This window comes from Haliotis rubra, unplaced genomic scaffold (assembly GCF_003918875.1).
Source record: "Haliotis rubra isolate DU_JTF1 unplaced genomic scaffold, ASM391887v1 Scf1710, whole genome shotgun sequence".
Taxonomy (NCBI): domain Eukaryota; kingdom Metazoa; phylum Mollusca; class Gastropoda; order Lepetellida; family Haliotidae; genus Haliotis; species Haliotis rubra.
The window spans coordinates 21,791-93,879 of NW_025765682.1; the positions used below are offsets into that span (position 1 = coordinate 21,791).

The 72,089-nt window shown below is 42.1% G+C and overlaps 2 protein-coding genes, 2 long non-coding RNA genes and 1 pseudogene across 7 annotated transcripts in view; 2 read left to right on the forward strand and 3 right to left on the reverse strand.

The window, feature by feature from the left end:
- Positions 1-1,872: 1,872 nt before the first annotated feature.
- LOC124272646 (solute carrier family 2, facilitated glucose transporter member 1-like) lies at positions 1,873-5,787 on the forward strand. The gene is made up of 5 exons (XM_046707839.1): positions 1,873-1,959; positions 2,656-2,731; positions 3,122-3,249; positions 3,921-4,214; positions 4,252-5,787. The coding sequence occupies exons 1-4, from the start codon at positions 1,915-1,917 to the stop codon at positions 4,122-4,124; spliced, it is 453 nt and encodes a 150-aa protein (XP_046563795.1). The 5' UTR covers positions 1,873-1,914; the 3' UTR covers positions 4,125-4,214; positions 4,252-5,787.
- A 14,561-nt stretch (positions 5,788-20,348) lies between these two features.
- Positions 20,349-45,163, forward strand: LOC124272645 (annotated as a pseudogene).
- Positions 45,164-57,563: 12,400 nt separating this feature from the next.
- On the reverse strand, positions 57,564-57,972 carry LOC124272644. Its single transcript, XR_006897382.1, has 2 exons — positions 57,935-57,972; positions 57,564-57,785 (listed from the first exon to the last, which is right to left on the reverse strand). It is a non-coding gene; the product is annotated as an uncharacterized LOC124272644 (long non-coding RNA).
- Positions 57,973-61,251: 3,279 nt separating this feature from the next.
- Positions 61,252-63,681, reverse strand: LOC124272647. Of its 2 annotated transcripts, none has more exons than XR_006897383.1 (2): positions 62,975-63,094; positions 61,252-62,451 (listed from the first exon to the last, which is right to left on the reverse strand). XR_006897383.1 is itself a non-coding variant. In XM_046707840.1 (2 exons), exons 1-2 carry the CDS (start codon positions 63,564-63,566, stop codon positions 62,202-62,204), a joined length of 339 nt encoding a protein of 112 aa, XP_046563796.1. In that variant the 5' UTR covers positions 63,567-63,681; the 3' UTR covers positions 61,252-62,201. The 2 variants fall into 2 exon arrangements, 1 of the variants encoding a protein (XP_046563796.1); XM_046707840.1 differs by lacking the exon at positions 62,975-63,094 and adding an exon at positions 63,478-63,681.
- Positions 63,682-63,690: 9 nt separating this feature from the next.
- LOC124272648 overlaps positions 63,691-72,089 on the reverse strand; it is a 29,961-nt gene continuing 21,562 nt past the window's right edge. Inside the window, exons 1-5 of one of the 3 annotated variants that reach the window (XR_006897386.1) lie at positions 68,484-69,672; positions 68,147-68,204; positions 66,656-67,756; positions 64,246-64,269; positions 63,691-64,019 (exon numbers count right to left, since the gene is read on the reverse strand). This is a non-coding gene — a long non-coding RNA (uncharacterized LOC124272648). Of the gene's footprint in view, positions 64,020-64,245; positions 64,270-66,655; positions 67,757-68,146; positions 68,205-68,471; positions 69,673-72,089 lie in introns of those variants that run through there. The other 2 variants (XR_006897385.1, XR_006897384.1) reach the window with 2 other exon arrangements.

The window sequence follows — 72,089 nt, forward strand, 5'->3', positions numbered from 1 at the left end:
TCGGCCGCTAGAAACGTTTGGCGATCTTGTACGGCCTTGACATTCTATCAATCAATACGATTTTTTTAAAGTTTAAAATTAAACTTCATTTGTAAATACCATAGTTGTTAGCAGTGTCTCTTTTTACTTTCACACGAGAAAATTCGGCAAGGCTGAAAAGTAGGTCATTCTCTCAATTGGTTTATGAGACTCATGTTTCGGTTTGCAGAACCTGGTGTAGCTACCCTTCCATAACATAAGCCAGTCTGCGTCTGATACAATCACGCGTCGAATTCTCTGCCATTCTTGCATGTAGTGCCTGCGTCAATTACTGGAGATTCTGAACAGGTGCACTTAAAAGAACCCACAAATCTGTTTGTAAATGACCAGATGGTGGCAACATGAATAGTGCAAACACTCACAGCTGGGTGGACTGGGACACATAGTCAGAGTACTTTGTCCAAGTTTACTGCACGTTGCTGTACCCGGAACTATAGTTTGGCACGAAATGCATGTGGACCCGGTTTTTCGTAAATATCTCTTCATCCAATGACCCAATCGATCTCAAACTGTGCAAATGGATGTTTTGTCAGACAACCTAATCACATTGTAAATCACCAATTTTATGCATTTGTATTAAAGAATCTGTCTATGTAACTGTCAACAAAATAAACAGCAGAACGCAGAATGCTTGCAGAGGGAGGGAGCCAATGACCTGTAACAGCGGCAGTGTTGGGTCATAAAGGTCAATGCACGTGCAGTTCATGATAGTTACCTGTGCACTGCACAGTGATAGACCGTTTGGATCATTCACATTGACTACTTCTTGCTGTCACACAAGGACGTTTCATCAGAACGACTGAATTGACCATGGTCAAACTACCCTCAAATTGAGGTGAACTTCACAGTTGCTTGGTTGGCTTGTTGTTTAACGCCGCACTCAGCAGTATTCCAGCAATATGGCGGTGGTCTGTAAATACTCGAGTCTGGACCACGCAATCCAGTGATCAACAGCATGAACGTCGATCTACACAGTTGACACGTGTCAACCATGTCAGCGAATCAGACCACCCGATCCCTTTAGTTGCCTCTTACAGCAACCATGGGTTACTGAAGATCAATTCTAACCCGGATCTTCACGGGTCAATATCATTAAAGGGCTTTAATTTAGATTCACAATAAAATGAGACAGAAATATCTCATAATCGTGAAATAATAATATGATGTATATCCTCAATCCTTGTCGGTAAACAAGACTTGAAGTGTTGTGTAGTTACTCTGCTAAGTTAATCATCCTCCAGCTGTGTTGTGTGCAGTGGTACCTCTGCTAAGGAATTCACCCTTCACTTGTGTCGCGTGCAGTGGTACCTCCGGCTAAGGAATTCATCCTTCACTTCTGCTGTGTGCAGAGGTACCTCTGCTAAGAGTCATCCTTCACTTGTGCTGTGTGCACTAAGGAAGTCATCCTTCACTTGTGCTGTGTGCAGTGGTACCTCTACTAAGGAAGTCATCCTTCAGTTGTGCTGTGTGCAGTGGTACCTCTGCTGAGGAAGTCATCCTTCACTTGTGCTGTGTGCAGTGGTACCTCTACTAAGGAAGTCATCCTTCAGTTGTGCTGTGTGCAGTGGTACCTCTGCTAAGAAATTCATCCTTCAGTTGTGTTGCGTGTAATGGTACCTCCACTAAGGAAGTGATCCTTCACTTTTGTCGTGTGTTAAAAGAGGCGTAAAGCTAAGCTTACTCCTCAGACATCAGATTTTCGTTACAGATCTTCTACTATTCCGGGAATCTCTACAAAGGGCGGGGCTCGATGAATCCACCGCCACACACGCCACGAGCGGGGTGGGAGCGGTTATGGTTGTCATGACACTAGTGACAATTCCACTCATGGACCGGGTTGGTCGACGAACTCTACATCTGATTGGTCTAGGCGGAATGGCCGTGTCTAGCATATTGATTACAGTGTGCCTCTCGCTTTTGGTAAGTTGAACTTTAACTATATAGAAAGTAAACAATTTTGAATAGTTACGATTACAAGAGTAAACAAATTTTAATTTGTGAGCATAAGGTTCCTTTTGTAAAAAAATATAAGATGCATGTTACGACAATTACTTTCACATTTATAAAACCCGTGAAGATCCGGGTGAGAATTGGTTTCAGGAACTCATGTTTGTCGATGAAGGGATCGGATGCCAGGCTTGCTGACCTGGTTGTTGCACGTAATCTATCCCATTTGCTGGATCGTTGCTCATGATGTCAATCACTGGATAGTCTGGTCCAGACACGATTGTTTACAAACCGCCGTCTGTAGCTATAGCTGGATAATTGCTGAGAAGGCAACAGCAAACAGCAAGTCAAAAGTCCCAAAAAGACAAAATATTTTAATAAATGAGAGTCCAAAACGCATCACACATCTATACTGTCAACTTTTCGAAGACCTGGAATCTAAACCATGACCATCGCCTGACAATTGACTCCCAGAAATGTTTGAGCAAATGCATTTCTATTCTAAATCTGTACCACATCAAACATGAACAGTGTTTTTACGTATTAGAAATTTCAGAAATAATGAGCGTAAAACACTTCTGTTTTAGCGACACTTCTACCACATCAAACATAAACATGAACATCGTGTTCTTTTTAAATATGACCGGCAACGCTTTCGATATATTTTAGGACCGGGTAGAGTGGTTTAAAGTGGCAAGCATCGCTGTGTCTCTCCTGTTCGTCGTCTTCTTCGCCTTAGGGCTAGGTGTGTGTGGTTCTACAATATTTCAGTTATTTAACAAAGTGAAAGCCCGAATGGATGCATTTCTTAGACAATTAGAGCGATGGGGTAGCCTCGTGGTTAAAGCGATAACTTATATATCCTTGGTTCGATATCCCATTTCTGGCGTGCCCCGCCGTGATATTGCTGGAATATTGCTGAAAGCGGCGTGAAAATACACTCACTCAGCGACTCACTCATTGCAACGCCTTGGACAACTGGTACTCTGTACCTCTGTAAAATGAAAGTTATGCCGCCATACCTTTTTACCATGCTTAAAATAGTAAGTTTGATTGTAAGATCAAAAATGTGCTTTAGCTTAAAAGTGCTTCAGGTCATTTTAAAAAAAATTTTTTATAATTCTCTTCTTTCAAGGTTCCATACCCTGGTTGATAGTAGCAGAGTTGTTCTCTCAGGGACCAAGATCATCCGCCATCAGCGTGTCTGTCCTCGTCAACTGGGTGGCCAACTTTTGTGTTGGGTATGCCTTCCCCCAAATGCAGGTAAAATATTGAAAGTCACCTCTATTGCTTCAGTCTCACGATTAGACCCCTAAGGAAGGAATAGAGGTCCCCAGCAGCGAAGATCCTGGTTAGAATTGGTCTTCAGTAACCGAAGCTTGTCGTAAGAGGCGACTAACGGGATCGGGTGGTCAGGCTCGCTGATTTGGTTGACACATGTCATCGTATCCCAGTTGTGTAGATCGATGCTCATGATGTTGATCACTGGATTGTCGGGTCCAGACTCAGTTATGTACAGATCGCCATCATGTAGCTTGAATATTACTGATTGCGGCATTAAACAACAACCAAATCAACCAACCAAGAGGTCACCAGCAACCTATATTTAACAAGACCCCTTCCATATTTACAAGAGTGAGTGTGTGAGTTTTACGAAAATCAGTATGACGAGCATGCATGTGTTTTTCCAGGCCCTATTGGGGCGGCGGGGTAGCCTAGTGATTCCCCACATGGGTACAATGGTGTCCCCCGCCGTGATATTGCTGGAATATTGCTAAAGGCGGCGTAAAACCAAGCTCACTCACTCACTCCAGGCCCTATCAAATAGTAGTGATACCAGGTGACCGTATTATGCCCCACAGGTTGTACCTGTCAGCAGCATTTTCCTTGAGCGACATTTTCTAAGATGTTTTCTTTTCTTTTTGTCTTTCCAGAAAGGACTGATGAGCTATTCCTTCGTGCCCTTCACAGTTTTGATAATACTTTTCTGGATATTCGTATTCATGTTCCTACCAGAAACGAAAGGCAGAACAATTGAAGAAATCTCATCCACATGGCGAAAAGACGAAGACAAGGGAGATAAGTCTAGATCGGGGAACTACTTAGTATCCTACCAGAAGAACCCCAACAACTTATAAAGGATGAACTCTTGGCATCCATCAGTCTTGAATAATGACTCCACGACATCAGCGTAGCATCAGCCTTTGCTACGACGATGAACTTCAAGAGTTTCTGCAACAGAATCTACAGCTGTGTGTAAACCAAAGGATTCACACATTTGCTATAGTAAGCGATCCACAAGTTCCCAGACACTATATCTATAACAAAACCAGATACGAAAGAAACATCACATGGTACCGTGACAGTGATATGTTATCCATCGAAACGAACATTTCAACTTTTCCAGACCAACAAATTCAGTAGTGAAGTGTCGGAGAAGTGCAATGTTTTGACGATATGATCACCTGGATTTAACTACCGTCGATTGGCCAGTACGAACCTTCAACAAGGAACCTTTATCAGATTTTTTCCTTGTGTAAAAGACAATGGAAACTGGCTTCAGTTTTGATGTATGATATATATGTATTACACCAGGCGTGTATATCTTGGTCGCGGCATATATCTTCCTAGAGCATATATCAATATTCATTTGATGGCAGGCCGCAATTTCGTAATGATTATATTATTTTTGTCAGTTTTATGAATATGTTGTATCGCTGAAAGTTTTATAACGTAATACCTGTAAATCAGGTATAATGTGTGATTACGTTCCATACCATAACAATTGTTTTGTCGAGTGCACATCTAAAAGTTACTTACATTAGATGATGCCTTTCATTGGTCCTCATAACCCATGCTTGTCGTAAGAGGCGACTAACGGGATCGGGTGGTCAGGCTCTCTGACTTGGTTGACACATATCATCGTATCCTAAATTCGTAGATCGATGCTCATGCTGTTGATCACTGGTCCAGACTCGATTATTTACAGACCGCCGTCATTAGCTGGAATAGTGTGGCGTTAATCACAACCAACCAACCAACCAACCAACCAACCACCATGGTCACACTGGTGAGAATGGTCACAAACATATATGCCTGGGGTAAAAACGTTTGGGTGGTCAGGCCCGGTTAATGTTCATTGACATGAGAAATTCTAGACATCGAACCCTTAAGGATGAATTGATGCTCCTAATATTAATCAAAGACTGTACAGGTCGTCGTCAGATGGCGGGAGGGGATCCGAGCGTTTTGACCAGCACTCAAAACACGACAAAGTTACTTTTTAGGATGAAATTTCAAGATTTCAAAGAGCGTCATGCAGTTGTTGATCAAAACACCTCAGGACTATTTTCATGCAGTTATGTTGACTTCTACCATGTTTTTCTTGTGTGGATAATTGACTTGACTTTGCGTGTGTTGTAACGGGTTTTACCAGTGGGACTGGTTTCGGCCATGGTTCCGGCAACAACTGGCAGCGTCAGTGTTTGTGATTTATATAACATCCTTATGATGTAGTCGAAATGGTTTATGCAGACTTTTATATTGAGTGATCATGTACCACTCCAGACATTCCATGTATCCCTCCATGATATTCAACATCTCACTCCGTTTCATTTCCTTTTATGTATCACAAGAACAGGATGGTTGCATGTATTCATGTTCGTTATCGGAAAATCCCTTTTTCTAATTGTTTACTAGTATTTCATTTTGTTGTGAATATTGTAATATATTTTCTCTAATATACACCTTTCTCTAATAACAAAATAGATTTGTAACAACATTACGGAATAAAATTGATATGCCAAGTGAAAATGTAAATTTTAAACTTATCCTATCTCACGACTTGCCTTCTCTCTCTTTCCGACCGCCTCCGTGGTGTAGTGGTTAGAGCGTCCGCCCGGAGAGCGGAAGGTGGCGGGTTCGATCCCCGACCGCGTCATACCAAAATACATTAAAATATGGTACTTGTGGGTCCCTGCCTGGCGCTCGGCATTAATGGGTACAACAAGGACTGGTCGGCTTGGAGTCAGTATAATGTGTCTGAGTGGGGTATTCATTAGTGGTGGTTCGATTAATTGAAATAATCGAAGATTGGTCGTAGTGACTAAACGACCAAGCAATCGATCACAATTTCTCATCATCGAACACAAACAATTCTGGAACACTTGTTTTCATTAACAATATTTTTCACAAGGTTGGTTTTGTCTGTTACATTTCGTAAGCACTACAAGCTCCAAGAAATTTATGTTCCTAACATATTAGTCATCCTTTAAAGATGTGAAATTTTGCCAAAAAAACCAAATGAACTATTTGTTTTTAACCTTATTTTTATGTGCATTAACAAATTTTATAAATGATGCTAACCAATTATTTTCGATAATTGATCGGTAGTAATGAAACAATCATCAATTATGAGATTTTAACCAATTCCCAACACTAGTATTCATGCTTCACTGCGCCATGGTATCTCAGTGGCCTAACACTATAAAACCAGCTTCAGTCTGGGCTAGTATAAGCAGCCGCACATACACATACACACGCATGCACGTCGTCATATGAGCGAAATATTCTCAAGCACGACATTAAACCCAATTTCACCTCACCTCACCTCTCTCTTGCTTCGACTTTTAGTGGAACGACTGTAAACTTTTTCCCATAGGCTTCCTTGTCCATTCACCCGTGCACTCCATGTTGCTCTCCTTAATTAGCTTCCTAGTTCCTAATAAAGCTTGCAGCATGCTCCACTAATTGCCCACGTGACTACTTTGAATGATCATTCTCTTTCTTGTCGCACGACTGTGTGGACACCCTAACATCATGGGGAAAACAGATAATCAGTCAAGGAAAAGGAAATTTTGCGCTCAATGCAAGACGAATTATTCGTCCCTCGACCCTCACTCGTCTGCAGTGACTGTATTGGACAATATAACTGGAACAAACGATGTGGCAAGTGTAATTCACTAAAAGATGAGGATTTTAAGGCCTACCTTTCGTGTTTGCTCCCGGAGAATCGCTGTTAGGGACAGGAAATCAACAGAATCTGATCCCACTCCAACGTATCAAGTTACAGCGACAGAAAATCGTACCTTCACGCAAGAGAGCGACGTCTGTGGTTCAAGAGGATTGTATGGACGCTTCATCAGATTCTTACTTATCTGAGGACGTTCGGCACCTATTACGTACGCATCAATCACCTCCTTCCATAGCGTCAGATCACTCGCGGGTGGTTGTGATCGATAATTCTTCGTTGCCTGTCGCATCTACACTACCAGGGGACCTTAGATCGACACTATCATCATCCAGATCATCGGTACATATCCCCCTCGACTGTCTCAGTTTGTTCGGAGCCTGGCCAATCGCGTTCAACCAGCCAACTGTCTCCCCACAGTTCATGGAACCGGACGGAGCTGGCTACAACAGCTTCGCCGGGGGACTTTTATCATGAATCAACACTTCAGGTTTCGTCACCTAATCGCCGATCCAGATCGCCACATCATTCTAGATCACCACAACGATCTAGATCACCTTCACGATCCAGATCACCATCACAAGCTCAATCTAGATCACCGTGCCGATCAAGATCACCGGATCGATCCAGATCACAGTCACGATCCAGAGCACAACTACGATCCACATCACCTCATCAATCCAGATCACCTAACCGATCCAGATCACCGAACCGATCCAGATCACAACATCGAAGTAGATCATCGGACCGATCCAGATCACCTAATCGATCCAGATGACCGAATGGATCCAGATCACAACTTCGAATCAGATCACCGGACCGATCCAGATCACCGAATGGATCCAGATCACAACCTCGAATCAGATCACCGGACCGATCTAGGTCACCTAACCGATCCAGATCACAACATCGAAGTATATCGCCAGACCGATCCAGATCACCGAACCGATCCAGATCACACCATCAAAGTAGATCACCTAACCGATCCAGATCACCAAATCAAGCAAGATCGCAACTGTAAACCAGATCACCTGTTCGATCCAGATCACCTTATAGATCCAGATCACGATCACAGTTCCAGTTAGTGCATCGAATCGATCTAGATCACTTTACAAATCCAGATCATCTTACCAATCCAGGTCACCTATACCATCTAGATCACCTTACAGAGCCATTGACCAATCGGGATCACAGTACAGATCCACATCTCAAGGCCGATTCTATTCAGATGGTCGAACCGGAGCTCCAATCAGAACCAGATCACCAACTAGAACTACAGCGACCCGGACTAGTCTTCATATCATACCGGATCACCTAGCCATACTAGGGAATCCAGATCACCGGCTTACCAACCTACTTCGGTACTTACCACATCGAGATCTCGATACAGTTCCTTGGACCGACGTTCGGGTGATCATTGCTCTGATACCACTAATAGGCCTACAGTCTCTTATGATGTTCCGTCTACACGCTCTGAGAATCCTTCGACACACTCTAGGATCATTGTTGAGTCATGGGAACCTGATAACAATCCCACTCCTACAGCGACTCCGGATCTAAATATGATGATCAGGGCCATAACCTCAGCTTGGAACCAAATACAGCCTTCTACTCAAGCCCATCCGGCTTTGAAAGCCCCTGGCTCTTCATCTGGTCCACCTCCTGAGGTTGATCCAGTCCAAATAGCCATGCCTGCATCTCCCGCTCACTCTGAGTTATCTATCCCTGGGGGTAGCTTTGCAGCAGTTGAGGCACCTTAGGTACTCCTTTAGATTGTTGAGAAGCTCCAACTTCCCTTGAGTACTTCAGCAGATGACCTGGGTCACTCTTATACTCTTAGGAACCGGGATTGGCCTCTATCACCCTACCACCTCGACCTTGTATTCTGAAATTATCCAGTACACTAAATGATGGTTTCAAGAGCCGGAAACGAATTAAGGACGGATTCCCTGCTCCCATATATAATCCTTCTACCTCTCATGTCCACGGCCTAAGAAACATCTCTACGGCTCCAACAGTTGATGAGGATATTGGAACCCTGTGTGGCAAACGAGCTGCTTCGCCTTACCTTATTGAGGACCGATATTTGGCTCACATGGATTCAGCCATGAGAAAGACGTTGCCATCTATTAGTTGCATGATTGCAGCAGTCGACGCTGTTAACACTGATCTGGAGCATACTTACTCTGATCAAGACGCTTACATCCGAGGATGCATGACTTTAGCTCTGGACCAGTTCCAAATTATCCTGGATCAGTTGTCTCTTTTTGGGGGGCTACACTCTTGCTGTTCGCCAACGTGGACCCCTTAACATATCTTCATGGGAGGAGCGATTTAAAACAGAACTGTTTCGCCAGCCTTGGTTTACTGACTCCCCTCTTCAATGGTAGCATCCGAGAAGTATCTAATAAAGTTGATAAAGAAACACACTTTCAAGTCTCGATTGAACTGTTAAAGATACAGAAGTCACAGCTCCAGGACTCATTAAAACAGCGTCGAACTGCACAGTTCATCCCTACTAATCCGGATTTACGCAATCTTTTTCGTGGCACATCCACTCAAGGCCGTGGCAGAGGAAACAGATCTGGCCGTGGTGGTTCCTCTGGCCCAGAGACCAGCGCCGGGAAGCAGTGACGGCTTGAGACAATTGCACGACTGTGACCTACCGCCCCCAGTCGTTCCGATTTACAACACTCCGGTAGGCGGGACACTGCAGATCTTCGACCTGAATTGGACCATCCTCAAAGATCCGTACGTCACCAACCTGCTACTTCATGGCTATCAGCTACTCGTTATTGTCAGTCCACCTCTGACGTCGCATCCGACTCATCGCTTATATCCTGTGGACCAGCTTCAGACTCTGCAATCCACAATAGGTACGCTATTAGACAAACTCGCAATAGAGCTCCTAGGTCCATCGCCTGTCACTCCAAGATTCTACTCCCTCATCTTCTTGGTTCCAAGGAAAATTTCCAACAACCTCCGGCTCATCTTCAATATGAAGTTGTTCAATGCCCGATTCCTGCTTCCACCGCCTCACTTCAGGATGGTGTCGATCAACCTTTTATGCACCATCCTGAAGAAGGGACCGATACATCCAGAACACCAGAAGTACCTTCGCTTCGTGTTCAACGGGAAACACTACCAATGGAAAGTTCTACCATTTGGAATTTCCACAGCCCCGTGGCTTTTTACCTGAATTACCAAGCCCATAACGAGATTCCTCCACTTTCAAGGGATCACATTGGAAAGCTACATAGACGATTGCATCCAGGCTCAACAGCATCCGATCGTATTGCATCGCCAGCTACAGTTCACCACCACGCTGCTCAGACAGTTAGGGTTGCTGTTGAACATCGCGAAATCGGAACTAATACTGACTCAGAAACACCAATTCATCGGAGCACTGTTCGACTCTCGTCAGGGGATGATGTTCTTACCTCACGACAGGTGGATACAGATTCAGCAATGCATTCCTCCAGCACTGTCTCAGGCGAGAACCTTATGACAATGGCAGGAGCTACTGGGCCTTCTGACGTCATCTCAAGCCTTAACGTACAGAGGCCAGCTCCAACTTCGGCCGATACAGCGATTTCTGCGCCCTTACCTTCAGGCCGACAACCCCAAGGAACTAATTTGCCTTCCAGAACCGCTTCGTCCAGTCCTTCAATGGTGGCTCGACGAACGGAATGTTTGCGCCGGAGTCTCTATGATGCCCTTTGCACCGACTCATCACCTATTCGTCAATGCATCCTTCATGGGTTGGGGAGCTCATTTCCTCGACCACAAAGTGGCCGGGCTGGGGTCATCCGACGAACAGGTACTTCATATAAACAAGCTGGAATTCAAGGCGGTAATTCAAGCCATCTCACATTGGGCACAGAGCTTCAATCAACCAGTCTGTTGATCCAATCAGACAATTTGACAGTGGTTTGGTATATAAATCATCTAGGCTCGACAGGCTCGGCGAATCTGCTACAATGGGCAATCAGGTTCTTCCATCTCATCGACTCACTCAACATCGTAGCCAGAGCTAGACACATTCCCGGGGTAAAAGATGTGATCACCGATGTCTTGTCCCGATCCAACCGACCGTCCCCGACAGAGTGGAAGTTACTGCCCCAGATCTTTCAGTCAATGATCTACCCGTTATCACGACCTCAAGTAGATCTGTTCGCCACAAGGTTCAACATCCAACTTCCAAAGTTTGTATCACCAATCCCAGACTCCTTGGCGTGGGACCTCGACACGTTGGCAATATCATGGGAGGGTCTCAATGCCTACGCATTTCCCCCTCCAGCTCTGCTACCAAAAGTATTACAGAAACTATTGGCCACCAGCAACATACTACCGCTTTTGGTCCAACCCTTCTGGCCAGCGAGAAGTTGGTTCGTCAACCCAAGAAGCCTGGCAGAGCTAAACCCAGTACCGCTTCCCAACCGGGACGACCTACTTCTTCACCCTCACTCGGAACTGCGCGACAGGTCACCTCAGACCATCAATCTACACGTTTGGCGCATCTTCAGATGTCTCTCATAGCTCAGGGCTACTCTCACCGAGTAGCCACAGCTATCACTTCAGCCCATCGTACTTCGACCCGTTCCTTGTATTACAATAAGTGGAAGAAGTTTGAAGACTATTGCAAGCTGAGGGGAATTGCATCTCCCACTTCCACATCAGCTCAGGTCATTGCTGGGTTTCTCCATCATCTCCACACTACTAAGAAACTCAAGGGTACTACATTAGCTACCTACTTCGCCGCCATTAACTCGGTTTTGGCTACCACCACGGGCACGAAGATTTCCACTGTTGCCAAGTTGCAGAGTCTACTACGCTCCTTTAGACTTTCTGACCAGTCCGGCCTGGGATCTGTCCGTCGTCCTTCGTCATATGATTTCTACAGATTATGAACCTTTAGAAGACAAGGACTTCGAACAAGTGACATTCAAGACATTCTTCCTGGTAGCTTTGGCTACCGCTGCTCGTATATCTGAACTGCATGCGCTTGATGTCAATCGGGAGCGGTTCGAGCGGAAGAAGGATGGCAAGGCTTTCCTGGGTCTCTGCTGGGACTTCATTGCGAAAAACCAACTGTCAGGGCAACCGGACCGGATGTTTACCATTCTTGGGCCTGATGATAATGTAGATTTGACACTCTGCCCTGTTAGGGCTCTACACTTTTACCTTGCTGACTCCAAGGATCGTCGACAGCTATGGAAGCGCCTCTTCATACCCTTGTCGACTGCTTCAAGAACTGAGGTTTCCCGGACCACATTGGCCTTCTGGATGCGTGCCACGATCCTCTGAGCCTACACCTTTGCAGGGTTGCCTCCTCCAGCTGCTTCCAATCCTCATGAGACTCGTGCACTAGCCTCGAGGATGGCCCTCCATAGCAACTGCTCCTTGACCGTTATCATGGAAGGTTGCTTCTGGCGTTATGATACAGTCTTCTCTTCACACTGCCTGCGAGACCTGTCTGTCACGGATGTCCAGGGACTACACCAGTTCGGACCTCTTGTACTGGCTCAGCAGCTTACATCGGCCCAACAACGCAGATGAGGGACGGTTCCGCATTCGCGTTACTACTTCCTTGTATATACTGAATAAAACTTGAACTGGATCTCAACCTTTTGTTCTCATTATATGGGTTTAAGAACTACTTAACTTGGCCTACATACCAAGGCATCGGAATACGGCCACCTAGCGTGGCCCTACGGACCTGAGGCACAATCAGTATGATGATGCAGGTGTTCGACATTCACGCTTACTGACCTCTACTCCACAGAGCAATTACGTCAGTGAAGTGTGACACTCCCGAATTCCAGTGGATTTCGTTGCGTCTGCCTCCAAAGTTGCCAGGCACATCATTTGACTAAACTTAGGCAAAGGAGTGAGGGTCGATTTAATGCTACCTGGAACTGAACGTTAAACCTTGGAGTTGTGTTTCTCTTTCACCCGTCTCGGTCGGTGTCTGGGGGGGCATTCTTGAAGCAGGGGCTGGCCCGATTCTAGTCGCAAGACTTTAATTATGGGGGTACCTTGTAAATCGTGGCGAGGCGCGTCTTACTTGCCGAGTTACGCCCCTTGTCTTGTACAAGGTTGCGGCCGAACACCACATCGCTCGGGAGCACCCATTTCCCTGGGAGTCGTTGTGTTTAGTAAGCAAAGGGGTTCCGGAGAACCCACTACAAGCATAGGAGTTGCATGCATACGTAACAGGCCTCCCTTGTACATCGCTATCTACGGTTGTCATCAGTCCACACAGCTCCAAGACCAGCTGTTCGCACTGTCCAGACAGAACGGTAATCTGCGGCCCGCCATCCAACCGTGGGATAAGGGCATGTCGTGAGATAGGATAAGTTTAAAAATTTTGAAATTTTAATATAAATTGTATATATATATACTTATCCTATCTCACGCGATGGATGCACGCCCGGCCTCCCCACTTCTCAGATTACAACGTTGGCTCCAAGATGAGAATGATCATTCAAGGTAGTCACGTGGGCAATTAGTGGAGCATGCTGCAAGCTTTATTAGGAACTAGGAAGCTAATTAAGGAGAGCAACATGGAGTGCACGGGCGAATGGACAAGGAAGCCTATGGGAAAAAGTTTACAGTCGTTCCACTAAAAGTCGAAGCAAGAGAGAGAGGCGCAAGTCGTGAGATAGGATAAGTATATAAATATACAATTTATATTAAAATTTCCAAATTTGTCATACAGCACCCCATACAGTATGCCATGCAATACCCATACAATGTCATGCAATACCCCATACAATATGTCATGCAATACCCCATACAGTGTCATGCAATACCCATACAATGTGTCATGCAATACCCCATACAATGTCATGCAATACCCCATACAATATGTCATGCAATACCCCATACAATGTCATGCACTATCCCATACAATATGTCAAGCAATACCCATACAATATGTCATGCACTATCCCATACAATGTGACATGCAATACCCATACAATATGTCATATGCAATACCACATACAGTATGTCATGGAATACCCCATACAGTATGTCATGCAAAATCCCATAAAATATGTGTTGCAATACCCATACATTGTCATGCAATACCCTATACAGTATGTCATGCAATATGTCATGCAATACCCCACACAATATGTCATATGCAATACCCCATACAGTATGTCATGCAATATCCCATACAATGTCATGCAATATCCCATACAATATGTCATGCAATAACCCATACACTATGTCATATGCAATACCCCATACAGTACGTCATGGAATATCCCATACAATGTCATGCATGTCAATACCCCATCAGTATCATGCAATACTCCATACAATATGTCATGCAATAACCCATACAATGTCATGCAATATCCCATACAATATGTCATGCAATAACCCATACACTATGTCATATGCAATACCCCATACAGTATGTCATGCAATATCCCATACAATGTCATGCAATATCCCATACAATATGTCATGCAATAACCCATACACTATGTCATATGCAATACCCCATACAGTACGTCATGGAATATCCCATACAATGTCATGCAATACTCCATACAATATGTCATGCAATATGTCGTGCAATTCCCCGTAGAGTATGTCATGCAATAACCCAGACACTATGTCATGCAATACCCCATACAATATGTCATGCAATACGTCATACAGTACCCCATACAGTATGTCATGCAATATCCATACAATATGTCATGCAATACCCCATACAATATGTCATGCAATATGTCATGGAATACCCCACACAATGTCATATGCAATACCCCATACAGTATGTCATGCAATATCCCATGCAATGTCATGCAATACCCCATACAATATGTCATGCAATACTCCATACAATATGTCATGCAATATGTCATGCAATACCCCACACAATGTGTCATGCAATGCCCATACAATATGTCATATGCAATACCCCATACAGTATGTCATGGAATACCCGATACAGTATGTCATGCAAAATACCATACAATATGTCATGCAATACCCATACAATGTCATGCAATACCCCACACAATATGTCATGCAATATCAATACCCCATACAATATGCCATATGCAATACACCATACAATATGTCATGCAATATCCCATACAATATGTCATGCAATAACCCATACAATATGTCAGATGCAATACCCCATACAGTACGTCATGGAATATCCCATACAATGTCATGCAATACTCCATACAATATGTCATGCAATATGTCGTAATACCCCACACAATGTCATAATATGTCAATACCCCATACAGTATGTCATGCAATATCCCATACAATGTCATGCAATACCCCATACAATGTGTCATGCAATACCCCATACAATATGTCATGCAATATGTCATGTCATGCAATGTCCCATACAATATGTCACATACAATGTGTCATGCAATGCTCCATACAATATGTCATATGCAATACCCCATACAGTATGTCATGGAATACCCCATACAGTATGTCATGCACAATGTCATACAATATGTCATGCAATACCCATACAATGTCATGCAATATACCCCACATACAAATGTCATGCAATACCCCATACAATATATGTCATGCAATCACAATATGTATGCAATACCCATACAATGTATGTCATGCAATGCCCATACAATATGTCATATGCAATACCCCATACAGTATGTCATGGAATACCCGATACAGTATGTCATGCAAAATACCATACAATATGTCATGCAATACCCATACAATGTCATGCAATACCCCACACAATATGTCATGCAATATCAATACCCCATACAATATGCCATATGCAATACACCATACAATATGTCATGCAATATCCCATACAATATGTCATGCAATAACCCATACAATATGTCATATGCAATACCCCATACAGTACGTCATGGAATATCCCATACAATGTCATGCAATACTCCATACAATATGTCATGCAATATGTCGTGCAATACCCCACACAATGTCATGTCATATGCACCCCATACAGTATGTCATGCAATAACCCATACAATGTCATGCACATACCCCCATATGTGTCATGCAATACCCCATACATATGTCATGCAATATGTCATGCAATACCCCACACAACGTGTCATGCAATGCCCATACAATATGTCATATGCAATACCCATACAGTATGTCATGGAATACCCATACAATGTCATGCAATACCCCACACAATATGTCATGCAATATCAATACCCCATACAATATGTCATATGCAATACACCATACAATATGTCATGCAATATCCCATACAATGTCATGCAATACCCCATACAATATGTCATGCAATACATCATGCAATATGTCATGCAATATGTCATGCAATACCCCACACAACGTGTCATGCAATGCCCATACAATATGTCATATGCAATACCCATACAGTATGTCATGGAATACCCATACAATGTCATGCAATACCCCACACAATATGTCATGCAATATCAATACCCCATACAATATGTCATATGCAATACACCATACAATATGTCATGCAATATCCCATGCAATGTCATGCAATACCCCATACAATATGTCATGCAATACGTCATGCAATACCCCATAGGGTATGTCATACATTACCCCATACAGTATATCATGCAATATCCCATACAATGTCATGCAATATCCCAATACAATGTGTCATGCAATGCCTAATTTGGTATGTTCTGCCATGTTCCATGCAATATCTCATACAATATGACATACAATACCCCATGCAATATGACATGCACTATCACATGCAAAATATGCCCCATACAGTATATCAAGGAGTGCCCCATACAGTATGTATTTCATCGTTCAGTTGTCAAACCTGAAGGTACAAGAACCTTAGTCTCATCTGAACAGTAATTCCGGGGATTTTTTCACGGTATGCCTACTTGTATGCACGTCGAATGGCTTCCCTTTGGTCCAAAACCGCCCGCTTGCCTCATAATTGATTTATCTTCTTAGAAAATACATATGGTTAAAATTATATAGTCGTGAATTATGTGGAATAGAATTGGAGTATATTTTTTACCTGGACATTTAAATCAGCACCGTTATATAGTATGACCAGAAATTATTGAGAATTTTAGGAATATCTTTAATTGGATTTCTAGAATAAACAACCTTGACCAGCTATCAAGTGCTTGGTTTCATTCAAGAGATACAACTCCGTTAATCCTTTTTCATTAGTTTGTGAAGAGTTATCACCCTTTGCTTACTTGCTAGCAGACGACATTTTCAGTGGTCCTCAGTATGGGTGATTTAGAGAAGAGGAAGTTGATTTCAGAGTATTATAACAAGGGCATCAGATCAGATAAAGTGATTTCAAGTAGAACAGACATCCGTTTGTCCACTGTTTATCGTGTTTTGAAAAATATTGCAAATGGATATGGCATTGAGCACCAGGGAGGCGCAGGTAGGCCCAGAAAATTGACTGTCGGTGACAGGAGGCGGCTTGCTATTCTTGTTTCTAAAAAACAAACGAAGGAGTTTAGAAAACTTAAGGCTGGATATGATTGAAAGAGGAACTGTGGCAGTATGTAAGGAGACAATTAGAACTGAGCTGCATGCAATGGAATGGCAGGAAAGTCGAGGAATTTCATCACCGATCATGAAACCTGAACAAAAGAAGCGAAGGTTGAACTGGTGCTTACAGCATAGAAATTTTAACTGGGACAATGTGATTTTCTCAGATGAAAGTTCTGTGTGTCTGTTTCCTAATACACTGAAATTCTGGACCAAACAAACTGAAAAACCTTTGTATCAGCGCCCGAAGTACAGTCCGAAATTTAACGTGTGGGGTGGCATATCTGTGTTAGGGGCAACGCCCCTCTGTATACTTGAAGGGAATATGAACAGTGAGCGGTACACAGATATTCTCGACGGACATTTACTTCCATCTGCTCACGTGTTCTATGGAAATGTTTGGATTTTCCAGCAGGACAACGACCCAAAACATCCTTCAAAGCATTCACAGGCCTGGTTTCGGACCCAAAATATGACGTTATTAGATTGGCCAAGCTATAGCCCTGACCTAAATCCAATAGAAAATGTTTGGGGACTTATGAAGGAAAGTGTCAATAAGAAAAATCTGACAAATATTGCTGAAATAAAAGAAGAGGTGGTCCGATATTGGGACAGCATGGACCACGACTTTCTAACTTCTTTGGTCAGTAGTATGCCCCGCCGCATTGAAGCCTGCATTGCTGCCCATGGTGACATGACAAAATACTAACTGTTCACCTGTCTTTGAATCTGGAGTTATGTTGTGCTAATATTCACATTTAATACGTGAGTAATGAGTGAAAAAAAAAATAAAAATTTACAATATTTAAATTCTCAATAATTTCTGGTTGTACTGTATCTTGATATAGTAAAATATCTTCGTATGACTACGCCTATCTTGGCATTTCACTGAAGCATTTACCGAACTTTGAAACACATGTACTTTCGAGACGGGGTTGGTGACAGGTGCAGCGCACGTGAAGTGACGGGAGACGTGAGACGTGCCACCCGATAACAACAAATCTGGTTGAGTTTCTTAGAACTATTTGGCTCGTTGTTGCACGAGATTAACACGATTGGCAACACATATTGCCAGAAGACCAGAAATATAGACAGTCTGCAGATAAAAGAGCAAAAATCAGTGATGACACCATGTTCACAAACACGAAAAGTATGTCCTTCTCCGTCGTTTGCACCCGAAGATACTCAGTTTGCACAAAAACGTAAGGGTTTTGTTGAACATCTTCAGACACAAATTCCGTTTGGTGTAAAGGAAAAACAATCTGTTTTAGTTTCACGCCATTCACGATGTTTGCCTAAAAATTGAAGGCATGTTTCCCATGACGCTCCAGCTTTACACCGCTTTTAGCAATATTCCAGCAATATCACGGCGGGGGACACCAGAAATTGGCTTCACACATTGTACTCATGTAGGGAATCGAACCCGAGACTTCGGCGTGACTAGCGAACGCTTGAACCACTGGGTTACCCTGCCGCCCCACACTGATTGGATGAGCTGGCTCATTACCTGTCTGGCATGTCTACCAGTCTGGTCTTGATTCAGCTATTCTTGACAACAGATGTTGTCAAATTGATGCAACAGAATTCTGGATAGATTTTGGAATAAGCCTGTTATAGGACTTGCTGCAATCTATGACAACCGTATTCAACATGGCTTGCAAACTAACCAGACAATCAGGTCATAGACCAGAATATCCATTAAAAAAGATCGTACATTTGCTGTGTTGGCCTAGTGGAAGAAGTGATTTTACTGTTGTTTGAGGTTATTCAGAATGTATTCTGCTCTAAGTCAAGTTTTTATTCAAAAACTCATTTTGTTATATATTGCTAGAACGTCCTTAAAAGAGGGGGCAAAGAAATGTTTTAACTAACAGATTATTAAGTTGATTTGATATTATACAATTATTATTTGGTATTATTAAATCATTCAGGTCCCAATGGTCGGATCCAAGCAGCTCTGCAGGCAATGTATGCATTTTTTTGCTGTCTAACTCTTGCTGAGTAATCTGACCTCCATACACATGGTTTCTTGCAGAGCTTGTTTTGACATTTTATAACTTCATGATTCACGTTCTTCTGGAGATGACATGGAAGCAGTGACGTGGTGGTCGCACTTTCGACACAGGCGCATTATTTCGCCTGGAGCATGCTTGTCGTGCAGGCCTGTTTTCGCTATACCGACAAGTACACCACAAGGTTGTTGTGCATGGTTATATAACTGACCTGTCAAAATACGCTTATCGGGAGCATGTTGCGTTTTGGTGAATGTTTTCAGTTTCTAACCCGAAACTGCTTTTTTTGGAAAAAGAAATTGCAATTACTTTAAAAGTGATAACTTTCTTTTGCCCGGTAGATTACACATGATATTTCAACACAATTTCAGTTGATCTTGATATGGTATCAGTACGCAAATGGCTGATAGGATAAAGCGGAGACATTTGCGTAGATTGATGCTCGTCTAAGTAGCATCTAGGGAAGATCCGGGTTAGAGTTGATCTTCAGCAACCCATGCTTACACGAGGCAACTAAGGGGACAGGATGGTCAGGCTCGTTGAGGGTTTTGTCACGTGTTATCGTATCCCAACAGCGTATCGACGCTCATCATGTTGATCACGTGTTTGTCTGGTCCAGACTCGACTATTTACAGACCGCTGCCTTAAAGCTGGAATATTGCTGAGTGCGGCGTAAAACAACAAACAAAACAAAACAAAACACCAGGTAACAGATACCGTCAGCAACTATAGTTCTCATCAGAAGCGCCGTTATATAGCTGGAATATTGCTGAGTGCGGCGTTAAACAACAAACAAAACACACCACCAGGTAACAGATACCGTCAGCAATTGTAGTTCTCTTCAGAAGCGCCGTTATATAGCTGGAATATTGCTGAGTGCGGCGTTAAACAACAAACAAAACACACCACCAGGTAACAGATACCGTCAGCAATTGTAGTTCTCTTCAGAAGCGCCGTTATATAGCTGGAGTATTGCTGGGTGCGGCGTTAAACAACATACAAACAAACAGAAGAATTTCGGGACGACTTATCCTGCTGTGTAAACGTGGCTTCCGCAGATGTCATATGCTGCAAATTATATTCTGGCTTTTCGTGGAAATGTCACCGTGTCATTCCTGTTAAACCAGTCCTCTTCCTGGTACACACTTGCCCCGGCCCGGGACACCGAGGAACATGTGAGACTGGTTAGTAGTTTAGATCGACAAAACATCTCAACATTTCTGTGCAGTTGTCATTATTATCCATCGTTGGATAATTTTTAATGTAAATTCATATGAGAGGTCCTAAATACTTCAACTTCAGCTGCATTTAGCCTATTTCTCCTGTTACTATTGGTAACCTTTCAGATGTCGTTTTCAGATCCGCCAAGCTGACCAAGGGCTTTGTTAACTGTAACAGGATACTGAGGCGACTGACAACACCATCAGCATGGATAACAAAGAGTCTAAACCTTGGTCGGGTACAGCTAAAGAGAAGGCAGCGTCTCGTGTACAGTCAGCTCCGGTTCAGGGGGTAAGTTTCGTGTAATAGTGTGTGACAGTAAGTAAGGTTTTATGCCTCTGTCAGCAATAGTCCAGCAATATCACGACGGGGGACACCAGAAATGAGCTTCACACATTGTAATCATGTGGGGCATCGAACCCGAATCTTTGGCGTGACGAGCGAACGCTTTAACCACTTGGCTACCCCACAAATACAGGGAACTACACAAATGACAGAGACTGATGGACACGCTCTGGTATCCTTTCAGCAGTCTTTGAGTATTTATTGAGTTATTGCGTCCCCATTGGTTAGCCTAGTGGTTAAAGCGTTCGCTCGTCATACCGTAGACCCTGGTTCAGTTCCCCACATGGGTACATTGCGTGAAGCCAATTTCTCTTGTTCCTCGCCGGAATATTGCTAAAAGCTGCGTAAAACTTAACTCACTCACTCACCCATTCATAAGTTATTAGCATAGCTACAGATCACTACAGCGAGACGGCAGACGGCCGTGGACGATGCATACAAATAACAAACTATTTATAACAAAATGTCAAACAATGTTAATTCTATGAAAGGACATATGCTCACCATTGATTTGTTTGCGTGTTGTTTAATATCAACGTAGCGATATTCAAATAACTGAAATAACCGATTCTCTATTCGCCAAACCAGTGTTTACTATTGTGAGCACCATACCACGCCGTAGATGTGCGGTAGGACACCGTTATGCAATAACCGAGCCTGACCACACTATCCAAGAAGTCGCGTCGTAAGACAAACTCAGTTTGCTCGGGTTCCATCTCATCCTACCAGGTACCCTTTAGCAGAAGTATATCCATTGGGTTTTCTGTCCTTTCAAGCAGAGCCTTGTATGTAAAAACTGCAGGTTATTTCAAGGTTTAAGAAACCTGGTATATTGTACATAAACTGACGTAAAAAAGAAAGTACACACATGGTATTAAGGGGTAAATTTCAGAAAAGTCACATTCACTGTGTACGTGTTGCCAAATGACCGCAGATTATAATCCCCTCCAAAACAGATGTACGGTTTATTTGGTACTTCTGTTGATTTTGATAATTAGAATACTGATCATTAGAGAAACGTGATTCTTTGATGATATATTGTATCACAATACAAATAGATAAATAGGCTGTATTTAAAGGTGTGCTCTCAACCTTATGTATCGGTTGGGAGATATTAACTGTTGACTCAATCGTATGCATTTCATATGTTGAACAGAAACCTACCCCACGTCTGCTACTGGCGATATGTGGCGCCGCTATGGGATCCTTCCAGTTCGGCTACAACACCGGAGTCATCAACGCTCCTGAAGCGGTAGGTAAACCTTCACACATAAAAGGGGCGGTAGGGTAGCCTAGTGGTTAAAGCATTCGCTCGTCACGCCCAAGACCCGGGTTCGATTTCCAACATAGGTACAATGTGGTAAGCCCATTTCTATCCCCGTGATATTCCTGGAAAATTGCTAAAAGCATGATGTATCGTTTCCATGACCTAACTAGCCTTTAATGAACCTGTACTGTACTTTCCCTGCTTATGGCCTTCTCTGTACATGGCTACACATCATGCATCGTGTCTATGAAGGGCGGTGGGGTAGCCTAATGGTTAATCCGTCCGCTCGTCACGCTGAGGAGCGGGGTTCTATTCCCCACATGGGTACAATGTGTGAAGCCCACTTCTGGTGTCCCCCGCCATGATATTGTTGGAATATTTCTAAAAGCGGCGTAAAACTAAACGCACTCACTAAGAACATCAGATTTTCATTACAGATCTACTATTCCGGGAATCTCTTCAAAGGGGCGAGGCTTGATGAAGCCACCGCCACACACGCCACGAGCGGGGTGGGAGCGGTCATAGTTGTCATGACAATGGTGACGATTCCATGCCTATCCGGCATATGACTTACCCTAGTGTACATGACTTACACTACCCATGATGCATCCTGCACGTGGCCTGGTCTGACATTTAATATATAATGCACAAGACCTTCTTATACAACGTCAATGACCTTGTCCACACTTGATACACTTTGTACAGGATATCCTTGATCTGAGATTGTCGAGGCAAGCAATTCCGTCTCCTGTTTAAGATATGGTCGTACTTTGGAATTGACGTGGATATAATGTTGAAAAAGACATAAAGGACGTTTCAGAGGACCGCGTAATGAAAGCAGTAACCAGAATAAAATACACAACAATTCAAACGAGGTAACCTTATCATACTGACTTAACCTTCTACCCCAATGAAAGGTGATTTACTCATCACAGTATGACCTCGGGGCGGTCGACATTTCTGGTGTCCCCTGTCGTAATATGGATGGAATAATCCCACATGCCGCCTCACTCAACCAAGCTTGGTTTCACGTTCAGGTCAAATTCAGCAGCAAAAGCACGTTGGGCAACACGTTAAAATGTTGGTTTTATATCATATCCAGAGGATCAAGGAGTTCATGAACGCTACCGCTATATCACGCGACGGTCAGGAGATGGACGTGGACTCTCAGACCAACCTGTTCGCCGTCCTGGTTGCAGCCTTTGCTATCGGCGGCGCCGTCGGGGGTCTGTTGGCGGGACTGTGGGCTGACTTCTTTGGCAGGTAGGTCCAACTACATGACATTGTACATGAGTACGCCTTGTCGATAAAGTAGCTTGACAATATGGTACGTAGTCCAAGAGGCACCTGCCCATGCGGTACCTTGTCCACGAAGTACGTGGTCCAAGGGGTACCCTTTCAGTGGGTTTTCCTGTCCATGACGTACCTTGTTCATGGGGTACATTGTCCATGCTGTTTCATTGTATTTGGGGTACATTGTCCATGCTGTTTCATTGTATTTGGGGTACATTGTCCATGGGGTACATTGTTCATGCTGTTTCATTGTATTTGGGGTACATTGTCCATGGGGTACATTGTCCATGCTGTTTCATTGTATTTGGGGTACGTTGTCCATGGGGTACATTGTCCATGCTGTTTCATTGTATTTGGGGTACGTTGTCCATGGGGTAAACTGTCCATGCAGTTTCATTGTATTTGGTGTACGTTGTCCATGGGGTACATTGTCCATGCTGTTTCATTGTACTTGGGGTACATTGTCCATGCTGTTTCATTGTATTTGGTGTACGTTGTCCATGAGGTACATTGTCCATGCTGTTTCATTGTATTTGGGGTACGTTGTTCATGGGGTACATTATCCATGCTGTTTCATTGTATTTGGGGTACATTGTCCATGGGGTACATTGTCCATGTTGTTTCATTGTTGAAGGTATCCATAAGGTAACAGGAAGTACCTAGTCCGTGCGGTTCCTGATTCATGAAGTATCTATAATGGTATTACGCGACGTTTAGCAATATTCCGATAACACGGATGAAAATACCAGACATAGGCTTCAAACATTGATCGAGCCCATGCACTTGGCGTGACGGGCACACGCACAATTACGCAACGCGCGCACACACACACACACACACACACACACGCACACGCACACCACACCATACGGGAGATATTTTAATCTCAGGTCATGATACTTTTTACAAATAAACAGGACGTGTAACTCGTCTTCTATAACGTTAAGATCACAATGCAAGTAGAGTGATTTATATACATGTTAATTTTTGGTTCTACGTAGGTTATTAATATTAAACTCATGAAGAGATATTCTAAATTTACATAAGGCTCTTAGCAAAGACCTATCCGAGATACATTTTAAACATTTTTCAGGCTGCAACAAAGACTTAATGCTACTATAATTACTTGAATACTGCGAAGATGATATAAAACTATGTCAATTTTGGCAAGCAATATTTTTCAATCGTTGTTTGAATATAGTTGTAAACATCATAGAATCATCCACACTTTGTGATAAATAAACGTGGGTAAAACCTGTGTAAAATAGCAAATTTCTGAGATTTGAGACCCAGTTTTGCTTTCCAGCATCATCTAAGTTTTTTAACATTATATAGCATTGGTATGGATATCTAGAACAATTCATATGAAATATTTTTATCCAGTATTTTATAACCATTATCTGTGTTGAAACTTACATTGTGGCCTAATGTTTGACCAAGCATAGCCTTATTGGATGCGAATTTGCCAATCTGTAAGAAACGTTTTAAATACTAAGTGTGAACTTTTTCTATGACTTCAAAGTAGTACCCATATTTCAGACCCATCCAGTACAATTGGTGAAACTTTGCTATCAAATATTTTACAAGCCGTTGGAAAGGATATGCAACTCTTTTTTTTCGAAATATGTGAACTGAGGTATCATTGCACGTGAAGCTTGAGCTGCTAGCGTTTGACATGCTTTTGCCCAATTTAACGTTGATGAAAATAGAATATTTTAGATATGTGATGTTTAGAACCCAGCTAACGATTAACCATGGCGATGTGACGACTTTCAGAAGGAAGGGCTCCATGATTAACGCCGTGATTGGAGTTGTCGCTGCTGCTCTGTTGTACTTCAGCCGAATGGCGGCGTCCTACGAGATGATCATTGTCGGGAGGCTGGTCGTGGGATTCAACTGCGGTATGTATACCTCAACATAGGCTTATTGCTACAATGACATGGGCACAGTGTTGCAGTGGTAAGGCTTCTGCCTATCACGCTGAAGGCCCGGGTTCGATCCCCTAGGTTCGCGTCCCGTGGTGGGCACATTTGCGTGGTGGTATCCATGGTCAAGATACTTAGATCCACATTGTCTCAGTTCACCTAGCTGTACAATGGGTACATACAATGAAGATGTGCTGGCAATGTGAGTGTTTAGTTCATTGCGCCTCACAGGCAGCATGGCTGTATGCTCCCGAAGGAGTTGAAAAAGTATCGGAAAGTACGTTAGTGTCCTGACCGGGGATAGCAATGTACGTAGCGCCGTGAGCAGGCAATGTGCCTGGATATTAGCGCCATATAAGCGGACTATTACTGTCACTATTACCTCCAGTGACACTCCTTTGTCTATTTACCCATCCTCCATCAGCACCGTCCCTTTACCACATATATCTATCCACTCAACTAACCTCCATTGATGTCATCCCTATCACCAGGTCTATCTATCCATCCATCCATCATCTATCTTCCAGTGACGCCAATTCTCTGTCCAGATTTATCTATTCAGCCATTTATACATCTAGCATCCGTTGACATCATTCCTTTGTCAACACCTATCCATCTATCCACTCAACTAACCTACAGTGATATAACCCCTCACTCAATCTCTATACATCAATCAATCCATCCGTCTATCCCCCAGTGACGCCATCCCTCTGTCCATATCTATGTATCCATCCATCTATCTACACATATAATGTCCTGTGACATCATCGCTTTGTCCACATTTTTCTATCCATCCATCCATCCATTCCCCCATCCATTCACTCAACCGTCCATCATCCACCCATCCACTCATCCATCCATCCACCCATTCACCCATCCATCCATTCCCCATCTATTCACTCAACCGTCCATCATCCACCCATCCACCCATCCATCCATCCACCCATTCACCCATCCATCCATCCATCCATCCATCCATTCACTCAACCGTCCATTATCCACCCATCCATCCATCCATCCATCCATCCATTCCATCCATTCATTCAACTCGTCCATTATCCATCCATCCATTCCCCATCCATTCACTCCATCTGTCCATTATCCACCCATCCACCCATCCACCCATCTATCCATCCAACCATCCATCCATCCATCCATTCACTCAACCGTCCATTATCCACCCATCCATCCAACCACCCATCCATCCATCCACCCATCCACCCATCCATCCATTCACCCATCCATCCATTCACCCATCCATCCATTCATTCATTCACCATCCACCCATTCACCCATCCATCCATTCATTCATTCACCCATCCATCCATTCATTCATTAACCATCCATCCATTCATTCATTCACCCATCTATTCATTCATTCACCCATCCATCCATTCCCCATACATCCATTCCCCCCTCCATTCACTCAATCGTCCATTATCCACCCATTCACCCATCTATCTACCCATCCACCCATCCATCCATTCACCCATCCATACATTCACCCATCCATTATCCACCATCCACCCATCCATCCATTCACCCATCCATCCATTCATTCATTAACCATCCATCCATCCACCCATCCACCCGTCCATCCATTCACCCTTCCATCCATTCACCCATCCATCCATTCACCCATCCATTATCCACCATCCACCCATCCATCCATTCATCCATTCACCCATCCATCCATTCATTCATTAACCATCCATCCATTCACCCATCCACCCATTCATTCATTCACCCACCCATCCATTCATTCATTCATTCATTCACCCGTCCATTCATTCATTCATTCACCCTTCAATCCATTCCCCATCCATCCATTCCCCCATCCATTCACTCAACCGTCCATTATCCACCCATCCATCCAATCCACCCATCCACCCGTCCATCCATTCACCCATCCATCCATTCCCCCATCCATTCACTCAACGATCCATTATCCACCATCCACCCATCCATCCATTCACCCATCCATCCATTCACCCATCCATCCATTCATTCATTCACCATCGACCCATTCACCCATCCATCCATTCATTCATTCACCCATCCATCCATTCCCCCATCCATTCACTCAACCGTCCATTATCCACCATCCACCCATCCATCCATTCATTCATCCACCCATTCACCCATCCATCCATTCCCAATCCATCCATTCCCCCATCCATTCACTCAGCCGTCCATCCATTCACCCATCCATCCCTTCCCCATCCATCCATTCACCCATCCATCCATTCATTCATCCACCCATTCACCCATCCATCCATTTACCCATCCATCCATCCACCCATCCATCCATCCATTCCCCCATCCATCCATTCACTCAACCGTCCATTATCCATCCATTCACTCATCAATCCATTCACCCATCCATCCATTCCCCATCCATCCGTTCCCCCATCCATTCACTCACCCATCCATCCATCCACCCACCCATCCATCCATTCACCCATCCATCCAGTCATTCATTCAATATCCATCCAGTCATTCATTCACCCATCCATTCATTCATTCATTCATTCACCCTTCCATCCATCCCTTTGCCTACTTCTCGTAAACGCGTTCTCTGCGCCGGTTTAACTTATCCTTGTTTGCCAGTAGCTGATACGTCATCGCATCCCAACTGCGTAAATCGATGCTCATGCTTTTGATCACTGGATTGTCTGGTCAAGACACAAATATTTATAGACTACCGCCATATAGCTGGAATATTGCTGATGTGCAGCGTTAAATAACAACTAAAATAAAACAAAACAAACCGCCAGGGTACAGATACGGTCAGCAAATCATAAATCTAATCGCCTTTATAAGCAGAACGGCGCATGCAAGAGATATTTTACGTCCGTTTCTATCGTTTTTTTATGTTTCATGTATGTTTTGAAGGAATTTGTGAGAGTGAGTTTAGTTTTACGCCGCACTTAGCTATATTCCAGCTATATGGCGGCGGTATGTAAATATTCGAGTCTGGACGAGAGAATCCAGTGATCAACAGCATGAGCATCGATCTGCGCAATTGGGAACCGTTGACATGTGTCAACCAAGCCAGCGAGCCTGACCACCCGATCCCGTTAGGTTCATTCTAACCGGGACCTTCACGGATCGAAGGAATTTGTTGATCAATGTTGCTTCAGATTTTTCTTACGTTATTTAAGAATTGATGGTCCATATTGCGCAATGTACACTGGCAAAACAATAAGTGGACGTATAAAAATCCTCTGTATCTCCAGATCCGTGAAGATCCGGGTTAGAATTGATCTTCAGCAACCCATGCTTGTCGTAAACGGTGACTAACGGAATCGGGTGGTCAGGGTCATCGTATCCCAATTGCGTAGATCGATGCTCATGCTGTTGATCACTGGATTGTCTAGTCCAGACTCGAGTATTTACAGACCGCCGCCATTTAGCTGGAATATTGCTGCGTGCGGCGTAAAACTGAAGTCGTTGACACTCACTCACTCAGGTAAGTCATTCTACGTTACTTCAACCCCCCCTCAAGGGCACAGCAACAGACAATCTATAAATGAAACCCGAAAAAAAAAATTAAAATTTGCATTCTGTCAATAATTGAACACTCGTCCTCTTTTCAAAGGTCTCTACACGGCTCTCGCACCCATCTACCTGAGTGAGATCGCATCAGTGAACATCCGGGGAGCTCTTGGTGTGTTGCATCAGCTGTTTGTCGTTTCCGGCCTACTAATCTCGCAGATTCTCGGCTTTCCCGAGATATTTGGAAACAACCAGTTCTGGCACGTTCTTTTAGGTGAGTTGTTACGAACGTGATACACTTTGAGCAACTCCATTAATGTTGAAGTAAACTAGTAAACTGAACAATAAAACGACACAAAATGACATTTTATATAGTTATTTCTAAGCAGACATGTAACAGTCGAAATCTAACAACCGAATCTGCTTTAAGGCTTTAAGCAGAAAGTTCTCATCATAACGGAAAATGTGTTGCCGCTTTTACTTAATTACTATTTATATGCGTATAGCAACATATTTTTCTCCGTACTGTATCATGGCAATTACTCCCATGAAAGGCAGGTGATATCAATTGAGAACTAAGAATGCTCAAGATGAGAACCAGGGTCCACATCAACAAAGCATTCGTTGCACTACGCCTTTCGTAATTCTGCTGTAAACTATATAGTTACAAGATCTCGTAACGCTACGATTGATGGATTGGGACCATGGCGCTTAGACGGACACATCAAGGGGGGCAATAATACATACATTAGAATTATGTCTCTACAGGTTCGCTGAGACAGAAAAGAGAATAATATGTTTGATGCATTTTGTATAATATACTGAACAACATTAGAAACGCGCCATACTAAAATGCACCGACGATTATCGGATATCATGGGTACATTTCAGTCTGACGGGGATATTGTAGAATATCTGGCAGAAGTATGAACAGATGTTATTGTCCTATTCTAAATACCTTTGTATATTTTGTTATATTTATATTCATATTGCTATATTCATTTATAATTATATTGTTGTTGCTTAACGCCATACTAAGCAATATTCCAGCTATTTGCGGGCTGTATATTATCGTGTCTGGATCAGAGAGTCTAGTGAATGACATCGTATGCGTCGAAAGTTGCTGTTCTTGGGTCCTTTACCTTTGGTTCAGATAAGTGTTGGGGCGGTGGGGGTAGCTTAGTGGTTAAAGCGTTCGCCCGTCACGCCGACGACCCGGATTCGATTCCCCACATGGGTACAATGTGTGAAGCCAATTCCCGGTGTCCCGCGCTGTGATATTGCTGGAATATTGCTAAAAGCGGCGTAAAACCACACTCACTCACTCAGATAAGTGTTGGTGGAGTTGCTGCCCAATGTAATGTCTATGCTGGCAGTCGGTGAAACTCTCAGACCACAAAATAAAGAAGCTGACAGAAAACTATGGTTGTCTCAAGTAACAAATAACATAAACAGATTTTGGCCAGGTGTGACGGCACTGCCGTGTGTGCTGCAACTGATGTTGATGCCATTCTGTCCGGAGACACCTCGATATCTGCTCATCACGCAAGGCAAAGAGCAGGATGCTAGAAAAGGTTTGTGAAACACAGACAACCTAGTGATTAACATCATGAGCATTAATCAAGTTGAATGCACTTGGGACACGATGCATCAGCCGAGACAGCATGCCTGACCACCCGATCTCGTTAGTCGTTTATTACATCAAGCATAGTTTGTTAGAGATCAATTCTCTCCCGAATCTTCACGTGTATTTCAGTGGTCATTCTTTTCCTGCTTAATTGGATGACGTCAAAGCGAGAATGTTTTTGAAAGCAGTCAAAAAATCAAAATCTGTACATTTTTGCAAACACCCCAAATGCAAGAAAGAAATGCCTAAATGGCCGTCAACTACGGTCCAGGGTGCCAGTTTCACAAAGCAACCTTTTTTTTCATGAAAAAAAAGTCTTCTATCATATCGGTCGTTCCATAATGACATATACAAACACATGTACATAATCAGATATCCAGCCTACCAGGATGTAACACAGTTAGACCTCCGAAATACTAAGGTGTATACCGTGTCGTATGTAGTGCCACCTCCGACATGTTTTTTATAGCGTAACATGCAGCATACAAAGCTTTATTACCCACGAGGTCAACGTATGGGTAGTTGCACACTAATCTCGTACGTCACACGAGTGTCGTATCGCATTGACCTATGTCGTAACGACTTAACCTGAGATTCTAACGATTTGATTGGATAACCGATGGCCTCTCAGTTAGGTCACGTTGTGACGGAACTACTTGTTCACTCTTAACAAACAAGTGAATTCATTCATTCTACAACTTATATGCATTGTGGGAATGTAAACATTGCGAACGTTGCCGTGTCGCTGTTTAATTGTGAGTCGAACTGAGACAGTATATCCGTCGAAAAACATAAACATAATGTTTCCACCAGTGATGTTAGCCGAGTGAAGCAGTTGCAAACCAAGAAACGGGGTGCTATGGAGTAGTTTACTGTAAGAGGCTGTACGAGAGGCGATGACAACTGACATGCATCGTGACGTCGGTTACCAAGGGGACAGACGAGAATGGCGTAGTGACGTCAATACAGTGTGACGTCGTGACCTTCCTATGGTAGAAACCATAACTATAACAAAATACCATTTTGAAACATCGTGACCTTCCTATGGTTTCTGACCTCGCTTTCGCTTGGTCAGATACCATAGGAAGGACACGAGTTTCGTATAATTCGTATGTAATGAGACCTCGTGTAGTATTCTCTATGTATAAAGCGTCATATCAGACACAGCATATTGTACATGGGGTCACATCCGACATGTTTTATATAGCGTAACATAGCGTCATATCAGGCACAGTATACAGTGCTGTATATAGCGTCATATCAGGCACAGCATATTGTACATGGGGTCACATCCGACATGTTTTATATAGCGTAACATGCAGTATACAGTGCTGTATATAGCGTCATATCAGACATAGCATATTGTACATGGGGCCACCTCCGACATATGTTTTATATAGCGCAACACGTAGCATACATAGAGAATACTACACGAGGTCTCATAACATACGAATTATACGAAACTCGTGACCTTCCTATGGTTTCTGACCTCGCTTTCGCTCGGTCAGATACCATAGGAAAAACATTCGTATGTAATGAGACCGAGTTTGGTATTTGATTTATTACCCACGTCTTACATGCTTTAAATTGACAAAATAGAGAAGCGTATTTGTGTTATTTTTTATGGTTTCAAACCGAAACCGGTTTCATAAAGAGGTTGCGGAAGAATGTTGTTCTGTAGTACACTTTTTGCATGACGTCACACTGTAATGTCGTCACTATGCCTTGCTCGCCTGACCCCTTGGTAACCGACGTCATGATGCATGTCAGTTGTCATCGCCTCGTACAGCCTCCTACATTAAACTACTCCGTAGCACCCCGTTTCATAGTTTGAAGTTGCTTCATTCGGCTAACATCACTGGTGGAAACTTTGCGTTTATGTTTTTCGACGCATATAATGTCTCAGTTCGACTCCCAATTAAACAGCGACACGGCAACGTTCGCAATATTTACATTCCCACAATGCATATAAGTTGTAGAATGAATGAATTCACGTGTTTGTTATGAATGAAAAAGTAGTTCCGTCACAACGTGACCTAATTGAGAGGTCATCGGTAATCCAATCAAATCGTTAGAATCTCAGGTCAAGTCGTTACGACACAGGTCAACGCGATACGACACTCGTGTGACGTACGAGGTTAGTATGCAACTACCCATACGTTGACCACGTGGGTAATAAAGTGCTGTATATAGCGTCATATCAGACACAGCATATTGTATATGGGGGTCACATCCAACATATCATGTTTTATATAGCGTAACATGCAGCATACAGTGCTGTATATAGCGTCATATCAGACACAGCATATTGTACATGGGGTCACAGCCTTTACTAAGGTTAACCTTAACTCCCATTCTTGAACATTGCACTAAGGTTACCTAAGTGACTTACGGTCACCTCAGAGCTTTGTGAAAGGAGATCCAGTTCACCTATCGACATACCATTTGTATGTCACGTCTCGAGGTCCGGTGAGTAGCCTAGTGGTTAAAGCGTTCGTTCGTCACGCAGAAGACCAGGGTTCGATTACCCCATTGGTACAATGCGTAAAACCCATTTCTTGTGTTCCCCGCCGTTATATTGCTGAAATATTGTTAAAACTAAATTCACTCATGTCTCGATCTGGAATTCCATTCGCAGACAGATATGCATACCCGGCTTCCTGCTCCAGCCCTGTCTGGTTTAAAGTCCTAGCACACTGACACCACGTCACAGTCCTCATGCAGGGTAACAATAAGTACCATCTTTTCACATCATACGGTCGAGATTGTCATCAGTTCACACTCTGTTAACCATGCTATTACTATTGACTTCATTAAAGACGTGTTATGGACAACAATAAGGAAATACATTGGAATCTCTCTATTACGGACTGGCCTGTGACCGACTCATTTGTCCGGATTGTAAAGCGGTCCGGATTAGACAACATTTGTCCGTTACCGTAGACACTGCCACGATGAAATACCGTAGATAAGTTGAATTTTTAGGACCCCCCCCCCAAACAAAAACAGTCTGTAGATGGTGGTTGGCTTGTCTATTTAAGTACATAATATATGTGTGTGTGTGTGTGTAATCCAGTGATCAACAGCATGAGCATCCATCTTTGCGAATGGCATACAATGACATATGTCAACCAATCCTCTTAAGTTGGATTCCTGATGTTCAATTATGGCTCGGATCTTCACGGGTAATCATAAATACTAGTTAGTATTAGTTAAACGGTGTTTTGAAAGGGTGTACGGGACTGTAAGATCCTTCTAACTTCCGTATTACAGTCCCGTACACCCTTTCAAAACACCGAGTGACGGATTTATTACCCTTAAGATTATTTAATTTAGCTTATCTTGAGTTAGTGAGTGAGTGAGTGAGTTACATTTCAGCCATATCGTAACGACAAAAAGCTTATCTTGAAACAACATTCAACCTTCGGCAAAATGAGACGCAAAACGTTTCGCCATGATTTTTCCTGAACGGTCAAAAACAGAGATAACTCGGGATCGGTTAGTTTATGATAAAAATGATCGAATTTGAGGTTTTGTTAAACGACAAGTGAAATACGGAAACATCTTATTTCTTTAATAATTTATTGACACAAATAAATAAGAAATCATGGCAAAAAATTTATTACTCTGTTTATACTCATAATTGTATACGCCAACTCTAAAATGTCGAAGCGATCAGCCGTTTGGCAGCCACATTCCATCTAAGGTCAAGGCCATTTTTACAACCAGTGTAGTGTGTCACGTTACACGTTTGACGGGATGAACCGTTCGTACACCCTGGCAAATCCGCCTACATGGTTTGGCATGCTTTGGCTATTAACCAATCAAAATTCGACAAGTTGATCTTAAGGGTAATAAAATGTTTGTACGTTCATTTGAATGAGGCCTCTATACGTGCCCGCCACATCGTTTATTTCATGGGCAACAGTACGGAAATACAATGTTAGAATATCTTTGTTGCTAATAACTGATGTCTGTTTTCATAGTGTTAGAGTCACTTCGGGGCAGTGAAGACGTGGACGGGGAGATCGCAGAGATGAAGGAGGAGGCCGTGCAATCCAAGGGTGACGCAAAGGTCAGGACTGCTCTCACGGGAGACTGAACAAATGAATGGCATTGAATACACAACGCCATTTAGAAAGTGGTCACAAATATACACATGTATATTTGGGATTACACTTTCTCAGTAAAGTACAGATTCTAGTACATTTGTTGGGATGAGTCCAACCCGGAATTCGATCCCACACTCTCAGGGTCAGGCATAGAATCGCCAGCACACTAAGCCAGCCGTCTAACCCACTCAGCTCCCAGGCTTCCACAAATGGCTCCCACCGCGGTTGGGACTCAATTTCTACTTGACTAAGAAAGTCTAATCCCAAATATGAGTGAGTGAGTGAGTTTAGTTTTACAGCGCACTCAGCAATATTCCAGCTATATGGCGGCGGTCTGTAAATAATCGGATCAGGGCCAGACAATCCAGGGATCAACTGCATGTACATCGATCTACGCAATTGGGATACGATGGCATGTGTCAACCAAGTCAGCGAGCCTGACCACCCGATCCCGTTAGTCGCCTTTCACTACAAGCATGGGTTACTGAAGATCAATTTTAACCCGGATCTTCACGGGTCCCCAAATATGGCATATGTTAAACAAAAAAATCACCCAGTACATTAAATGTGTCGTACGAAGTAAAGTTTTATTTGTAACTTAACGTCACACTCAGCAATATGCCATCTATGTGACGATGGTCTGTAAATTCTGAAGTTTGGACCAGACAATAAAGTGATTGATAATATGAGAATCGACTTGCGCAGTTCGGATGGTATCACAATAAAGACAGGTCTCTATGGATTTCAACGTACAACAAATAAAATGCGCATATATGTAAGGTGAGGTGAAATTGGATTTAACGTCGTGCTTGAGAATATTTCGCTCATATGACGACGTGCATGCATGTGTATGTGTATGTGCGGCTGCTTGTACTAGCCCAGACTTAAGCTGGTTTTATAGTGCTAGCCCACTGAGATACCATGCCGCAGTTAAACATGAATACCCCAATCAGACACGTTATACTGACTCCGAGCCGACCAGTCCTTGTTGTACCCATTAATGAAGAGCGTCAGGCAGGGACCAACAAGTACCATATTTTAACGTCTTTTGGTATGACGCGGTCGGGGATCGAACCCGCGACCTTCCGCTCTCCGGGCGGACGCTCTAACCACTACACCACGGAGGCAGTCCGCATATATGTGCATAAACGTGATCAAAGCGTTTTGATGTACAAATGATGGCCAAATACGTGCTTTTGTAACAAGGAAACATATTCACCAGGGCCATTTCTGTACTTCAGATAAGCGCCATGATGTTTGTGCAGGAGCGATCTCTGCGCATGCCCCTAATCATCAGTATCGTCATGCACCTCTCGCAGCAACTCTCGGGTATAAATGTGGTAAGTCACGTGTTGTTGTTGAATTGTTTAACAATGTTCTCAGCAGCATTTAATTTGATACAATTTGGATAAAAACATTACAGTACATTACGGGAATCGACCCAGTCAAAGGAGATACGACGTGTGTTATGCAAATTCGTTTATTTGTTTGTTTAACGCCGCATGCCGCAATATTCCAGCAATATGACGACCTCAATGAAATAATCATGTCTGGACCAGACAATCCAGTGATTAATCCACGCTATCATCGGGTTTGTTGTGAAAAGTACAACCCGATTTATTTAATTGTCTCTTCATACAATCATGGACTGTTTAGAACGTGCATGTATACACATGGAAAAAAGTATCGCAACGCCTATGGCATTTAACCTCCACACCGCCATTTAGATTCATGTCATATTTATGCTTGTATGGTTATTTTGAGTCTTCGGGCGCACTACACATTATGTTTTATATATGCACGTGCTACGACCAGAGGCGAGCATCAAGTGCAACACGTGTACCCGTTATAAGGAACTATAAAGTATAAGTAAACGGTTCTTACAGCTCGAAAAATAATTGGAAAATTAATTGATTCCGTTTTTTATAAGCACAATGGGGCCTCCTCAACTGACATCTGTAAACTTGTGATGATCACACAAATTCTAACTGGAAAAGGCACATCACTGGTATCCTTCACAGGGTTGTTGGACCACATTTTGATGACCTCATCTGAACACAAGGCACGTGTTCACGGACGACAATGCTAGTCCCCATCCTCCACGTGTGGTTGGTGATTTCGTAGCAACTCTAGTTTGGTCCAACATGAATCTAGATCTCTAACCCGCAGAGTATATATGGGACATTAGGCTGATCGTTTTCAGCATATTCTTTCGTTTGGGAACCTACCCCCTGCTTGTTTCTTGCCTACCCAACAGCTCTCTATTACAGATCGTCTACTATTCCGGGAATCTCTTCAAAGGGGCGGGGCTAGATGAATCCACCGCCACACACGCCACGAGCGGGGTGGGAGCTATCATGGTTGTCATGACACTGATGACGATTCCACTCATGGACCGGGTTGGTCGACGAACTCTGCATCTGATTGGTCTAGGCGGAATGACCGTTTTTAGCATATTGATAACAGTATGCCTCTCGCTTTTGGTGAGTAACAAAGAATGCAATGTTGTTAGATATATTTTATTTGTTGTGCAACCTCTATGAGTTTGCAATGTTCAAGTTAAGCTGCTTGTAAATAAACAATATTGACTGTACAAACCAGTGACTGACATTTTGAACAACGAAAGTCCAAAAAAATAAACTATATTATCATCTAATGGAGGGTGTTATCAGTGCAATATTATCATCTAATGGAGGGTGTTATCAGTGCAATAAAGCAATCTGCAAAACTTGGTATCAAAATACAAATTACATCAATCCACGAACTACTTTGGCAAAACTCCATAGACGCCATGCGAATCCTAAAACGTTTAACATTTCATTGATGACGTCGTCGCGAGTTTACATTGTTTGTAAACAAACATGGCTGCCCCCATTCTCAAAATTGGTGATTCTGTAAGAATTGATGACAGAGGTTCTGGAGTCGTTACTGCAGTAATTGACTTTGGAAAACATGAAACGGAGTACTTCGTTCAAATTGAAGGTACGGATTGTGAGGCACGCCTGAAAGGCAATCGTCTAAGAAAGGTACCAACCAAGGATTTCGATCTATCGATCACAAAGCAGACGACGAATCGATTCCGTCAAGTATCAGGAACTGATATTGATGAGGTGAATACCCGCATTGAAAATAGTAACACTCTCAAGAAAACCCTGCCCCATTTTGTTGTTCATTTTAGACAAAAAGATCTTATTTTAAGCATGAGTTATGTTTGCACTGTATTAGCGACTAGTCACAACCATATGCCGCCATCATGAACGACCTTCACCTTGGTGCACCGCTAAGTATTCTTACGCTCGATTCTCTTCATATAAATTCACGTACGATTTGCTTCTTTTTTAGAGTAATTTTAAGAATGACATTATATGATAAACATATTATTAACCTCTTGTGTTTCCGTGTTATAAATATTATATATTAGGAATAAAAATTATGTATTATGCTCGCCAAAGGCTCCCATAATACAATTTTTATTCCTAATATATGTTATTAATGATACGGAAACACACTCGGTTAATAATCTCATAGGTGAAAATATTCAAATTCAATTCAATCAGTCAAACAATGAAGGAATACGTATATCTGGTAATTATTATCTGTAAGTGACAAGCGGTTTTGAGATTGTTTTCTTTATTTACAATGAATATAATTATTTATTGTTTTTCTTGGTTTATTAGCGGCGGATTATTTGCAGTTATGCACAGCTGAGGTAATTAAAACATAACATTGGGTTGGGTTTTTTTTCAACAAAATTAGTAAATACGTTAATTTTATGCAATTTCTGGTCAATCACTTGATTGGCTGGTCTTTTTACGGTCCGCCGTCGTGTGGTAGGAGGTGAAGGTAAGGTGAAATGGGGTTTAACGTCGCACTTAAGAATATTTGACGACGTGTATGCGTGTGTATGGGTGGCTGCTTGTACTAGCCCAGACTTAAGCTGGTTTTATAGCTCTACCTCACTTAGATACCATGCCGCAGTTAAACATGAATACCCCACTCAGACATATTATACTGACTCCGAGCTGACCAGTTGTTGTTGTACCCATTAATGCCGAGCGCCAGGCAGGGACCAACAAGTACCATATTTTAACGTCTTTTGGTATGACGCGGCCGGGTATCGAACCCCGCGACCTTCCGCTCTCCGGCGGATGCTCTGCCCACTACACCACGGAGGCGGTCTAGCGTGGCAGGAAGCGACAGCAAACACTTTCGAAATCGAACAGATTTTCGAAATTGAGTATCGAGTGCTATTGCAGGTTGACCTGGCGAACAGCAGGTGTCTACGGTAATTTTCAGTAATCATTTTTAGCCTAGTAGTTAAAGCGTTCGCTCGTCACGCCGAAGACCCGAGTTCGATTCCCCACATGGGTACAATGTGTGAAGCCCATTTCTTGCGTCCCCCGCCGTGATATTGCTGGAATATTGCTAACAGCGGCGTAAAACCAACTCACTCACTCATTCTCTCTTACTTTCTAACACTTTTAAATACCCAGTAGTGCAAGGTGAATTTCATACGTGAAAGTCGACGTAAAATGGCCACCCACGACCACGTAGTTCTTACTTTAATCATTTGCATATTTTTTTCGAAATTTCGAGTGTTCCTTTTGGTTTTAATATTTTATTTTGCATACTTTCGCACTCACATACAAACATCATACCCAAAACTGATTCAAATAGACGGGTAAATTTACAGTGGAAGGTGGCGGTGGGGTAGCCTAATGGTTCAAGCGTTGGCTCGTCCTGCCGAAGACCCGGGTTCGAATCCCCACATGGGTACAATGTGTGAAGCCCATTTTTGGTGTCCCCCGCCGTGATGTTGCTGGAATAATGCTAAAAGCGGCGTAAAACGAAACTCAGTCAGTCATTTCTGGTGTCCCCCGCCATGATATTGCTGGAATTTTGTTAAAAGCGACCTAAAAAACAACTCACAACTCATGATGTCGGTCACTGGATTGTCAGGTCCAGACACTTATATTTACAGAACGACTTCGTTAAACAAACAAGCAAACACAAAACACTGAAATTACCATTCCTATTGTCTCTGATGTGTTATAAGTCGCTTTTTTTCTTCAGGACAAGGTTCAATGGTTCAATGGTGCCAGCGTCGCGATGGCCCTCATGTTCGTTGTATTCTTCGCCTTAGGACCAGGTGAGAATGTTTTAGTTACTCAAAGGCGTGACGGCGGGGTAGCCTAGTAGTTAAAGCGTTCGTTCGTCACGCCGAAGAACCGGGTTCGATTCCCCACATGGGTACAATGTGTAAAACCCATTTCTGATATCCCCTGTCGTGATTTTACTTGAATGTTGCTAAAACCAAACTCACTTACTCACTACTCAAAGGCATCGGCTAGCCATGGTCGCTGATTTGGTGAATGATGCCACAGTGTCCAAGATCTTGATGCCAATAAGCAGAAGTTATTCGAAACAACTAGAAATATACTGAAGCTTCCATAGGGATACCATTGTGCTTTCGTATGACGTGGCCCGTGATGATCAGGGCTAGAATTGGTGTTCAGCAACCCATGTCGTAATTATAAGAGGCGACTAACGTGATTGGATGGTCAGGCTCGCTGACTTAGTTTACACATACCATCGTATCCCATTTTCGTAAATCGATGCTCACGATGTTGATCACTAATATCAGCGGTATAGAGAAAATTACTTCAAACATCTACAAAATGTCTACAAAGGCCCACTAACTATGATGCAATCCCAACCCCCCCCCAGTCATAAACTGCACAGCACTATTTTTACATAATGCTTTCAAAGTAAGAGCCTAACACAAATTATGACCACCGTTTCACGAAACTGCCAAATTCTGTGAGTGAGTGAGTGAGTTTATTTTACGCCGCACTCAGCAATATTTCAGCTATATGGCGGCGGTCTGTAAATAATCGAGCCTGGATCAGACAATCCAGTGATCAACAGCATGAGCATCGATCTGCGCAATTGGGAATCGGTATAAATGATTAGTACGAAAACTCTACATGTACTGTACACTTTGAAAACAAAATTCCGTCGATTAAGATGGTAACCGTATAATATATTTTTCAAAACAAAAACGAAATTGAAACTGAAATTTGGCAACAATCCGAAGAGAATACACAAAAAACGTCAATATCGACAATGGCGGAAAGTATGGTCACCATGACTACGCCAACAATCTCATCTGTCACACAGTTCCCTAATTATAATTGTTGTGATTGTATGAACAACCACTGGCAGCCATGATACAAATCAAAACATTGATTACACATCAGTCTCGTTTCCAGCTGACTAGGTTCCGTCCTATGGTGTCACTTAAATCAATAACCAGTCCAGAATTTTGAGACCAACTCATTCAACTGGATATATGAATATTAATCAGTATTACTTGGTATATCTCATCACTTGTAGTTTGCAACACTACGCCCCTTCTAATCCAGCAAACACGTCGTGCAGCATGCTCTGTCGAACAGCGTGCTCAGACAAACGGAAATCTGGAAATCGTGGAAATCTCAAAACGAGGGCACGGCCGCTAGAAGCTTTGGCGGTCTTATACGGCCTTTGATATTATATCAAATCACATTGTACGTTACATAAATACGCTTAATAAGCGCAAAGAACACATAACTGGTGTAACCAGTGAGCCCAGATGAATTGTGAATCCTTTTACGACCTCATCAAACAGGGGGTAGTCTATGACGTCTTAGTTACGTCATGCTGTCTAAACCTCGACATAAAATATAGAAATACGATTTTTTATTAAAGTTTAAAATTAAACTTCATTTGTAAATACCATAGTTGTTTGTAGTGTCTCTTTTCACTCGGAGTAGGTCATTGTCAGATTTGGTTCATGAGACTCATGTTTCGGTTTGCAGAACCTGGCGTAACTACCTTTGCATAACATAAGCCAGTTTGCGTCTGATACGATCGCGGGTCGAATTCTTGGAATCCTTTGCCATTCCTCAGGTAGTGTCTGCGTCAATTACTTAAGATACTGAACAGGAGCACCTCTACCTCAAACTTGGCGTCGAAGACACTGTGCATAAAAGAACCCACAGAATCCGTTGGTAAAATGACCAGATGGTAGCCACATGAATACATGCAAACACCTAGTTCGGGTACAGCAACGTGCAGTTAACTTCGACAAAATTACTCTGACTATATGTCCCAGTTCACCCAGCTGTGAATGGGTACTTTGTAAGGATGGAAAGCCACATTACCTCAGTTGCGACTTGTGGCTGCAAGAGTTGAATGATCCCCAGGGAGTTGACATTGATAATATGACGTGCCGTGTGAGTTTGACATCCAATGATCGAGGGGAAATCAAAGCGCCTTTGAGCAGCTCAGTTGGATATTGGCGCTATCTAAATGTTAGTATGTTATTTTAGTGTGTTAGTGGGGCTATTTGCGACAATGTTAATGCTTTGATGAGGTTTTGTTCGGCAAATGGTCAGCGAAAGCGGTGGTGAGGTCGAGCGTTGTCAACAATGATGTTCACCACTGGCAAGGGGATTTGTATCAAAATGTGTGATGACGGTGGCATACAGTACTTATGTTGATAACGCTGCCCATTGAGTGTTCCAGGTACTAAATTGAAAACTCTATGGATAACAACTTCTATATTTAGTGAGTGCGACGTTTCGATACAGATTCTTGTAGATTTGGTGACTGGGGTTTGCTTTTGATGTGGTCAGAGATGGTTGATTTGTTGTCGGAATTGGTAACGGAGGTGCGATGTTCTTTGACTCGGTCTTGGTCGGTCGCAACGTTTCGCCTTCTTCTATTCATGCATTATTTCTCGCTTGACAACGGTACAAGAATCTGTATCGAAATGTCACATTCACGAAATACAGAAGTTGTTATCCATCAAGTGTGGTCAATATTGTACGTCCCTAAATGCCGCTCATTCCAATTTGCAGTCATATGAAACGTAATCCACACAATCACTGAACAAGCCTCTCCAACGGGTTCAGCATCGATTATCTCCCTGTGATATGCCTCGCTACGACATCACCAACAACGGCATCTATGTGTACAAAATAGCGACTGTCATCAGATCAATGAACCCTGCGCCATGTCTTCAAGTTGCGGCTTCCTACACCACGACTGACGTTCAGGTCTAATAACTTTGCCCATCTGTAATGAAGAGACAACTGCAGTGTGGTACAAACTATGAACCAAAGCATATATTTGTTCATTTTGTTTTTTAGGTTCCATCCCCTGGTTGATAGTGGCCGAGTTGTTCTCTCAGGGTCGAGATCATCCGCCATCAGCGTGTCTGTCCTCGTCAACTGGGTCGCCAACTTCTGTGTTGGTTATGGCTTTCCCCACATGCAGGTTTTTGTTGGTTTTGGGGGTTTTTTGTTTTTGTTTTTGTTGTTGTTTATGCGGGTTTTTTTCTTTTTAACGACGCTCAGCAATATTGCAGCTACTTGGCGGCTATCTGTGGATAATAGAGTCTGGGCCAGACAATCCAGTGATCAACAGCATCAGCATCAGTCTAGGCAATTAGGATACGATGACATGTGTCAACTAAGTCAGCGAGCATGACCACCCAATCCCGTCCGTCGCCTCTTACCACAAGCATGGGTTGCTGAAGATCAATTATTAACACGATCTTCACTGGTTACTTCACTGTTCGTTTGTTGGTCACACATAGAAAGCAAACTCTGTCAGTGCAACTGTTTTAGTATATCTTCAGCATTTGTTGGCATATGATAACAGTCATTGGTGGGTTTTGGGTGGGCGGGTTTGTGGGTGCGTGCATGCGTGGTCTTCACATATTGTACCCATGTGGGGAATCGAACCCGGCTCTTCGGCAGGACGAGCAAACGTTTTAACCACTAGGCTACCCTAACCCACTTAAATAGTAAACACGTGTGCATTATGTATGGAAAGGCTTGCATGGCCGATTGTTTGCACCCGTGAAGGTCCGGGTTAGAATATTGGCCTTCAGTAACCCATGCTTGTCGTAAGAGGCGACTAACGGGATCGTGTGGTCAGGTTCGCTGACTGGTTTGACACGTGTCATCGTACCCCAGTTGCGTATATTGATGTTCATGCTGTTGACCCCTAGATTGTCTGGTCGAAACTTGATTATTTACAGACCGCCGCCAGATAACTGAAATATTGCTGGAGTGCGGCGTAAAACTAAACTCACTCACTCACCGTTTGTTTGCATGTGCGGAATCGAACACGAACCTTCGGCCTGGCGTACAAAAGCTTTCGCCACTTCAGGTTACACACCGCGTTCCCATTGGAAGTGGTTGACCACTATTTATAATATTTGCCAAGTGTTGCGACTAATATATCATGTTCTTGAACAGCCAACATGACAGATGTGACACCCAGAACTGGAATTCAACAGGTGACTACACGTTCGTCGCCCGTTTCCAAATATTTCCAGTCTCTTGTTTTCGTTTCCAGAAAGGTTTGATGAGCTACTCCTTCCTGCCCTTCACGGTGCTGCTGGTGTTGTTCTGGATATTCGTGTTCATGTTCCTGCCAGAAACAAAAAAGGCAGAACAATTGAAGAAATTTCATCGATTTGGCGAAAGGAGGGTGACAAAGAAGATCAGAAGCCCAGAACAGAAAGCTATTTGGTTTCCTATCAGAAGAATCCCCGACACCTTATAAAGAAATGAAAAGCAGATGAAGGAAGAAAACCCGTCTGATAGGAGAGCCATTTGGTTTCATACACAAATAATACTGATGTCGCAAGATCAAAAATACGAAGTTTTTAAGGAAACGGAAACATGAAGAATCAGTTAGGTTTCATCAAGATGGAAACAATCAGAACTTGAAGAAAACTTTTCGATCAGAGAGCTGTTTGGTTTCATGTACACTAAAAACCTCTAATGTTGAATGATTAAACACAAGACTTTTTACACAAGGAAACGTAACCCAGAAGAATCAATTAGGTTTCATCGAGATGGGAACAAAACAAACAAACTTTCAGATACGAATGCAAGAAACAAACAGACACCACAGACGTCAAGCACTAGACGTTTATTTAATATCATGCTTCCAAGGAAATCTCTCCATTTATGGTAATCAGGGATTTTATGAATGTTTCCATCAACAATGCCATGGATTGCGAGAAACGTCACCCAGTGTTAGTAACACTGTTATAAAACTTAAATTTACTGTATGGTGACATATTTACCCAGTGAACTTTGTATTATAAGAAGAAAATAATAACACTGTTTCGTGGAAATAACATCTGACTTGTAGTTGGGTGTGGCCGCCATACAAATACCGTATATGTGTATATCTTGACGCTCCAACAATATTGAAGATGAACTTCATATCCTGCTAATATACAACAGAGACTGGTCTGCTTTCTACTATATATACTTAATCTACAAACAACTGAAACCTTTAAACGATTTTTTGTTTCTTTGTTTATTTGACAGTTAACCCCGCGCTCTGTAAATACTTTAAGTGGGGTGGTGGGGTAGCTTAGTGGTTAAAATGTTCGCTCGTCACGCCGAAGACCCGGGTTCGATTCCCCACATGGGTACAATGTGTGAAGCCTATTTCTGGTGTCCCCGCCGTGATATTACTTGAATATTGCTGACAGAGGCATATAACTAAAACTCACTCCTCACCACTCTCCGTGTTTGCCGAATCCGAATCATATGTCCACTCTTGATCACTCTAGCTGTAGCTCTGTGAAGTTCTACCCGTGAAGATCCGGGTGAGACATGTTGTACACGTGAAAAAGGGTGGAGTGGGAGAGGGTTCGTGTTATATTCGAAATTTACACTGAAACGAGCGTTGCTGTACATTTCAGTGATAACATCAGACTGAAAAGTTATTCTGATATTGTTTTAAATTCAATTAATAGAATTTTAGCATGCGGCATCATTCACGTCTAGCACGGCTACGTCCATTTGGCATACTAGTGTTGGAAGGTGGAGCACGACAGAACATTGTTGTACGAGCTGTTGCATAGATTACAGTCACAAACAAATAACGTTGATCATTACACAATGCCATTTAGAAAGAGGTCAAATATGTACTTTACTAAGAAACATACAACGTATGTTACATTTGGCCCTTTCTAAGCGGTAATTGTGTAATATAGCTTTCGGCCGCAGGAGCTGTGGCAATTTATACTTGTCAGAGGGGTACACAAAGTCTGCAGTCCAGACTACCAGTTGTCCGACTTCCTTTTTGTGGAAGTGGCGGTGGCTGAGCGTGGGGACTGACTTTGTGAGCTGGCGATTAGGTGCCTGAATCTGAGGGTGTGGGTTCGAGTCCTGGATGGGACTCAACCCAACAAAAGTACCAGAATCTGTACTTTACTGAGAAAGTGTAATCCCAAATATATCATATGTTACAAATAACGTTGATGGCTGTCGGCAAGGTTCGACAACTGGCACTCAGCAATATTCCAGCAATATGGCGGCGGTCTGTAAATCATCTAGTCTGGACCTCGCAATCCAGTGGTCAACAGCATGAACGTCGATCTACACAGTTGACACGTGTCAACCAAGTCAGCGGGTCTGACCACCCGATCCCTTCAGTTGCCTCTTACAGCAAGCATGGGTTACTGAAGATCAATTTTAACCCGGATCTTCACGGGTCAATATCATTAAGGGGCCTTAAATGGCAGGCAGTTACTTCCATAACATACCCGCCATTCGATGATGCGCGCTTCAAACTCTGTCATTGTTTTAAACTTACTTTATTCACGAGAAAAGTTGGGTACAACTTTAAACAACATAGAACACCCTCTCCGTAGTGTTTACATAAGTATTATTTACATTCTTCCTTCCAAATAGACAGAAAAGAACAAAGATATGAAACAGTGGAACAATGGCATGAATATGACAAATATATGTTTGAACAATTATAAATATGTTTTGATTTATGCGAACAGTCAGATCAGCATTGCCATGTAAAAGTAACTCATAATTTTCATATTCATGTAGAAACACTGGAAGTAAACTAGTCATCATGGCAGCTCACTGTACAGGATATAATTGACACTCAAATACTCAAATAGGTAATGATAAGAATTTTCACAAACATTTCCCACAAGAACAACTTGGGTTATCTTTTATACCAGCACGGAATAGATCATAATGGAATTGACTACACATGTAAGTTAATTTTGTAAGGATTACATTAGCATTTATCTGTCCAAAGTCAAAGTATTGTGGATCACTTTTTATGTTTTATATCAATATTAGATTTAAAAAGAATTCAGTGACACGCTTTTCTCACTTCAACTGGAAATTCATTCCACATTCTACTTCCAAAGTCTTAATCTTGCGAAAGGGAGTGAAATATCATGCACGATACAAACTCAAACATCATATAAGTGTAAATATAAGAAGATTAGGTGTGCACAATATAAACTACTAGTGTTTTACGCAGGATCATGTCTCTCTTGAGGGAGAGTTATTTACAGTTAAATGTGACCCGACGTCACTAGGCCCGGCCCTTTGAAGTAAATCTCAACTGTCACCAAAGCAAACAGTCCCCGACGCTTTCTGTTGTTCAGAGTATGTCATATTACCTGGGTCATAGACTAATAACTGCGTAAATTTCACGATGGTTTAAGGAGTAGCAGTGCTTTTAACATTTTATCACCCGTCGTGTGCGAGTAAAGAATACTGGTCAAAAACTAAATGCTATAATACAACGTTATACCCAATTCAAGAGATTCAATATTTAAGATAGACCACAACATTTTCAAAGGCTGATAGCATAATAGAATGGTTATGAAGAGCCAGTGTTTGCAATGATAGTATTAGGGAGTGAGTGAGTGAGTGAGTGAGAATGGTTTAACGCCGCTTTCAGCAATATTCCAGCAATATCACGGCCAGGAACACCAGAAATGGGCTTCACACATTGTACCCATGTGGGGAATCGAACCTGGTCTTCGGCGTGACGAGCGAACAGCTTAAACCACGAACCACTAGGCTACCCACCGCCCGTGCTGTCAAAGACTGAAAAGAAATGAGTCATCAGGTAATGCTCTTATTTTTTAAACGAATATTTGAGAACTCCAATATTGGTCAACACTATCTTTCTTTCTTTAATTTAGTCCATACCGGATTTAGAGACAACTTCCGGAAAATTTGGAAACCAAAGGTTTTCTGTGCTTATAAAGATTTTTATGGAGGAGCATGTGCAATGTGAATGACCTTCTCCTCCTCCCCTCTTTTTGTACAAAGTAAGTGACCCACCTCCTTGTAAAAATATCGGATTTAGATACAACTTTAACAAATTTTTCGAAACCAAAGGTTTTTCTGTGCTTATATATAGATTTTCAAAGCCTTCGATAACGTCTTGAGCACAGCCTTTGGGAAGAAACTAACTGTATAATCCAGAGGGAAATTACTTCTCATTAGATAAAAACATATACAATATCAATCACGTGTAGCTACAATGTCAAATTATTTCATGTGTAATTTAGGAATTAGGCAAGGAGAGGAATTCATCTCCTCTCATATTCTCTCAACTTTGAAAGTTTCCTCTCTGAATGTGTCAGTCTGAGCTATGAGTACAATGATAATGTTGTGCTGCTTCTAAAGCCTATAACCTTACTTTACGATATAGTTATTTGAGCAAGCAGTCAACACAATCTCAGAAAGTCAGTCAGTTGCTTCTATGAATACTGTACTTCATGGAAACTTAAAGTGAATCTAAAGACAGCAAAGATTGCTATTTGTGAGGTATTGTTAGCAAACACAATACGATGGTTAGACTATTTTATGGTAAACATAAACGAGGAACCGTTACATACACATACATGTATCTCGGCATGAATTTTCACAGAAATAGAAGATTGTTAACTTCCAACAAGACACTAGTAAATGGCTCCACAAAACCATGTATGCTCTGATTAAAAGGAACGAAATATCAATCTACCTTTTTTGAAAGCTTTGGATGTGATGGTATCACCTATCTTTGTGCAAGGCTGTGAAGTTTGGGTATATGAAAATATTGATTTAATAGAAATCTCAAATTTCCCAGAATCGCAACAGGCCTGCGAACATCAACGCCGGAAATCATGATATATGGAGAACTTTAATGCTTCCCCTTAAGATAACGATATTCAAGAAAGAAATAAGCTACTGGCATAAACTACAATGTAACGATTACCCAATATAGCTGTAAAACATGAGCTACAACTCCGGGAAATTAAATTATGACCTAAAACCTGTCTGAAAACACTTGGCTGTGTCTTATTATAGAGCTTTTAGATAACTGTGGAAGAACACATGCAATAAACAACGCTCAGATTACGATGAAAATAGCTGTTTTCTACGACAGAAAGAATATTTATAGACCAACTTATTCAATCCTGACATAGTGAAATTAGAAACACTACTAAAGCTAACTACTATACAGTCAGTCAAGTATGCAACCTTTCGTATCTGTTGCTTCCAACTTCACCATCATACTACACTTCCTATAGAGACCGGTCGTTGTTGTGATGAACCGAGCGATCAAAGGACACATCCTCCCTGTATTGATGACGAATTTCATTATCTGTTCTACATTATTATAATTTTCCTAACCAGTATAAATTTGTGAACCTTCTCAGTTCAAGACATGTGTCCTGTCTAAATATATTGCCAAAATAAATTGTACTTTTAGACCAAAGTGTCGTTAACTGTCATGTCGAGTTTATTATGAGTAGTGCGGTTATCCCATTTGAACAACATTGTATGCTTGTGCAATTCTAAAGTTATAAACATGATGATATGATATTTTGATTTCTAGCATCAATGCAATCATCCAGATCTTAAAACCTTCCCTCGAAATGTCTCTAAAATAGTTGTAACACTAACGTGTCTGTAACAGATGTCTGAGTTGTGGGCTTGGTTGTACATAAGTCCATTCCTGGTTTGGACTTACCTTCATCGCACCCAGATTGCCTTGATGTAAAGGCGACCCAGGAGTCTCATTGTCTCATTAGTCGAGGATGCGTGTGTCTTCCCATGGAACGGAATAACGCTAACCTGATGATGTATCCCATTGAGTAGACTGACGTTATCATGTTATTGGGGTCCCTTGGGGTTCGCTGTGGGCTGGAGTGACGTTGTTTGGCGTGTCCCATGTGTGGGTGGGGCTGACGTCATTATGTTGTTGGATGTGTTCGATGTTGGATGGACTGACCTTATCACCTTGTTGGTCGGGTTCAACATGGGATAAAGTGACTTTATCACCTTGTTGGTCCGTTTCTCCGTGGGGCGGAGTGACTTTATCACCTTGTTGGTAGGGTTATCCATGGGACTGGGTGACTTTATAACCTTGTTGGTCGCGTCCTCTGTGGGATGGAGTGACTTTATCACCTTGTTGGTTGTATTGCTCGCCTTGGGATGGAGTGACTTTATCACCTTGTTGGTCGCGTGCTCCGTGGGATGGAGTGATGTCATCACATTGTAGGATATATGTTCCCCATGAGTTGGATGGACGTTATCACGTTCTGGGGTCTGTTGTCGGTAGGTTTGACTGAATGTCACCTTGTGTCCTTTCGTTGTCGGTTCAACTGAATTTGTCACATCGGTATTTGTGTTCACTGTTGGTTGCACTGAGGTTATCGAGTTGTTTTGGCTTGTGTCTATTGGCGGAACTGACAACATTTGTGGTTGGGGTTAGGTTCCACCTACGACAGGACAAGAGGGATTTGGTGGTCTCCCACAACGGGTGTATAGACGCAAATAGAAACACAATCGGAAACAACTGTACACATTGTTCAGCACAAATGCGATAGGATTCAGTACTCTGAAAACATAATGTGCCAGGTCTGATTTTGAAGAAGAAAGGTAACCAATTTGTAAAATGTAAATAAAACAGCTTGAATCATAACCACTACAAAAGTCAGTTTCATCAATTTCAGCTTCCTTCGTGGATCAGACATGGATCTGAGTGTGTAATCTGGTTGCACTCGTTTCTGTGATGGTTAACCTTCAAGAGTAACGCAATACTCCCTGTTATTATCAAAGAAGTTTCATGAAGGTACCCTACTGTCCACCATGTTGTTACAGCGTTGGGGTTGGGCAATAATAAGAATGTTTCACAGCCCAATACAGCAAAAAGTCAAAGGACAGAGGTATAAATCCCCACACAAAGCACAGTATCCAAGTTGTTGCAATGATGACCGCAACCCTTTTATAGGTAACGAGAGTCCTGTAAGAAGGTCCCTTGCATACAGCCAGACACAAATTGATGTTGATGACAAAGAGCAGGAATATGCTTGCTGATATAGCTGTTTGCCTGAGCACCTGTGCAGTTTGATTCCAGATGCTACCTCGCGCCGTCGTCCTGGTATAAACAAACACCACACTGGACACATGTTGTATTAAAGAGGCTACCTGTTCGTTCAATAGCAAAACTCCGGAGAAGCCCTTGAGTGATGGCGTCATCCTGATGATTACAAGGAGGAAGACTGTGTTGGCCAAACTCACTGATGCAATTACACATACTGAAATATAACCGGTGCATCGCTCCATATCTCTGATAGATGACTCAACACACAGGAACCAAGTCTACTGCCAATGCAGCAGAAAATATATGGCCAATGGTAACGGGAAAGCCTCTTCTCCGTTTACAAGTGACTTGGAAATACATGTAGTTGCAATATCAAGCGGTGTCTACTGTCTACCATGCCATTCTAGTTTGCATTGAAACATTCCTCCTAATGAGTTTCGAACGTGGACGTAGATCTGACGCAGCCGGCGTAACCTTCACCCTTTCGTGACAGCAGCATTCACTATAAGAACATGTTGAGCAATACATATATCATTAGTTCCTGTTACCATTGGAAGACTTCCAGTAATGAGGTATTACGTCTTGGAAATATGACCTATCATTACTCCTGACTAGTGAGTGTGTGGAATTCTTCCATTACAGTTTCTGATTACGCTTTCTAAATTATTGGTAAACCAGTGTTAGAAGCGTGGTCTGAAAATAACAAACAGCAAAATCTGCCGGTTGTCATAACATACTATGTTGGTGGTTGTCATAACATACTAAGATGTCTAACTCTCTTCACTTGGTTCAGACCCACTGAAAGCAATAAAGGTATAAAATCTACGTCCAAATTTCGCTCTATGGAAGAGCCTAGAAGTCATTGTCCATTAAGCTTCGTGCTTCTTTATGAACCCATGAACGCAGTTCCATTGGCAAATACTTGCAACCCTGCTCGGTAAATAATGAATTGATTTGAATCTGAATAGGCCAGAGGCCAATATACAAGTTACAATCCATATTTTTGCAATAATGATCCTAATGACTGAATGTGGACGTAGGGCTGACGTAATCCGCGTGATCTTCGCCCGTTTGTGACAGCAGCGTGCATAACATGAACATGTCAAAGGAATACATATGTCATTAGTTCCTGTAAACATTGGGAAAGTTTCACTAATGGGAGGTATTTGTAATTGGAATGATGACCTATCACTTCTCCCCGCCTCGTAAGTGTATGGAATTCTGCACTAATAGAGTTCGATTTCTGGGTTTTATGACTTCCTGTATGATGAAAGTCGGTGGGGAGTAGCCTAATTGGTTAAAGCGTTCGTTCGTCACGCCGAAGAACCGGGTTCGATTCCCCACATGGCTACAATAATGTAATGCCCATTTCTGATATCCCCTGTCGGTGGTTTTACATGAATATTGCTAAAACCAAACTCACTTATTCACTACTCAAAGGGCATCGGCTAGCCATGGTCGCTGATTTGGTGAATGATGCCATAGTGTCTAAGTGGCATAATTCCAAGACATTTACATACCGCTGTCATACAAAACTTTGAATATGTTTTCACAATTTCGATTATATTCTCGTTATTTCAATTTTACTCAAAAGCTCGAAATTGTTTCTCGTTCCTTCGATTATTTTCTCGTTTGTTCGTTTATTTTCCGTTTTCCTATTTTGTTTGTTATTACTTGGATTATTTCAATATTACGTTGATAATACATTGATTATAGTTTTTTCATTTTTCATATTTTGCGTTTCTTTTTGTTAATTTTAATACCTTTTTTTTTCGAGAAAATCATTTCACATAAAGGGAAGTTATTCCGAACACTGAGAAAATCGAAATTTCGAAAAATACATAAATTATTCAAATAAAGAGAAATGTCGGTGTAGAAAAATACTGAAGCTTCCATACCATTATTCTTCCGCAGTGATGAAGATCAGGACTAGAATTGTTGTTCAGCAACCCTTGCTTGTCGTAAGAGGCAACTAACTGAAGCGGGTAGTCAGGCTCGCTGACTTGGTTGACACATGTCATCGTATCCCAATTGTGTAGATCGATGCTTATACTGTTGATCACTGGATTGTCGAGTCAGACTCTATTATTTACAGACCGTAGCAATATAGCTGGAATATTGCTGGAGTGCGGCGTAAAACTAAACTCACTCACTCACGTAAATGACTACAGTGTGCAGAGGACATTCATACTCTCTGTGATTAATTGGTCCCGTAGATAGGTAACTGCACTTCACGAGACCAGGGACAAACAACGTAAACTTGGTCCGGTCTAGTAAAGTCATGTTTGGTGGTCGCGTAATTTAGAACCAGAACTGGTTGTTGAATATAGTCACCAAATACTCAACAGACAGTCTAAACAACTGACACCACCATAACACTGCCTTACATGTCAATCAAGATTAAGTGCGGACCTTCATTATACACATAAACATTAATCAAGCACCACCCATCTTCTATAGGGACGTAGGAGTATAGCCTAGTTGTTAAAGCGTCCGCTCGTCACGCTGAAGACCCGAGTTCGATTCCCCACATGGGTGCAATGTGTGAAACCCATTTCTGCTATCGCCCATGGTGATATTGCTGGAATATTGCGATAGCCATGTCCTATAAATGTGTTATATCTGTAAACATATCACCATGAAGGGAAACATTTTATCTCGAATGAATGAATGAGTTAACATTTTACATCGCAAATTTATCACGAGTGGGTACCAGCTGTACTAAAGTGTGGGTTGGGCAGTGGGGTAGCCTAATGAATAAAAGCATTCACACTGAAGGCCCTGATTCGAATCCCATGGGCACAATGTGTGGAGCCGATTGCTGGTGTCCCCGCCGTGATATTGTTGGAATATTGCTAAAAGCGGCGTAAACCCACACTCACCATTTTCTTTTAATGATCAGTACGAAAACACTACATGTTGTACTGTACGCTTTGAAAACAAAATTCCGTCTATTAAGATCGTAACCGTATAATATATTTCTCAAAACGAAATCGGAATTGAAACTGAAATTTGGCAACAATCTGAAGAGTGTACACAAAAAACGTCAAAATCGACAATGCCGGAAAGTATGTCGTCATGACTAAGCCTCCCAATCTCATCTGTCACACAGTTCTCTAATTATAATTGTTGTGATTGTATGAACCCCACTGGCAGCCATGATACAAATCAAAACATTGATTACACATCAGTCTCGTTTCCAGCTGACTGGATTCTGTCCTATGGTGCCACTTAGTAAAATAACAAGTCCAGAATTTTGAGACCAACTCATTCAACTGGATATATAATTAGTAATCAGAGTTATTTGATACGTCTAATCACTTGTATATTGCAACACTACGCTACTCCTAATCCTTGCAAACACTTCGTGCAGCGTGCTCTGTCGTACAGCGTGCTCAGACAAACGGAAATCTGGAAATCGTGGAAATCTCAAAGAACGAGAGCCTCGGCCGCTAGAAACGTTTTGGCGATCTTGTACGGCCTTGACATTCTATCAATCAACACGATTGTTTTAAAGTTAAAATTAAACTTCATTTGTAAATACCATAGTTGTTAGCAGTGTATCTTTTTACTTTCACACGAGAAAATTCGGCAAGGCTGAAAAGTAGGTCATTGTCAGAATTGGTTTTATGAGACTCATGTTTCGGTTTGCAGAACCTGGCGTAGCTACCCTTCCATAACATAAGCCAGTCTGCGTCTGATACAATCACGCGTCGAATTCTCTGCCATTCTTTCATGTAGTGCCTGCGTCAATTACTGGAGATCCTGAACAGGTGCACTTAAAAGAACCCACAAATCTGCTGGTAAATGACCAGACGGTGACAACATGAATAGTGCAAACACTCACAGCTGGGTGGACTGGGACACATAGTCAGAGTACTTTGTCCAAGTTTACTGCACGTTGCTGTACCCGGAACTATAGTTTGGCATGAAATGCATGTGGACCCCGTTTTTTGTAAATATCTCTTCATCCAATGACCCAATCGATCTCAAACTGTGCAAGTGGATGTTTTGTCAGACAGCCTAATCACATTGTGTAAATCACCAATTTTATGCATTTGTATTAAAGAATCTGTCCATAGAACTGTCAACAAAATAAACAGCAGAACGCAGACTGCTTGCAGAGGGGAGGGAGCAATGACCCGTAACAGCGGCAGTGTTGGGGTCATAAAGGTCAATGCACGTGCAGTTCATGATAGTTACCTGTGCACTGCCCAATGATAGACCGTTTGGATCATTCATATTGACTACTTCCAGCTGTCACACAAGGACTTGTCATCAGAATGACTGAATTGACCATGGTCAAACTACCCCTCAAATTGGAGTGTGAACTTCACAGTTGCTTGGTTGGCTTGTTGTTTAACGCCGCAATCAGCAGTATTCCAGCAATATGGCGGTGGTCTGTAAATAATCTAGTCTGGACCACGCAATCCAGTGATCAACATGAACATGAACGTCAATCTACACAGTTGACACGTGTCAACCATGTCAGCGAATCTGACCACCCGATCCATTTAGTTGCCTCTTACTGCAAGCATGGTTTACTGAAGATCAATTCTAACCCAGATCTTCACGGGTCAATATCATTAAGGGGCTTTAAGTTAGATTTACAATAAAATGGGACAGAAATATCTCATAATCGTGAAAGAATAATATGATACATATCCTAAATCCTTGTCGGTAAACAAGCAGACTTGGAGTGTTGTGTAGTTACTCTGCTAAGTTAATCATCCTCCAGCTGTGTTGTGTGCAGTGGTACCTCTGCTAAAGGAATTCATCCTTCATTTGTGTTGCGTGCAGTGGTACTTCTACTAAGAAATTCATCCTTCGTTTGTGCTGTGTGCAGTAGTACCTCTACTAAGGAATTCATCCTTCACTTGTGCTGTGTGCAATGGGTACCTCTACTAAGGAAGTCATCCTTCATTTGTGTCGTGTGCAGTGGTACCTCTACCATAAGGAAGTCATCCTTCACTTGTGCTGTGTGCAGTGGTACCTCTGCTAAGGGAAGTCATCCTTCATTTGTGTTGTGTGCAGTGGTACCTCTGCAAAGAAAGCATCCTTCACTTGTGTTGTGTGCAGTGGTACCTCTGCTAAGGAAGTCATCCTTCATTTGTGTTGTGTGCAGTGGTACGTCTGCTAAGGAAATCATTTTTTACTTGTGTTGTGTGCAGTGGTACCTCTGCTAAAGAATTCATCCTTCAGTTGTGTTGTGTGCTGTGGTACCTCTGCAAAAGAAATCATCCTTCAGTTGTGTTGTGTGCTGTGGTACCTCTGCAAAAGAAATCATCCTTCACTTGTGTTGTGTGCAGTGGTACTCTGCTAAGGAAGTCATCCTTCATTTGTGTTGTGTGCAGTGGGTACCTCTGCTAAGGAAATCATTTTTCACTTGTGTTGTGTGCAAGGGTACCACTACTAAGGAAGTCATCCTTCATTTGTGTTGTGTGCAGTGGTACCTCTGCAAAAGAAGTCATCCTTCATTTGTGTTGTGTGCAGTGGTACCTCTGCTAAGGAATTCATCCTTCACTTGTGTCGTGTGCAGTGGTACCTCTACTAAGGAAGCCATTCTTCAGTTGTGCTGTGTGCAGTGGTACCTCTGCTAAGTAAGTCATCTAAATCTGAACTCACTCACTCCATAAAGGTATCATACTTTTATTATAAGTAAAATTAAGACAAAATAAGACATCATCTCCTTAACTGACTGTTAATTAGTTCTGTATACATGAAAATAGCTCAAGTATTATTTGATGTATAATAACTTCTGTTAAAGCTAAAATGGACAGAATTATCATTAAAATTGTTATCAGATATGAGCGGGCCACTGTAACTTGATAATGCCCCAAACGGCTTGACGACGTCATAAGGAGCTCAGCTCTTGATGTTCAATCACCTACGGCTCGTTTGAACTTGGGTTCAATATTGACGATATTTCGGACTCACATTAATCACATGTACCTGTGCCATTATACCCTTTCTTGCCGGTGTCAACCTTCACAATTGTACCATAAATTACAACATGCAGCAATGAAAACATCGACTGGAACCCAAATGTTGTTAATCTTTGAAAAAATGGCGGCTGGTAGTATCGGCAAAGGTCAGGTCGAATGTCGTCACTCTCAATAGTTTTGTTCTATGACGTTCCTATATTTGTAAAAAGTGGGTCAGTGAGCTCCGTCGTTTGTTGTTAGCAGTAAATGCTTCAAAACCGATACCGTTGTTTGTTTTATTTTATTAAAAATCTACCCATTTTAGCTATAATAACGGTAACGCTATTTTTCAGGGCATTATCATTTGCAGAAGCCATCGGTCTAACCAATCGTAGGGCAGTTAATAAAAACACTTCGAGCTTCTGCAAATGATAATGCCCTGAAAAAGCGTTACCCTTATATCATTAGAGTCAACGCCACCTCCATGTATGTACAGGGTTGACTGTTGATGATGATGATAGGATATTTATATAGCGCACATATCCACGCAACTAGTACATGCTCGAGGCGCTGGAGTGTTCCCCTTGATCAACGGTTGTCTTTTATTCAGGCATGCTTTTAACCAACTCAACTCTCTGGGGAGTATTCAAGTCATGCAGCCTGTTAGCGCGCAAGCAAGTTATCACACAGCCTCCTCCTCACAAGGTACCCATTTGCAGCTGGGTGAACTGGGACACATAGTCACAGTATTTGGTCCATACCCGCAACTAGGTGTCAGCATGTGTTCTTGTGTCCACCATCTGGTCATCTACCGTCAGATGAGTGGGTTTTTAAGTGCACATGCTTGTGTGCTGCACACTAGGGGTTGTGACAACACTGAAAGAGCCTGCAAGTAATGTTGGCTCCAAGGTTTTACAGCCAGTCACAAGTGGGGATCGATCCAGGCACCTTTCGTTTACTCGCGCGGCGCCTTAGACAGCTTGCTCGCCCACCTTGCCCCCATGACCCCATGAATGGTTGAATATGTCAGTGAATCACGTGTTCCATCATTTTGGCACACAGTTCATATTATACATGATGAGATTACACTCATTGAGCGAAACCTCTTTATCCGAGGTTCAAGGGAGACTACTCTATCTCACTACATCTGACATGGGAACGTGGGCCAATATTCGACAATAAACAACGTCTGAAACGTTGTCGACATGAAATCACAGATATCTTGCAAATTAGTACTTATATATACAGTCTAAGGGTTAGTTATCGATGTGTACTTAACACACCCAGGAGGACAATGACTGAGTATGGTTGTACGCCGCTTTTAGTAATATTCCAGCAATATCATGGCAGGGGACGAGTTACTTACTGATACAAAATGCATGAAATGGTTACTACAGAGTAAAACAATTGCAAACAACACGGGTACGTGTGAAACATTGTACCGCGTCATTGATATTCGTGCGTGTACTCCACAGCGTCTGCTGTCTCTCGGATATCTCCCTTGATAATCAGCATACCCCAAGTCTGTATCTAGAGTTAGCTCCTTCAAAACTCGAACCGCTGATAATGCGGTTTCACCTATTACTGTACCAACACACCAATCTACATATGTGTTATCCACTTTCCTCTGGGTTTACAGATAATGAAAGATAGTCGCGTCAAAACGTGTTGATCTCCTTTTGAGACTGACTGACTGAGTTTGGTTTTACGTCGCTTTAGCAATATTCCAGCAACATTACGGAGGGGGACACCAGAAATGGGCTTCACACAGTGTACCCATATGGGGATTCGCCATTTTGAGACACTCACAGTTCCTCGTCTGCGTAATGTAAAGGAAATGAAACCAAAATGTCATGTTCATGGGCAAGCATGTAAACATTTACACGTAGATAAGGTGCTACAATATGTATAATGATTGCTCCCTTCCACATGGGCAGAAGTACGTATGCTCCCGACATCCGTGACTCTGGTTCAGTTAGAAAGCATCGTGGTCCGACCTGAATGTGTTTTTATCTGTTGTAATGAAGTTGCCATAGTTGGGAAGATATGAAACATAAGGTATCCTTCACTTCTGATGAAGACAGTGTTTCCATGCAGTCTCACTTGAGTGACGACACACGTATCATCAATGCCTTCGTCAACCAAATTAGTGTATGTAATTCTGACAAGATAGCTTCATTAGAGTTCGCCATAGCAAAGTTTTCGCAGTTGGGGTAGGCATAAATACCGACAGTCAGTCAAACATCCCTCTGTGGCAGACTTGTTCACTCACTGTTATCCACTCAAAAGGTCAAAATATGTTTGTTTGTATGTAATGCCACCGGCCCATATACAGTGGTGTGGTTACAAAGAAGGTTCTCATTTAGGAGGATAACAATTGTTTTCTTGACATAATAGCTTGATGGATATACAGTGGTAATCTTTTAAAATGGAGACATCGCATGAGGAAACAATTTTGTAAAATGCTGCATTATTTCTTCTGATTGTAATACAGTTACGGAGATAATCAGAACGGATTTTATCATAGGCTGGACATTCAACAAGAAAATGTAATTCGTCTTCAATGCCTGTTTTTTCACAAAATGGACATGATCTATAATTTCTATCAATGGATAGTCTTCTTCCTTCGTTTACTTTTAAATCTAATAGCCCCAATCTAAACTTTACAAGTAGCAGTCTCCAGACTCTTTGCAGTCACGAGGGATAAATATATCTCTGGTTCTAAAAGGGACTTAAACTGTCTGTAACAATCAAAACGGGGAGCTTTCTTCTAACCTCGAGTGCCATTCTTGTTGAAAAATACATATACAGCGATCTCTAAACTGGTTCAGGAAAAACAATGACATTACCTACGGATTGGTTTAACCAGGCGATACCAAAACCTTTAGAACAAAGAAGGTTCCTTACATGGAACGCCCAAGTTTCTTTGCCGTTATTGTCTAAATGTAGAAGCATATTGTAGGAAATATTCGGGAGACGGTGATCATGCATTTGTACTTTCTTTAGCCAGTATTTTAAGCATCTTATTTGAGCATTAATGAAAACCTCGAAATCTCCCACATTCTCCATATACCATGTCGTTAGGGGTAGATTGTGTAACGCCTAAAAGATTCTTGCAGGCCAGTAAGTGTATCTTTTTCAAGCGCTTGGAAAGGTTGGAAGCCCCATATTTCTGAACCGTACAAAAGAATAGGCTGAATTTGTACATCAAATAATTTGAAAAACACGTTGTCATTAAAGGAACCCAACGTTGTTATAAACGGACATGAGGTATAACAGTGCTTTCTTAGCTCTGAGAGCTAAATCTGCAGCACAATGTGTCCAGTTCACAGTAAAGAAACGTTTTACACCGAGGTATTTATAATGATTTACGACATTAATGAGTTTAGAATTAAAACACCACTTTTCCTTCGAAGAGAGGGACCACCTTTTCTAAATACAACAATATTAGTCTTTTAAAGATTTACTGATAGCGACCATTCTGAAGAATGTCTTTCTAGTATGTTTAGTTGGTTTTGTAACCCAATAATTGAGGTAGATACTAGAATTACATCGTCTGCCAAAAGTAACATAAATATTTCAATAATGTCAGGAAATAACTGGACACCATGCTTACCTTTGCAGCGAAATATCATTATATAACTCGTTTATGAAGAAAGAGAACAGGATAGGGCTCATAATACATCCTTGTCTTAAACCGACTGGACAATCAAAAAATCAGATAAAACCACCTTGCCTGCGTACACATGATTTGATATTTGAATACAATGGAAGTAAGCATGGTGTACATTTTGCCTCCCAGGCCAACATTTCTAAGATAAAACTATTATTTGGAACGATCAACTGAGTCGAACGCCTTTTAAAATCAACAAATGCAACATACAATTTAGATTTGCGTCGAGATAAACATTTCTGAATAATTGCATATATATGGTGAAAGTATGGTCTGATGTGGAATAAGACTTCCTGAATCCTCCTTGACATTCGGGAATTTTTATCGTGCATGTTTGCCCACAGTGTAAGTCTATTATTGAGAATAGATGTAAAAGCTTTACCTAAAATACTCATTAATGATATACCTCTGTAGTTGTCTGGGTTGTTTACGACCCGTGAAGATCCGGGGTAGAATAGGTCTTCAGCAACCCATGTGCTTGCCATAAAAGGCGATTATCTTGTCGTAAGAGGCGACTAACGGGATCGGGTGGTCAGTTTCGCTCACTTGGTTGACACACGTCATCGGTTCCCAATTGCGCAGATCGATGCTCATGCTGTTGATCACTGGATTGTCTGGTCCAGACTCGATTATCTACAGACCGCCGCCATATAGCTGGAATATTGCTGAGTGCGGCGTAAAACTAAACTCACTCACTCACTGGGTTGTTTACATCTCCTTTTTATGAACTGGGACAATAATTGAACTTGACCAGACTTCTGGAAAGTAGCCATCATTGAATATTTTGTTAAAACATTTACTAAGAAATGGCAGAATTTCAGAACTTCAACATTTGAACATTTCCACAAGAACCAGATCGAGACCAGGTGATTTACCACATTTAAGACTATTAATGACATTCAGAATTTCACTGTCTGTAATATTGCAGTCTAGCACCTGTCTGTCTATGTCATCGAGTATAGGGGTGAGTCATCTATAGAGTTATCTTCATTCTGGATAATCTGAAAGATATTGTTATTCTTCAGATGTTTGGTTAAGTCATTAGCGATTCCGTAACCACTGGCTCTGAGTACGTCTCTAGCTTTCAACACGCGGACCTTATCGTCGGACTCCGGTCTTGCATGTTGTGTGCAGTGGTACCTGGAGGATTCAAAGTTACTCTCAAGAGTCATGTAGGATGGTCACAAGATCTGGTATTTTCTTATCAAGATCTTTCGAAAGATCTTTCATTTCATTAGCCTTCGAACGGAGTTTCGCAGCAACAGCAGAGGTTTTCTTTCAATTAACTCCGCAACATTTGAAATCAACTTGTACGCTTCTAAAGGTACCAGAAGGGCAGACAGGACCACTCCTACAAACTTCGATGCCTTAAGTCCGTTTTACAACGATGTCGTCCATAACATCGAAAACGCACGCAGCAGCATTGTGCGATGTGCTACAGTCCACACTGATGCCAGGACAACCATATGTTGGACGTGCATGTCATCTCGAAGGTTTTGCAAACATCCTCGAATTCCAATAAAAATGTTTGGGCTTCTTGGATTTTCTGTTTTGTCTTTGCTCCGACGACAAGTGACACTGCTACTTCACCTACACCCTCCAACACCGACAGCAGCACCCACCAGTGCAAGGGGCATTCCAACAGGGCCAAGCAAGAGACCGGATATTGACAGAGCAGCTCCAATGAGTCCCGTGCCAGCACAAATTACTTTCGTGAGGCGCTTGTTTTGTTCAAGGTCATCTACATCTGCTGCAATTTCCATTAATTTTTTGCTCACTGTGTTGGAAAGGTCGTTGCATTGTGTTAATCCGCTGATAAGTTTCTCTATTCCGTCTCTGCAACATATAAAATAGTTACAGATCATATACGAAATGGAAAGACATATATACTATCAAATATGTTGACATTACGGTTTGAGTCTGTATCAAGGTCCATCTGTCTGTTATTTGTGTTAGTTCACGTAGTCAAGTCTGTATCAAAGGGTGTATCCGTCTAGAACTAAAAATATGTTTAAAAATGAAGCTTTGAAGATATCAGTGTCATTTTTACAAAAAATATCGTGGCTGTCAGGAATGTCTTCCTGCATACAATGAAGCAATTCATTTTGATTGATTACAAATTTAATCTTCAGGAGTTGTCTCAAAATTTACATATATTCTTTGTGCAATTATCTTTTTACATCAATGCAAACATCTCACCCTCTGCTTTATTTGTAATGATAATAATATGTTATTATCTCGGGAATGTATGTAAGCGTGTGTGCGTTCAACACAAATAAGGCAAATGAGCAATGTATTTAATACTTTAGATGCTCGGTCACATCAATGGTGGCACCAAACACCTCAAAGTAGCACTCACGCTGGATGGTCGTCCTTCTCTCCTTGAAATGAACATACTCCTATGGCGCTGATAAGATTCTTATTCCGAACATGTCATGAATGCATATTGTGAGTTTAGTTTATGCCACACTCAGCAATATTCCAGCTATATGGCAGCAGTCTGTAAATAATTGAGTCTGGACCAGACAATCCAGTGATCAACAGCATGAGCATCGATCTGCACAACTGGAAACCGTTGACATGTTGATGGTCAACCAAGTCAGAGAGCCTGACCACCCAATCCCGTTAGTCGCCTCTTACGACAAGCATGGGTTACTGAAGATCAATATTCTAACTCGGACCTTCACGGGTCCTGTTATATTTGTAATATGTTAGTAATATTTTGCCTTATGACCATCTCAGGGAATGTCTGTAAGCGTATGAGTGCTCTACACATCATGTCGTAAAAAGGCAACTGAGCAATGCATTTAAACTTTTAGATGCTCGATCAAATTATTAGTGGCACCAAAATTCAGCACTCACGCTGGATGGTCGTCCTTGTCTCCTTTAAATGAACATACCCCTATGGCGCTGATAAGATTCTCAAACTTTTGTCTTCTTATTCCAAACATGTCAGGAATGCATATTGAATATGCATACGTTTCGAGTTCTCTTATTTTTTCCGTGAAGGTCTTCCTCGAGGAGACATCAGAGACTGACACAACATCCGTAAGAAAAATGAAATTGTCTTTTTGTGTAAGTCGAACAGCAGCTGATAGGTCCCGCCCAAGTTGGCAGTTGTAAGTGAGAATGTCCGCAGAAGGTCTACGTCCATCATGGACGGTTAACACAAATCCGAACCTGTGGGGAATTAAAATGACAGCTTCACAGATAATTCCAAGTGGAAGAAATGCGTCAGGAGAAAGTTTCAGAGCAGTTCGTATGGATTCTTCAACGTATGCAAAAACACGATTCTGTCGACCCATCGTCATTTTCTTCACTGGAGTTCTGAAGCTCGATTAATCACTGATTTTGCAACTTCTGTTTTTCTTCTGTCCAGGTTTTCTTAGGTTCCATATGTTTCCCTAAAACAGCAACAGCATCGTCAATCAATCACACAAATTGCACTCATGAATTGAATTTTTTTTTACTAGCACTTCAATTTCAATTACATAAATGCAGCCTGCAGTCACTAAGTCAAATGTATGCTTCTGACATACGTGAGTCATAAATAAAACCTTTATATAATCTCCCCAGAAGATATTTACCTGCAAAACAAATTCAAAATCCTACTGTATTCGATCTACTTACAATCATGGTGCTTTGCTGTGCCATCTGAAATGATATCGTAAAACCAATTTAAACTTAAATATTAAGCTTTCATTCAAAGCTTTCACGTGGATAGAACGTGCATACGCATAAGATTTTTTGACAATTAATAAAATATGTGTTTCATTCAATTTTACCTACTTCACATATTCACATATACTCATGTTTCGTCCAGCGACAAGAATTCAAGCACGGGAGTCAAACAATATTTCATTAATAGTGAGTGAGTGAGTATGGTTTTACGCTGCATTTAGCCATATTCCAGCAATATCATGGTGGGGACATCGAAATGGGCTTCACACATTGTACCCATTTGAGGAATCGAAGCCGGGCCTTCGGCGTGACGAGCAAACACTTTAACCACTAGGTTATCCCTCTATTTCATTAATAAGGTTGCTTCGGATTTTCGATGACACATCCACTGAATGAGTCCAGACACGATATGACACGCTCATCACCGTTACAAGGCCCAAACTTTAGTTGCCTATTACAAGCAGTTTATATATACTCTCTCAAAAAAGAAACGCAACCCCTATCTAAATATCTGACATCATTTCTAGAATAAAGATGGTGAATGTAAATTAGAATTTTCTTCAAAATACTGTTAATACGTTCCCATCTGATCAGTATAAGCTCCCAAACGGAACCATTTTCACACATGATGACCTTTGTATCCGTGTTATTTGAGAAAGTGCGAAATTGTCATGTACAAAATGCTAAAAGCCTGTTGCACGTGCAAATCGTTGAAAACACAGTTCATGTAGAGGGTTTTAAAAGCACGCGTAGTTTGTAATTTCCTCTCATAATTTGCTCTGCAAATCAAGTTCGAAAATGCCCCGTTTGAGTACAGCAAATCGAAATATTGCCATTGGTCGCATTGAGGCCGGGGAAAGCTTTGGAACAGTTGCCCGTCATCTAAACGTACACAAAACAACAATCTCACGACTTTGGAATCGTTACACACAGTTCCATGCAATTGAAGATCGTCCAAGGAGCGGTAGACCTAGGATCACCACACCGGCTCAGGATCGCTTTATTCGACTCAGCCACCTACGTAATCGGCATGCCACACCCACCATCACTGCAACACAGGTGCCAGGTTTGAGGAGAGTATCGGCCCAAACCATCAGGAACCGTTTACATGAGGCAAATTTACGTGCAAGAAGACCAGTTGTTGGGCCCGTCTTGAAACGCCAACATCGACGCCAACGTCTCAGGTGGTGTACTAACGTAAGGACATGGACCCTAAGAAACTAGAGAAGAGTCTGGTTTAGTGACGAGTCTCGTTTCTTCTTCAACGACGTGACGGTAGACAACGTGTCTATAGACGAGCAAATGAACGTTTTGCACCGAACTGCGTTCGACAGGTCGACAGATTTGGAGGAGAAAGCATCATGGTATGGGGAGCCATGTCTTACAACCAACGGTCAGACTTGGTCATCATTCGTGGCAATTTGACGGCACAACGGTACATTGATGACGTCTTACAGCCACATCTTCTGCCGATAATCGACCAACAGAGGGAGTTGTTTCAACATGACAATGCCCGCCCTCATACAGAAGCTCGTGCAACAGTGGCATTCCTACAGAATTCAAACGTCAACGTGATGCCGTGGCCCTCCAGATCGCCAGACATCAATCCTATCGAACATCTGTGGGACCAGCTGGATCGTCGTGTTCGTGCACGTACACCACAACCGCACGAGTTGGTTGAAATGGCCGCAGCACTCCAGGAAGAGTGGAGAGCAATCCCCAGGAAAACATCCGCCGTCTGATTCGTTCTGTTCCGAGGAGGTGCACTGCTGTGATTAGAGCTCGTGGCTCTACAACGAGATACTGAAGACAACGCCCCTAGCGTAAATTGAGAGTTCGATACTGACCTGCATTAACTGTTACCTTATACCGTGCTGACCTAAGGTTCACCATGTCAAATTTCATGGCATTATCTTTAAAAATACAAATGTAATAACCAGTTCAAATTGATATAAACATTACCACAAAAACAGGGGTTGCGTTTCTTTTTGAGAGAGTGTATAATCTTTCTTTTATCCACGAGTCAATATGTTTCTACAAATTAAAGGAAATAATATATTATGGTTGGTTTGAACTCAGCAATAATCCAGCTATATGGCGGCGATCTGTAAATAAACAAGTCTGAACCAGACAATCTAATGATCAGGATCATGAGCAGTGACCAACGCAATTGTGTCAACCAAGTCAGCAAGCTTGACCATTAGATCCTCACCTCTTACGACAAGCATGGATTGCTGAAGACTTATTCTAGTATAATACTAATTGGATCTTCACGCTATAGATTATGAGGAATAGGAACATTTAACTTAGAATATCGAAAAGAAAAAAAAAGAACATTGCCATCAAAATAATACATTACCAGTCTTGTGTTTTCTTGTCATTGCATCATACCACTCTTGAGGCGCGATTTGTCTGAGTTGGCCATTGTGTACTTTGTATGATACAGGCCCGGTTTTGGCATAAAACAATATACCATTCATTGGAGCAATGGAACATTCCAAGACACGTTTCCCAAACTCGTTGTAGTGAACCTTGATTATAAAGTTGGAGGAAACAGAAGGAATGAACTCCCCACTATAGTTGCAAAACAGTGTCGAGTTCCTAAAGAAATGCTCCAATTGACGAATGACCCGTGTATCCACAAAACCCTCGGGAATTCCTTCAAGCACGATTTTCTTGGTTTTGTATCGTTGAAGTGAAATTTCATTTTCTCCAACTCCGAGAAAATATGACCCGCCTTCTGGAAGTTTGGCAAAGGCCGTCAAGTATTCACGAAGTCCAAGTTCCTTCCAAATGTAAAGTGCCGTTTTTCAGGATTATTCTTCAGTTCTTCCTCAAGAAATGATGGTGGTTTGAACCGTTTGAATTGTACTTCACGATTTTCTTTAGAGAAATGTGTTCCACGTATCTTTGGACGCATCCTCCTGACTTGGGGTTTTGAGATCAAGATCTCTGACACAACCTCAGCGGGGGCTTCTAGGATCCTATCATCTAGAGCGACACATGTGTTCAGTTCTTGTGTTACGAATCGGGAGCTACCATTTACACAAAGAGGACATATTCCTTGTATCTACTGTCTAATTCTCCCATTGACACTGTCTTAAATGCATTGGAATAAAGCTGTCCTCTTTCTAACAATGAATGTAATTTTTCGGCCACCATTTCATCCAGATAGCCAAGGTAGAAATCGCCTGTGTCAAGCCATCAATGTGAATAAGTATTGTACCTCCATGTGAATTCATCAAGGCTGAAGCGTATTTTGCAAGATTCTCACACATTGCAAGACGTTTGGCTTTTCTAATATTTCTCCCAGACCTGTCTGTGGAAGGATTAATGAAACCTACATGCCAATGTAATTTGAAAAAACATGTTTGAGGGAAACATCTTCTTCCCTTGATGACAGGTTGTCCAGCATGAATTCTTCGCCGGAGCAGTTCACATTTGTCACATTGTTCATCATCTGTGAGGAGGAAAGGTAATTATTATATTTGTATGAACGTAGTTATAAAATTGTTCTGTATACACTCTTTGTACCTCCACTGGATGCTTTATCATATTTTCAAATTATAAAGTACATGTAAGTTTGGTTGTTTCATAGAGTGAGCTGACGGGAGCGGTTGGTCAGGCTTGCTTTTTTGGTTGATGCATGCCACCGTATTCCAATTGCATAGATCGAATGCAGACCCGAATGCAGACCCGGGTCCAGACCCGAATATTTACAGACTGGCTTCATGAAGTTAGAACACTGCTGAGTGTGGCACTAACCGACAAGCAAACACACAGTCATGCAGACCAAATTCCATACATAATGCATACATGTTTACTATTCAAGCGCAATATAGCAACTTACCTTGGTGATAAAATCCACCCTGTGCTCTGAACATGTCTGGACAGTGTCTTTCAGCCATCTGAGAACACATATGAGAAACATATTTATCAGAACAAAAGGTATTATCATAACACACATCTTTTTTCATCACAGCCACAAAGGCCTGTATTCGAGGTGTTATTATTAGAAAGTTTGAATTTTGAATTTAAATTTGCCTAGAGTCCTATGTCAGGTGATTTTTGGACCAATCTGGTGATGTCGACCGCTGAATTCTATATGTCTCCATGTTTCTTGTTTTGAGCCAAACCAGACAGACATTATAGTTGGTAGACAAACATAGCTTTACTGGAGTAAACACCTGTATCCCTAGTGTTTGTATCACTGCTGCGGTCAAACACTGCCCTTATTCACACTCGGTGGTGGGTGGGGACCTCTTGCCCACATCATGGATCAAACACATTCTGGTTCCGCTAGAAAAGACACAAACTAAGGCGTATAGAGGCTGAAGATGTTTCATCTCCAAAACAGAAGGAAAGTGGGCAAGATTTATAGTCACTGAGGCGACAAATGGTGAACCCGTCAAGCTAAATCCATTTTTATAAACATTTTATCTGTGAAGTCAAGAATCTTTCATGTCTCGGAGGTGGTCAGCTCCTTGTTGAGTGTTCAAGGAGACAACAATCAATTGATCTATTACAATAATTTCCAAGTATCAGCATTGCTGGTACAGCACACACACAAAAACAACCAGGTCCATTAGAGGCATTGTTCAAAACCTGCCGTAATGCTGATGACTGCAACATGAGTAGAGTAGGAAGAATGCAGAGAAATACTTTCGCTGACACCCTACTGTTCAAGATTTAAAATCAGTTTGCCAACGCTAGTCGAACGTTTAAACCAAATAGACGTCCGACGTGGAAGATCTACGTTTCTAAAATAGATTCACGCACACAAAAGTTTAGAACGTAATAAAACAAATCAAAGACAAAAGTTCGAAGTCCAGTATTCATCTACTTAAAGACGACAATCATTGATTAACAGAAAAAACACACCTGAAATTGAAAATAAGTTAGGTGAAACCGTGGCCAAACGTTCATCCTCATAGAATTATGATCCCCTGTTTAAATTAAATCAGAACTGGGAAGAGAATAAAAAGTACATTTTAGTTCTGATAATGGTGTAGATTATAATGAAGTACTTTTACTCCATTAGTTACTCACTAAGTTATCATAAGCTCATGATACTACAACAGGAGCTGATAGTATTTTCCTCCTTCATGGCATAACGCTATAATTGTTCCTGTTTCAAGGCTTGGGTGGGATCTTACAGATCCATCAAATTACTGACCTATTTCCTTCAATAGCTGTGTTTGTAAAACAAAGGCCCATTGTATACATTTTTGTAGAAATATAGACCCACAATTATTCTTAGATATTGCGCCCATAAAAGTCGTAATTGTGACCGACATTTAACGTTTTCATCTCGGATAAAATATCTTAAAACTTAGTGGTTGAAGGCACTTGATCTGCTAAAAGTAGTTGCTAAATCTAAATTGGGAGGAGATCAGACAACCATTCTCTCCACCTGTACAGATGTCTTATTTCATCTAAACAGGATTATGATTCTATTGTATACGGCGGAGCAGTTTAAAGAAATTGGATAGCATACACCACCAAGGTCTGAGATTCTGCCATAGGGGATTTAGAACATCTCCAGTAGAGAGTCTGTACGTGGAGGCTGAAGAACCTTCCCTCAAACAACGTCATTTAAAACCATCTCTTCAGTATCAAACAGAGTTACGTTCAAATCCATCCAGTCCAGATATAATTGTGTGTTTCATCCCCTTTGTGACGAATTGTTTCAATGTAAACCTTGTACGGGATCTTGGACTTGTGTTCAAACCTCATATTACAGCATGTGATATCGACTAAGATATAATATTTCCATCTCAGCTTCTGTCTACTCCTCATTGGCACTTAGTAAGGCCTGAGGTAGATTTTTCATTTACTAACTTTTAAAATATGATACAAATCAACAAGTCTTTAAACAGGAATATATACAGTTGCGAGCTGCATATGATACTTATTGCTCAATTTTTACAGACGGATCCAATGATGGTGGCAAGGTTTCAAGTGCCACCGGCATTGGTTCGAAATGCATATCTTCCAAGATGACTGATAACAGTTCTATCTTTACAGTTGAAGCCAAACCGATTGAAACAGAATTAGAATACATTCAATGCCAATCTAGATATATGCAGTTTATCATCGTCTCTGATTCGCTCTTTTGTCTTCAGGCACTTCATGGTTCATCTTTAAAACATCGTTTCATACTTGGCATCCGTGAAGAGCCACCTCCTCGTGGTGGGTGCTGGATAATGCTAAGAGCTCTTCAACCCCCCGTTTGGACCCGGGGGCATATTTGGTCCACCAATTGCAACCTCTTTGCTGTGGGTTGCGCCCCTGTGTCGGTGGAGGACGGGATTCTGGTGATTGAGGGCACTGGGAGCCTGGACCCGTGTTCCTTTTGCCCAACCCACCACTTTGGCCCTTACTTCACATAGACGGGTGGTAGAACTGGCCCGGTTCTATCCGGCTGATTGGCTGGTCACATCGTGCCCTGCGCATGGAATATATTTCTGCTGCAATTATTTTGATTATATGTGATTATTTATGACTGTCAGCAATTAAAAGTATCCTGTATGAATTGCCTAGAGCCCTATGCCAGAAGGCGATGGCTCATGGGCCAATCTGGTGATCATAGAACTCTGAAATCTGTGATTCTTGATGATGTCATGGACCAAACCAACCTGGCATTATTCTTTTAGTTTTCATAGCTTTTCATGTCTTTATCTCTGGAGTATAACACCCCTGGATCCCTGGTGTCTGCATCTCGGAGATCCGGTGCTACATGACACTGTCCTTGTTGACACTCCGTGGTGGATGGGGAGCAGGGGTGCTGAAAACTATTGACTGTTATCATGGATCCCACTCCATCTGGTTCATTGTGGAATGAAAAACAGCGACGGTATGAAAATGCTGATTACTCTTCCAAAACTGTTCCTACAAATTCTGAATCATGGGCTTGTTTCCTTGTGATTGAGGCAACTGATTTTCTGCCTATAAAACTAAATCCTTTCGCTATATCGAGGGCTCTTTCTGGAATTTGCGGCGACGTTAAAAACGGCACCCGTGTCCGTAGTGGTTCCCTTCTGGTGGGATGCGCGCAGAGACAGCAATCTCTTAATCTCTAATCGATTAAAACATTTGACAAAGTTGAGGTTGCTGTGTCTGCACACAGAACTTTTAATTCATGTCGTGGTATCATTCGCGACAGAGCTCGCTGTCTATCTGACATGTCCGACGAGGATTTTGCTGCAGAACTTCACGATCAGTCAAAAGAGAAGATATCAGTGTGAAAACAAACACCTATCTCTTGATGTTTGCTCGTGCTTCACTGCCATAGTCAATTAAAGCTGGATATGTTAATATCGGAGTGGACGTGTATGTCCCCAGTCCACTCCGGTGTTACAAATGCCAAAAAGTTGGTCATGTGTCAAACTCTTGTCGTGGTTCTGTGATATGTGTTTGGCAGCTTGACTCCTGAGAGTTTATAGGACTTGAGTCCTGCCCCACAACGAAGCACATGTGACACATGTGGTCTCACCTTAGGCAAGTGAGTTTGTTCAAAATTGATCTCTGTTCACCCAGCAAGAAAATGGGTACCCGGTGGAAAAAGTCATATGACTATAACCTTCTAGCGCGTAAGAGGCAGCTTGGGTTATCCCGGGTAATGATGTGCTGTGCCTTGATTGTTAACGCTATGGGCATACCTAGTGTGGAGTTTGGCGCTATATAAATGGACACATTATTATCATATGTCATCGATGTGGTGAGAGCCACGACAACACAGACTGTGACAAAAAATATAAGTGTGCTAACTGCCATGGCCAAAGAGTCAAAGA

Bases quoted from the DNA above. Each gene is read 5' to 3' on its own strand.
- LOC124272646 (XM_046707839.1), top strand. From the start codon at position 1,915: ATGGCCGTGTCTAGCATATTGATTACAGTGTGCCTCTCGCTTTTG. The intron at 1,960-2,655 runs GTAAGTTGAACT...GATATATTTTAG, and splicing joins CAGTGTGCCTCTCGCTTTTG to GACCGGGTAGAGTGGTTTAA. The intron at 3,250-3,920 runs GTAAAATATTGA...TTGTCTTTCCAG, and splicing joins ATGCCTTCCCCCAAATGCAG to AAAGGACTGATGAGCTATTC.
- LOC124272647 (XM_046707840.1), bottom strand. From the start codon at position 63,566: ATGTTTGGAATAAGAAGACAAAAGTTTGAGAATCTTATCAGCGCCATA. The intron at 62,452-63,477 runs GTGAGTGCTGAA...TATATGTTGCAG, and splicing joins GACAAGGACGACCATCCAGC to AGACGGAATAGAGAAACTTA.